This window comes from Somniosus microcephalus, chromosome 3 (genome assembly GCF_052327205.1).
Source record: "Somniosus microcephalus isolate GS21.2 chromosome 3, FLI_Smic_1.0, whole genome shotgun sequence".
Taxonomy (NCBI): Eukaryota; Metazoa; Chordata; class Chondrichthyes; order Squaliformes; family Somniosidae; genus Somniosus; species Somniosus microcephalus.
This window is the reverse complement of record NC_140989.1, coordinates 49,105,105-49,177,193: the sequence shown is the minus strand read 5'-3', so window position 1 is coordinate 49,177,193 and position 72,089 is coordinate 49,105,105. Positions and strand designations below refer to the sequence as shown.

Genomic DNA, 72,089 nt, shown 5'->3' with positions numbered 1-72,089 from the left:
CACAGGTAGTTGTCACGACTAATGAGAGACACAAGAAACGAATGGTGATAGACTATTCCCAAACTATTAATAGGTATACTCAATTAGACGCGTACCCTTTGCCTAAGATTGATGAGCTTATCAATAAAGTATCTCAGTATAAAGTTTTTAGCACTATTGATTTAAAGAGTGCTTATCATCAGATTCCTATTGTTAAGAAGGATCAACCATATACGGCCTTTGAGGCTGGTGGAAAGCTGTATCAGTTTTGCCGAATACCATTTGGTGTTACTAATGGTGTTGCTTGTTTTCAACGGGCAATGGATGCTTTTATAAGTGATAACTCCCTTTCTGACACCTTTTCATACTTAGATGACATCACAGTGTGTGGCAAATCAAGGGTGGAGCATGATTCTAATTTAAAAAGATTCCTTCAAGCTGCGGAAAAAGTTGGTTTAACTTTTAACAAAGAGAAATGTATCTTTTCGACTACTGAGGTAAATCTATTGGGGTATATTATTTCGGGAAATAAGATTAAACCAGATCCAGAACGTCTGCGACCATTGATCGATTTACCTTGTCCTACTAATTCTAAGGCTTTGCAACGAGTTGTTGGACTGTTTTCTTATTATTCTAATTGGATTGCAAATTTTTCACGGAAGATTCGGCCTCTTATTCAGGTTACGACATATCCTCTATCATGGGAGGCCAGGACATGTTTTGAGAATTTTAAAAAGGATATTTTAGGAGCAGTTGTGCATTCCATTGATGAGCAGGTTCCCTTTGTGATTGAGACGGATGCTTCGGATTTTGCAATTGGGGCTACTTTGAACCAAAATGGAAGACCTGTGGCCTTTTTCTCACGTACTTTGAATAATAGTGAAAAAAGACATTCCTCAATAGAAAAAGAGGCATACGCAATAGTAGAAGCATTGCGTAAATGGAGACATTATTTATCGGGGCGACATTTCACGTTGGTAACTGATCAAAAATCTGTGTCCTTTATGTTTGATGTTAAACATTTTGGAAAGATTAAAAATGATAAAATAATGAGATGGAGGATTGAGTTGGCATGTTACCATTTTGACATAGTTTATCGTCCGGGGAAGGATAATGTTGCTGCTGATGCACTGTCAAGGGCTTATTGTTCTGTGATTCACGGAGATACGCTTATTAATCTTCACAATGCCTTATGTCATCCTGGGGTTACGAGGATGATAACACTTTGTACGCAGTAAGAACTTGCCTTTTTCAGTTGAAGACGTCAAGCGGATGACTTCATCATGTTCTATCTGTGCTCGGTGTAAACCGAATTTCTTTAAGCCTCAACGAGCTCATCTTATAAAGGCTACTTCTCCTTTTGAACGTTTGAGTGTCGATTTTAAGGGACCTCTTCCTTCAACTAATCAAAACCGATATATATTTACTGTTGTGGACGAGTTTTCAAGGTTCCCTTTTGCTTTTCCTTGTGCAGATGTATCAGCTGCTACAGTTATTAAATGTTTGACTCAACCTTTTGTCATCTTTGGGATGCCTGCGTATATCCATTCGGATCAGGGAAGTTCTTTTATGTCTTCCCAGTTGAAGGAATACCTTCAGAGTCGGGGAATTTCTATTAGTAGAACTACCCCGTATAATCCCCAGGGTAATGGACAGTGTGAACGATACAATGGGGTGATCTGGAAGGCAATTATGTTGGCGTTGACATCCCGGAACCTTAAGAATACACAGTGGGAAATGGTGCTGCCTGATGCCCTGCATTCCATTAGATCATTGCTTTCAATGGCTACTAATGTGACCCCCCCTGAAAGGCTCTTTAACTATCCGCGGAGATCTACTATGGGATATTCGGTACCTTCATGGCTTGCTATGCAGGGACCTGTGTTGCTTCGACGCCATGTTAGATTGTCAAAATATGAGCCCTTGGTGGAGGAGGTGGAGCTGTTGGAGGCAAATTCCCAATATGCTCATATTCGATTCCAAGATGGGAAAGAAAGTACTGTTTCAATTAAAGACTTGGCTCCTTGTGGGGGCCAGCCCTCTTCTGAGGATATTAATAATGGTCATGATTCAGATAATGTGGATGCTGTTACAGATACTACGAATATTTCCAATCCGATTGCAGATAATCATACTTCTATTAGTCAGCCTTTGATAGATGTTTATGACCGTCCCAGTTCATCTTCTGATGGGATTTCTAATCCGGAAACCGTTGAGAATCGGGATATGGATAGCCTTCCTGTTGAAGATACTTCTGTGCCTTCTGGCGTGGGAGGGCAAGGAATTTCACCAAGGTTAAGAAGGTCAACACGAACAAGATATCCGGTCGACCGATTGAAAATGGACTTTTAAATTGATAGTAATGTTTTAAAAATTGTTGAAATATTATAGTATATTGTTTTAGTTGAGAGATACTTAATACTTATGCGTAATGTTATTATTTGTTGTTGTTCATTTAGTATTGTGTTATGTAAATAGTTTTATTCTCGTGCATAGTTTAGTTGTAAATAATTAATTGTAAATTGTAAAAGTTATTAGGTTGGAGTATATTTTAAAAGGAGGGGTGAATGTGGTGATTATTCCTTGATTAGTAAAAGTATTGTGATTCGTTGTTTGTTAACTGCCTTGGGATATGTGTTGTAATCTCATTGGTAGTTGATGATCACATGATGTGTTGTGGCTACCTTAAATTCAGTCCTTTTCTAGCTTTAGTTGGGACTGGATGCGGAAAGATATGCTGCTGATTTTAAAGTTAATAAAGTCTAGCTTTGGAAGGCCAATCTATTCTTTATTTCAATTCGCTCCACACTCGCAGTGACCCTGGAGACAAAACCTGCCAGAGACTCCTGCACCTGTTCCTGGAGTTCCAGCACTGCTCTCCTTCTGGATGGACCCGGAGGCACAGGGTCAACATGCAGCTGAGCCGAGCTGGCAGAGTCCTGCGCCCTCCAACGAGGACTCTCCACTGCTGTCCCTGTCTCCACCATCTGCTGATGCTCACTTGTGAGCCGTGATACACCAGGTGCTAACACTACTCTATCTCACAAAGGTCCCACCGAGGTGTGAGTGTCTGCGCTGGTGCTGGGTGCGCTGAATTCTGCTGACGCTGCGCCCTCAGAGGCTTAGGCTGTTCCTCCTGGACAGTGGGGATGGGTGCTGTCGATGGTCCTGTGGGGGAGTAAAGGAAAGAGTTAGAGATGTGAGGTAAAGGTTGCATGCACATTGAATTGTGCAGATGATCATAAGTCAATCTGTTAGAGCATCAGAATCATTATCAGTCACTCATGCAATGTCAATGAGAGGGATGCCAAACTATTCTGTCACCAGCTTGCTGTGATGCGCCCATCTGTCCGTCCCCCACTTGGGAATCTTCCTCGACACCGGTGATTTCCAGGGCCGCCTCCTCCGAGGTGGTGAGCTGGGCTACTGAGGGTGGCCCTCCTCCTGTCCACACTCTTTCCCTCTTATTGTGGGCTCTCTTTTCCTGCAATGAGGGACACAAGTGGAGTTTGAGTGAGAATGAAGGAGTGAGTGTAGAGAATCCATAGCATAGATGCTTAGAAAGAGATAAAGGGCCCTCCCTGTGTGTTGTAAGTTGCTGTCATTGCATCACAGTGATAGGGAGTGTGAGGGCTGCATGGTCGAATAGTTAAGTGAATGTGACCATAGAGAGAAGGAATGGGTAAGGGTGCAGGGATGTAAGTGTCAAGTGGGATGTGGAGGAAGAGGTTGGCAAAACATAGTGCTGGTGAGGGGAGGCGATGGGGATCAGATTGAGGGAGATAGGAAAGTCATATTCACTTTTCCTGTGCGGAGAAGGTCATGAAACCTCTTCCTGCATTGCAGCCATGTTCTGCGGCACATAGAGATTGAGTTGACCTCCTGGGCCACTTGCAGCCACACAGCTTTCGTCTGCTGGGGAGGCTTTATTCTCCCTGAGGAAGGGAAGAGCACCTCCTTATTTGATCTTTCTCCCTCCGCCAGAGCTTGGATGGAGGCCTCATCAAACCTTGGAGCACACTTTGGCCTACTGCTGGACATAGTTGCTGAATGAAGCGATCACAACAATGGGCATAAAGTTTAAAGTCTCCAGAAGAAGCAAGGCTGCTTGCTGGCCTTAAATCCAGCAGCATTGATGATGTCATCGGAGGCGACTTTCTGTCTGAAAAGACTCATTGGGCCAGGGCTTTCCACATGCTGGAAATCAATGGCCCAATTAGGGCAAAATCGCACTTTTTCCCCACTTCACTTCGGAGTCGGGGTCCTGACACGAATGCCACCTTACACGCCCCAGCCCGCCCACACTGGCAAAATCGAACCCTGTGTGTCTGTCTTCACGGAAGAAGACGCAAAAAACTTTCCAGAAATAGTAAAGAACCAAGGGTCGAGCGAGAATGAGGAACTGAAAGAAATTAGTATTAGTAAAAAAATTGTACTGGAGAAATTAATGGAACTGAAAGCTGATAAATCCCCTGGGCCTTATGGCCTACATCTTATGGGTTTTAAAAGAGGTGGCTATAGAGATAGTGGATGCTTAGGTTGTCATTTTCCAAAATTCCATAGATTCTAGAACGGTTCCCACAGATTGGAAGGTAGCAAATGTAACCACACTACTTAAGAAAGGAGGGAAGAGAGAAAACGGGGAACTACAGACCAGTTAGCCTGACATCAGAAGTAGGGAAAATGCTAGAATCTATTATTAAGGACATGGTAACAGGGCACTTAGAAAATAATAATAGGATTGGGCAGAGTCAACATGGATTTATGAAAGGGAAATTGTGTTTGACAAATCTGTTGGAATTTTTTGAGGTTGTAACTAGCAGAATAGATAAGGGGGAACCAGTGGATGTGGTGTATTTGGATTTTCAGAAGGCATTCGATAAGGTGCCACACAAGAGGTTATTAAACAAAATTAGGGCTCATGGGATTGGGGGGTAATATACTAGTATTGATTGAGGATTGATTAACAGACAGAAAACAGAGAGTAGGAATAAACGGGTAATTTTCGGGTTAGCAGGCTGTAATTAGTGGGGTACCGCAAGGATCAGTGCTTGGGCCTCAGCTATTCACAATCTACATCAATGATTTGGACAAGGGGACCAAATGTAATATATCCAAGTTTGCTAATGATACAAAGCTGGGTGGGAATGCAAGTTGTGAGGAGGATGCAAGGAGGCTTCATGGGGATATAGACATGGCAAATGAAATAATACAGTAAACTCTTTTGTATCCAGGACCAGGATGGTGCCGGTTGATGAAAAATTCTGGATAACAGAGAGGTAGGCAATTTTTAACACAAAAAAAATAAAAACCACTGACTAACTCGGACACCGCGGGAAACTTGGACTCGGAAAAACGAGTGCTGGATGGATTCGGCAAGATTACCGGCTATCTATTTTGCCGGTTATTAAAGAATTCCGGATGATTAAGTGCCGTTTAAACAAGAGTTTACTGTAATGTGGAGAAATATGAAGTTATCCACTTTGCGGTAGGAAAAATAGAAAAGCTGAGTATTTTTTAAATGGTGAGAGATTGGGAAATGTTGGTGTTCAGAGGGACCTGGGTGTCCTTGTACACGAATCACTGAAAGTTAACATGCAGGTACAGCAAGCAATTAGGAAAGCAAATGGTATGTTAGCCTTTATTACAAGAGGATTTGAGTATAAGAGTAAAGACGTCTTACTGCAATTATATAGGGCCCTGGTGAGACCACACCTGGAGTATTGTGTACAGTTTTGGTCTCCTTACCAAAGGAAGGATATACTTGCCATAGAGGGAGTGCAACGAAAGTTCACCAGACTGGTTCCTGGGATGGGGGGGAATTGTCCTATGAGGACAGATTGAGTAGACTAGGCCTATATTCTCTAGAGTTTAGAAGAATGAGAGATGATCTCATTGAAACATACAAAATTCTTACAGGGTTTGACAGGGTAGTTGCAGGGAGGATGTTTCCCCTGGCTGGGGAGTCTAGAACCAGGGGTCACAGTCTCAGAATAACAGGTTGGCCATTTAGGACTGAGATGAGGACAAATTTCTTCACTCAGAGGGTGGTGAATGTTTGGAATTCTCTACCCCAGAGGGCTGTGGAGGCTCAGTTGTTGAGTATACATAAGACAGAGATCAATAGATTTTTGAATATTAAGGGAATCAAGGGATATGGAGATAGTGCAGGAAAGTGGAGATGAGGTAGAAGATCAGCCATGATCTTATTGAATGGTGGAGCAGGCTCGAAGGGACAAATGGCCTACTCCTCCTAGTTCTCATGTTCTTAAGTCACCCGGATACTTCACTGTCTTTAATGAATACAGCTGGGAGACTGGATTTCCTTATGACAAAAGCACTGTAAAAACTCCTTGCAAATTTAGCATTGACATGCAGGACTTGTAGCTGATCAAGAAAAAGAAATTCAAGGCTGTGGTGACCTTGACTGGTACAGTCAATGCATTCATCCCAGAGGGATTCCCACTGGGACATCCATGTCCCTAGTGCAAAGCAGTACTTTGAACAGAGCTGACTAAAACTAGCAGCAAAAGTCCTGAGTGAACCTCCAAAGCATAAAGAGATTGATATTTGAGCATCAACCTTCAGTAGCAGCACACCCTTTACTGTGGACAGTGTTGAGATATCAAAATATAGTTAAATTATTAAATTAACTCAGTGCTTCTAAAAATACAGTAACAGCACACAAAATGGCCACCTCAATGTGGTATCTGCCTCAGGGATAGATTCCTGCAGCTCCTACTGTCACTTATTTAGTGCTGGTAGCTATTTGGAGTGAAGTTGGGGGAAATGGGTAGTAGGTGTTAGCTATTTCCTCTTGACCCCATTTAAATGCGATAGATCAGGCCTTAAAGAGACTGCTCATCCTTTGGGAGGATAATTCTGGTGCAGTTTTGTAGCAGCAGATTAAAGGAGGTTTTAAACCCCAAATCTGCCCCAAAATGGGTGGTAATTCAGAGGAAAATCCACCCATATATTTTTATAAAACAGGTTCCACTGACAGAATCTCCTGTTTTCTATAACAAGTTCTCAGATAAAATATTATTGATAACTTTATGCTCCAAATTTCTTGTCTGATTACATTTTAAATTAAATAAAAACAATGTACAGCACAGAAGGAGGCCATTTGGCCCATCAAGTCTGCGCCAGCTCTTTCCCCAGATCCCTGCTATTTTTTCTCCTTCAAGTATTTAATTATTAACATGCTTTTTTAAATAACAAGCGGAATTTGGTAAATTGTTCAAGCTAAAAGTCGGGTAACAGATGACTAAGTTCAAGAATAGCTAAAATTAGATGGAAAATAATTTCAATATCTGTTCATTTGGCCGGAGTAGTGACTCATAATAAAGGAGCTGACGGTTAACATTCAAACCTCTTACACTTTAACCGTTGCAGTTGGTTCAGCTGCCACTGGATGGCGCCAACATAAAGCAATAAATCTAAAATCCAGCTGAAAACGTATCCAGCTGAAAACGTATCAGTCCAAAAAGAATCAGATTGCTAGATACTGGTCATCTATCACCTTTGTTCTGATTTGTAACACTCAGTAATTAACTACTTTCCACATCTCTGAAGAAGATTGCAATCTTCTTTCTTTTGTCCTTCCAAATGGTTCCCCTCTTCTGAAGGTGCTAGTCAGGATGCTCCAGTCATCATGAGTGTGGTGCAGGCTTGATGGACCAGCTGGTCTTTTCCTGTCGTATGTTCGTAAAGGGACAATGTAACACCACATCTCGTTATCATGGGATGCATGCTCTCATGTGAGGTCGTTTTTTTAATTTGTTCCTGGGATGTGGACTTTGCTGGCAAGGCCAGCATTTATTGCCAATCCCTAATTGCCCTTGAGAAGGTGGTGGTGAGCCGCCTTCTTGAACCGCTGCAGTCCGTGTGGTGAAGGTACTCCCACGGTGCTGTTAGGGAGGGAGTTCCAGGATTTTGACCCAGCGACGATGATGAATCGGCGATATATTTCCAAGTCAGGATGGTGTGTGACTTGGAGGGGAACTTGGAGGTGGTGGTGTTCCCATGCGCCTGCTGCCCTTGTCCTTCCAGGTGGAAGAGGTTGCGGGTTTGGGAGGTGCTGCTGAAGAAGCCTTGGCGAGTTACTGCAGTGGATCTTGTAGATGGTACACACTGCAGCCACGGTACGCCGGTGGTGGAGGGAGTGAATGTTTAAGGTGGTGGATGGGGTGCCAATCAAGTGGGCCGCTTTGTCCTGGATGGTGTCGAGCTTCTTGAGTGTTGTTGGAGCTGCACTCATCCAGGCAAGTGGAGAGTATTCCATCACACTTCTGACTTGTGCCTTGTAGATGGTGGAAAGGCTTTGGGGAGTCAGGAGGTGAGACAATCGCCACAGAATACCTAGCCTCTGACCTGCTTTTGAGGCCACAGTATTGATGTGGCTGGTCTAGTTAAGTTTCTGCTCAATGGTGGCCCCCAGGATGTTGATGGTGAATGGTGATGCTAATGGCGTTGAATGTCAAGGAGTGGTGATTCGACTCTTGCTTGTTGGAGATAGTCATTGCCTGGCACTTGTGTGGCACGAATGTTACTTGCCACTTATCAGCCCAAGCCTGAATGTCGTCCAGGTCTTGCTGCATGAGGACATGGACTGCTTCATTATCTGAGGAGTTGCGAATGGAATTGAACACTGCAATCATCAGCGAACATCCCGTCCCCACTTCTGACCTTATGATGGAGCGAAGGTCATTGATGAAGCAGCTGAAGGTGGTTGGGCCGAGGATACTGCCCTGAGGAACTCCTGCAGTGATGTCCTGGGGCTGAGATGATTGATCTCCAACAACTACAACCATCTTCCTTTGTGCTAGGTATGTCTCCAGCCAGTGGAGCGTTTTCCCCCTGATTCCCATTGATTTCAGTTTTACTAGGACTCCTTGATGCCACACTCGGTCAACTGCAGCCTTGATGTCAAGGGCAGTCACTCTCACCTCACCTCTGGAATTCAGCTCTTTTGTCCATGTTTGGACCAAGGCTGTAATGAGGTCTGGAGCAGAGTGGTCCTGGCAGAACCCAAACTGAGAATCGGTGAGTAGGTTATTGGTGAGTAAGTGCCGCTTGATACACCTTCCATCACTCATTCCATGATTGAGATGGGGTGGTAATTAGACGGATTGGATTGGTCCTGGTTTTTGTGGACAGGACATACCTGGGCAGTTTTCCACATTGCCGGGTAGATGTCAGTGTTGTAGCTGTACTGGAACAGCTTGGCTAGAGGTGCGGCTAGTTCTGGAGCACAAGTCTTCAGCACGACAGCTGGGATGTTGTCGGGGCCCATAGCCTTTGCTGTATCCAGTGCGCTCAGCCGTTTCTTGATATCACGTGGAGTGAATCAAATTGGCTGAAGACTGGCTTCTGTGATGGTGGGGACTTCAGGAGGAGGCTGATTTGGATCATTCACTCGGCACTTCTGGCTGTGGACGGTTGCAAACGCTTCAGCCTTGTCTTTTGCACTCGCGTGCTGGGCTCCACCACCATTGAGGATGGGGATATTCATGGAGCCTCCTCCTCCCGTTAGATGTTTAATTGTCCACCACCATTCATGACTGGATGTGGCAGGACTGCAGAGCTTTGATCTGATCCGTTGATTGTGGGATCACTTAGCCCTGTCTATAGCATGCTGCTTCCACTGTTTAGCATGCATGTAGTCCTGTGTTGGAGCTTCCCCAGGTTGGCACCTCATTTTTAGGTATGCCTGGTGCTGCTCCTGGCATGCTCTTCTACACTCCTCATTGAACCAGGGTTGGTCCCCTGGCTTGATGGTAACGTAGAGTGAGGGATATGCCGGGTCATGAGGTTACAGATTGTGGTGCAATACAATTCTGCTGCTGCTGATGGACTCCCAGAGCCACTCCCTCCCGACTGTATACCACTGTGCTGCCACCTCTGTCCTGACAGTAGGACAGGACATACCCAAGGATAATGATGCAGGAATCTGGGACATTGGCTGTGAGTATGACTATGTCAGGCTGTTGCTTGACTAGTCTGTGGGGCAGCTCTCCCAATTTTAGCACAAGTCCCCAGATGTTGGTGAGGAGGACTTTGCAGGGTCGATCGGGTTGGGTGTGCCTTTGTCGTGTCCGAAGCCGGTGCCGAGTGGTCCGTCCGGTTTTATTTTTATTATTGTTTTTCGTTGCAGTTTGTTACAACGGAGTGACTTGCTAGGCCATTTCAGAGGGCAGTTAAGAGTCAACCACATTGCTGTGGGTCCAGAGTCACATATAGGCCAGACCAGGTAAGAACGGCAGATTTCCTTCCCTAAAGGACATTAGTGAACCAGATGGATTTTTACAATAATCCGGCAGTTTCATGGTCACCTTTACTGATACTAGCTTTTTATTCCAGATTGATTTAATTAACTGAATTTAAATTCCCCAGCTGCCGTGGTGTGATTTGAACTCACGTCTCTGGATCATTATTCCAGGCCTCCGGATTACTGGTCCAGTGACATAACCACTATGCTACCGTTCCCGTCTATGCCACTCACATGCACTTAACATTGGCCTGAAATTTACGGTCAGCGACGAAGCAGAGGCGCTCACTGCTGGCCCCGAAGAACGCTGCTCACAGAGATCTCGCGATTTCTGTGGCGAGAAATTTGCCTTTTTTGACGCATAAGTGATTTCAGTGCAATATAACAGGGAATCCCTAACGCAATCTGCTGTGACGCAACAAGCTGTCTAAGCAGCCAATCACATTGCAGAATTCTTAGACAGGGAAGCAGGAAATGAGAACCTGCTTTTATCCTGATGTTTTAAAAATGTTGAGAGAGCAAAACAAAAACTGAAATAAATATGAGCAAACTTTTTTAAAAGTTTTTTTTAAGTTCCTTGAAAATTGTAATCTTTATCATAATTTCTTTTCTTTATAATGCAGAAATTTAACACTCCACAAAATTTAAATGAGTTTTTCAGGTCCATAATGTTTGTTTAGCAGTCAATACGCTGTTAAAACCCCAGTTACATCTAATCCAACAAGGCCTAACATTTAATGGGGTATTTAACAGTGATATTACTGCAGAAAAGCCCCAAGTTTTTGTCAGTTTCCCCGATTTCACTGCTTACACTGATTGCCGGCTATGAGGTGGGTTCCCCAGCGTAGCCTGTGTCGGAGCAGTGAATGACTGACCACAACTTCAGGATTTCTGCATTTATATGCACATGCGCTACATCCTGAAGTTGCGGTCAGTTTCAAACGGGTAATAAAATCGCCATTATTACCCACTGCAGATTCCGGCTCTTTGTCTTCTCTCCCACCAAAGGAAAAGATCGCCCACAATCAACACCGCAAAAATACAATCGGGAAGCAGCAGCTGCACTGAAACCTCTGAGCATGCATTAGGAGGCGCTGCAAGTTGTGGACAGGCAAACAGGAGAGGGTGAGGTTGGAGGCAAGGTGGCAACAGAAGGTTGATAAAAGCTGGGAAATGCTCATCATAGGTGGTGTCAGCTTTATGCGCTTTCTCAAAGTAGTGCAACACCCTTACACTGATTCACTATTTCTTTAAAGGGGAATGTCACTGTGTACACAGCTAAACTAGCTCTTCTGTGTCATAAAACACAGGGGGCGAAATTCGGCTGTTTTGCAACTGCTGTTAGCACCTCTGGGGGGTGCTAATGGGGCGCAAAGGGCTTATCGCCTGAGGGGGGGGGGCGAAAAAAGCGTCTCCCGAGAAATTCGGCGGGGCATTGCTGAGATGCTACACGATAGCGCCGCGCCCCTGCCGGTAGCACTCCAGGCCGCTGTGCCGCCGGCAATGACGTCATTGGCGTGTGCCACAACTGCTTAGCACCCCGCGGCATCCCCTTACCATCCCGTGGCAGAAATTCGGCTGCGCCCCGCGAGGCTGCCATGGGCGATGTCAGTGCCAGCCTTGCGGGTTGCGAACTGGGCCGACCTCCGCTCGCGGGACGGTATTTAAAGGGGAGGTGCGACCATGACCCCCGCCGCCATTGTCTTGTTTTGGCCAACCCCCAGGTCGGTCCTCTGAGGTGGGCCATGGCATGGTCCTGGCCACCATCACGCAGCCCGGCACCGCGTCTCGGTGGCAGGCTGCGACCGCGACACCACGCCGCCCTGGTGGCCTAGTGTGCGCAATGGCCCTCCCCTATAACTAAAGGGGAGTTGAAAAGCGGCAGCGCTCCGCAGAGCCTCCACCAAGCGCTGCCAATCGTGCCTCGACATCGCCTCGGTTACTGCCCCACCAGGAAGATAGCGCTCCACTTCCTGTGCGGGGCGGTAAGCCTAATTTAGCGGCCGGGGCGCTACTTCCGCGCCAGGCGCTAAATGTCCGGCCTTAACTCGGTTACCATCCCCGAATGGGGCATAACCGAATTTTTGCGCGCAGTAACTCTTCTGTGTTTTACATCTTGCAGGAAGAGACCAGTCATGGCAAATGGGGAATCTGCTGCCTGTGCACTCTCCTTAGACTGTAGGGAATGAGATCCTTCTACCCTCCTTCATCATCACATTCTGCTTCCGCAAGCAGCAGCTCTTTCTTCATTATGCTGTTATGCAGTTTAAAGTTGTGAAGCTTGCTGAATGTTCGCTGAAGGAAATGAAGAGCTACAGGTAATATACAGACCTGATCAAATAAGCCACCAGCCTCGCCTTCCCCAATATTCATGGCTTTGTTTAGGTCTCTAATCTTCAGGGCTTTGTGAGGACTATGATGTCAGGTACTCCTCTTCCCCGTCTTGCTCCTCTCCCTGGCATTATGTGCTGTTTTGTCCTGCAGAAAGAGAGGGTGAGAGTTAGTGAGTGGCTGTTAAAAAGGTAAGTGGGAATGTGTAGAACTTGTGCACATAGTGTAACTGCTGTGAGCAAGAGAAGATATAGATGGAATGAGGATGGGTAGGTGAAGAATGTAAAGCCAAGTGTGTGGAATGTGAAGTGAGAAATCACAGAATGGTTACAGCACAGAAGGAGGCCATTCGGCCCTTCAAGCCTGTGCCGGCTCTCTGCAAGAGTGCTTCAGCTAGTCCCACTCTCTGCCCTTTCCCCATAGCCCTGCAAATTTTTTTCCTTCAGGTACTTATCTAACTCCCTTTTGAAAGCCGTGATTGAGTCTGCCTCCACCACCCTTTCAAGCAGTGCATTCCAGATCATAACCACTCACTGCATAAAAATGTTTTTCCTCATGTCGCCTTTGGTTCTTTTGCCAATCACCTGTGTCCTCTGGTTCTCGACCCTTCCGCCAATGGGAACAGTTTTTCTCTATCTACTCTGTCTGGACCCCTCATGATTTTGAATACCTCTGTCAAATCTTTTCTCAACCTTCTCTGCTCGAAGGAGAACCCCAGCTTCTCCAATCTATCCACGTAACTGAAGTCCCTCATCCCTGGAATCATTCTCGTAAATCTTTTCTGCACCCTCTCTAAGGCCTTCACATCCTTCCTAAAGTGTGGTGCCCAGAATTGGACACAATACTCCAGTTGAGGCCGAACCAGTGTTTTATACAAGTTCATCATAACTTCCTTGCTTTTGTACTCTATGCCTGTTTATGAAGCCCAGTATCCCGCATGCTTTTTTAACTGCTTTCTCAACCTGCCTTGCCACCTTCAATGATTTGTGCACATATACCCCTAGGTCTCTCTGTTCATGCACCCCCTTTAGGATTGCACCCTTTAGTTTATATTGCCTCTCCTCATTCTTCCTACCAAAATGTATCACTTCGTACTTTTCTGCATTCAATTTCATCTGCCACGTGTCCGTCCATTTCACCAGCCTGTCTATGTCTTCTTGAAGTCTATCACTATCCTCCTCACTGTTCACTATACTTCCAAGTTTTGTGTCATCTGCAAATTTTGAAATTGTACCCGCCGCCGCTCTTTAATCTTCTATATATATAAATCGGTCCTTCTGTCTGTCCTTCTGTCTGTCTGTCCTTCTGTCTGTCTGCACGTGTGCGTCTGGGCGGCTATGCGCTCAAAAGTTACAGGGCGTACCTACGCGTGCATTACGTCGAAAGAAAGCTTACCTTTCCAAAACGGTTTTAAGCGTATTTACGTTTCGGCCGGGCTAAAATCGCGCCCGCGGTATCCGAAAAACCTTAACATTCCGCTCATTAGCATCTCATTATCTGCTCATTAGCGACAGAGTGACCTCGAGCTCGACCAATCGTACGCCGGGTTGCTGGCGTGTGCCGCCGGGCCAATCGGTGCGTGTGTGGGCGGGCCTTATCGTTCTGAACCGAGGTGAGTCGCCGCCATCTTGATTCCAAACTTTTCCTTTCTTTTTCCCGCTTTCTGCGTCTTTAAAAAAAACGTTGCTTTTAAAACACATATTGTTTTTTAAAAAAATGATTTAGAAAGTCATTAACTTATATCTAATCTCATTAATTTTCCTACCTTTCCCCGTTTTTCCAGGTAGGCCTCGAAGCCTCGGCCTCTCCTCCACACCCACGCCCGAGCTAGGCACCTCCCGGCCCCACTCGAAGGCTGGAGGGGCGGGCCTCAGCCCAGCGCCGCTACCTTACTAAAGGGTGCGCGCGCGCGCAGCAGGAGCAGCTGAGACGCGGCGTCTCTCTCTCTGGCTCGGGCGGGGCTTGGTGAGCGTCAAGGGTTACCCTGGCAACCGGGCCCGCCGGCCGTCTCGCACAGCCGCAATCTTGAAGCCAGCTCGGGAGGCCGGTGCTCGGAAGATCGCGCCTCCGGAGTTCGGTGCTTGGTTGGTGGGGGGGGCGAGCCTCGGGGGGGCCAACCAGGGGGCTCGGGAGTTTGGGGGGACGGGGATCAGGGGGCTCGGGGACTCTCCCCCTTCCCCTCCCCAGCCTCCTCCCTCCTCTCTCCCCCTTCCCCTCCCCAGCATCCTCCCTCCTCTCTCCCCCCTCCTCTCTCCTCCTCCCCCCTCCTCCCGCCCCCCCTGCTCTCTCCTCCTCCCTCCTCCCCTCCCCCCTCCCCTCCCTCCCTTCCACCCCCCCACCCTCCCTTCCCCCCCCGCCCTCCCTTCCACCCCCCCGCCCTCCCTTCCCCCCCGCCCTCTCTTCACCCCCCCGCCCTCTCTTCACCCCCCCGCCCTCTCTTCACCCCCCCGCCCTCTCTTCACCCCCCCGCCCTCTCTTCACCCCCACGCCCTCTCTTCCCCCCACGCCCTCTTCCCCCCACGCCCTCTCTTCCCCCCAGTCTCTCTCTCTCTTCCCCCCAGTCTCTCTCTCTCTTCCCCCCAGTCGCTCTCTCTCTACCCCCCAGTTGCTCTCTCTCTTCCCTCCCAGTCACGCTCTCTCTCTCCCCCCCCCCCCACAGTCGCTCTCTCTCTCTCTCTTCCAACAACAACATGCCCTCGAAAAAGCCTCGGCACCGCCGGGCACTTCAGCTAGTCTATATATATATAAATCGGTCGATCTGTCTGTCTGTCCTTCTGTCTGTCTGCACGTGTGCGTCTGGGCGGCTATGCGCTCGAAAGTTACAGAGCGTACCTACGCGTGCGTTACCTCGAAAGAAAGCTTACCTTTCCCAAACGGTCATAAGCGTATTTACGTTTCGGCCGGACAAAAATTGCACCCGCGGTATCCGAAAAACCTTCAACATTCCGCTCAGTAGGAAACTACGATGGTCTGAGGCGCGAGTTGGGTAGGATTGATTGGGGAATGTCACTCAAAGGGTTGACGGTGGATAGGCAATGGCAAATATTCAAAGACCGCATGGATGAACTACAGAATTTGTTCATCCCAGTTTGACATAAAAATAAAACAAAAAAGGTGACTCAACCGTGGCTAACAAGGGAAATTAGGGATAGCATAAGATCCACAGAGAGGACATATAAATTGGCCAGAAAAAGCAGTAAACCTGAGGATTGGGAGCAGTTTAGGATTCAACAAAGGAGGGCAAAGGGATTAATTAAGAAGGGGAAAATAGAATATGAGAGTAAGCTTGCAGGGAACATAAAAATTGACTGTAAAAGCTTTTATAGATATGTGAAGAGAAAAAGATTGGTGAAGTCAAGCGTAGGTCCCTTGCAGTCAGAATCAGGGGAATTTATAATGGGGAACAAAGAAATGGCTGACCAATTAAATACATATTTTGGTTCTGTCTTCACAAAGGAGGACACAAATAACCTCCCAGAGATGTCGGGGAACATAGGGTCTGATGAAAGGGAGGAATTGAAAGAAATCAGTATTTGTAGGGAAATGGTGTTAGGGAAATTGATGGGATTGAAGGCCGATAAATCCCATGGGCCTGATAATCTACATCCTAGGGTACTTAAGGAAGTGGCCCTAGAAATAGTAGATGCATTGCTGATCATCTTCCAACATTCGATGGAATCTGGAACAGTACCCATGGATTGGAGGGTAGCTAATGTTACCCCACTATTCAAAAAAGGTGGTAGAGAGAAAACGGGGAATTACAGACCGGTAAGCCTGACATCGGTAGTGGGGAAAACGCTAGAGTCCATTATAAAAGATGTAATAGCAGGGCACTTGGAAAACAGTGACAGGATCAGACAAAGTCAACATGGATTTACAAAAGGTAAATCGTGCTTGACTAATCTACTGGAATTTTTTGAGGATGTAACTGGTGAAATAGATAAGGGAGAACCAGTGGATGTGGTGTGTTTGGACTTTCAGAAGGCTTTTGATAAGGTCCCGCATAAGAGATTAGCGTGTAAAGTTAAGGCACATGGGATTGGGGGCAAGGTATTGACTTGGATGGAGAACTGGTTGGCAGGCAGAAAGCAAAGAGTTGGAATAAACGGGTCTTTTTCCGAGTGGCAGGCAGTGACTAGTGGGGTACCGCAGGGATCGGTCCTTGGACCCCAGCTATTCACAATATATATTAATGATCTAGACAAGGGAACTAGATGTAATATCTCCAAATTTGCAGACGACACAAAGCTGGGTGGGCGTGTGTGCTGTGAGGAGGATGCTGAGAAACTCCAGGATGATTTGGACAGGTTGGGTGACTGGGCAGAAGCATGGCAGATGCAATATAACGTGGATAAATGTGAGGTTATCCACTTTGGTGGCAAAAACAGGAAGGCAGATTATTATCTGAATGACAATAGATTGGGAGAAGAGGAAGTGCTTGTGCACCAGTCGCTGAAGGTAAGAATGCAGGTGCAACAGGCGGTTAAGAAGGCAAATGGTATGTTGGCCTTCGTAGCGAGAGGGTTTGAGTACAGGAACAAGGATGTCTTGCTGCAGTTGTACAGGGCCTTGGTGAGACCACATCTTGAGTATTGTGTGCAGTTTTGGTCGCCTTATCTGAGGAAGGATGTTCTTGCCATGGAAGGAGTTCAGCGAAGATTCACCTGGCTGATACCTGGGATGGCAGGAATGACGTATGAGGAGAGAGTGGGTCGATTGGGCTTGTACTCGCTGGAGTTTAGAAGAATGAGAGGGGATCTCATTGAAACTTATAAAATTCTGACAGGACTGGACAGACTAGATGCAGGAAGGATGTGCCCAATGGTCGGGGAGTCCAGAACCAGGGGTCACAGTCTAAGGATAAGGGGTAGGCCATTTAGGACAGAAATGAGGAGGAATTTCTTCACCCAGAGAGTGGTGAACCTGTGGAATTCTCTACCACAGAAGGCAGTAGAGGCCAATTCATTAAATATATTCAAGAAGGAGTTGGATATATTTCTTAAGGCTAAAGGGATCAAGGGGTATGGGGAGAAAGCAGGGACCGGGTACTGAATTTGGATGATCAGCCATGATCGCATTGAATGGCACGGCAAGCTCGAGGGGCCGAATGGCCTACTCCTGCTCCTATCTTCTATGTTTCTATGTACACCCAAGTCCAAGTCATTAATATATATCAAGAAAAGCAGTGGTCCTAGTACCGACCCCTGGGGAACACCACTGTATACCTTCCTCCAGTCTGAAAAACAACCTTTCACCACTACTCTCTGTTTCTTGTCACTTAGCCAATTTCGTATCCATGCTGCCACTGTCCCTTTTATTCCATGGGCTTCAACTTTGCTGGCAAGCCTATTATGTGGCACTTTATTAAACGCCTTTTGGAAATCCATATACACCACGTCAACCACATTGCCCTCATCAACCCTCTCCGTTACCTCATCAAAAAACTCAATCAAGTTAGTTAAACATCAATTTGCCTTTAACAAGTCCATGCTGGCTTTCATTAATTAATCCACACTTGTCCAAGTGACTGTTAACTTTGTCCCTGATTATCATTTCTAAAAGCTTCCCCACTACCAAGGTTAAACTGACTGGTCTGTAGTTGCTGGGTTTATCCTTTCACCCTTTTTTGAACAAGGGTGTAGCATTTGCAATTCTCCAGTCCTCTGGCACCATCCCCGTATCTAAGGAGGATTGGAAGATTATGGCCAGTACCTCCACGATTTCCTCCTTAACCTCCCTCCTAGGATGCATCCCATCCGGTCCTGGTGACTTATCAACTTTAAGTGCAGACAGCCTTTCTAGTACCTCATCATCATTTTTTATCTCATCCAGTATCTCCACTACCTCCTCTTTCACTATGACTTTGGCAGCATCTTCTTCCTTGGTGAAGACAGATGCAAAGTACTCATTTAGTACCTCAGCTATACCCTCTGCCTCCATGCATAGGTCTCTTTTTTGGTCCCTAATCGGCCCCACCACCCCTCCTCTTACTACCCGTTTATTATTTTATGCCTATAGAAGACTTTTGAATTCACTTTTATGTTAGCTGCCAATCTATTCTCATACTCTCTTCCCCCCCGCCCCGTCCTTATTTTCTTTTTCACTTCCCCTCTGAACTTGCTATATTCAGCCTGATTTTCACTTGTATTCTCAACCTGACATCTGTCATGCGCGCTCCTTTTCTGCTTCATTTTATTCTCTATCTCTTTCGTAATCCAGGGAGCTCTGGCTTTAGGAAGGGGTGCTGGGAGGAGTTAGTGATTGTGCAAGTGTGAGGATTTGAGAAGAGAATGGTGTTAGTGTCATAGAGTCATAGAGTTTTACAGCACAGAAAGAGGCCCTTCGGCCCATCGTGTCTGCGCCGCCCATCCATCCCTGTCCAGTCTAATCCCATTTTCCAGCATTTGGTCCATAGCCTTGTATGCAATGGCATTTCAAGTGCTCATCCAAATGCTTCTTGAATGTTGTGAGGGTTCCTGCCTCCACCACCCTTTCAGGCATTGAGTTCCACATTCCAACCACCCTCTGGGTGAAAAAGTTCCTCCTCAAATCCCCTCTAAATCTCCTGCCCCTTACCCTGAATCTATGCCCCCTTGTTATTGACCCCCCCACTAAGGGGAAAAGTTCCTCTTTATCTACCCTATCTATGCCCCTCATTATTTTGTACACCTCAATCAGGTCCCCCCTCAGCCTTCTCTGCTCCAAGGAAAACAACTCCAGCCTGTCCAGCCTCTCTTCATAGCTGAGGCGCTCCATCCCAGGTAACATCCTGGTGAATCTTCTCTGCACCCTCTCCAAAGCAATCACATCCTTCCTATAGTGAGGCGACCAGAACTGCACACAGTACTCCAGCTGTGGCCTCACCAGCGTTTTGTACAGCTCCATCATAACCTCCCTGCTCTTATATTCTATGCCTCGGCTAATGAAGGCAAGTATCCCATATGCCTTTTTAACCACCTTATCTACCTGCTCCGCTGCCTTCAGGGATCTATGTACATGTACACCAAGGTCCCCCTGACCCTCTGTACTTCCTAGGGTCCTACCACTCATTGTGTATTCCCTTGCCTTATTTGTCCGTCCAAAATGCATCACCTCGCACTTTTCAGGGTTAAATTCCATTTGCCACTTTTCCGCCCATCTGACCAACCCGTTTATATCGTCCTGTAGCCGGAGGCTTTCCTCCTCGCAATTTACCACCCCACCAATTTTCGTGTCATCTGCGAACTTACTGATCATACCTTTTACATTCTCATCCAAATCATTTATGTAGATCACAAACAATAAGGGACCCAGCACCGATCCCTGAGGTACCCCACTGGACACAGGCTTCCAGTCACAAAAGCAACCTTCGACCATCACCCTCTGCCTCCTGCCACTCAGCCAGTTTAGGATCCAACGCGCCAAGGCACCCTGGATCCCATGGGCTCTTACCTTCTTGACCAGTCTCCTATGCGGGACTTTGTCAAACGCTTTACTGAAGTCCATGTAAACCACATCCACAGCATTTCCCTCATCCACCCCACTAGTCACCCCCTCGAAAAATTCGATCAGATTTGTTAGACATGATTTAGAGTCATAGAGTCATAGAGTTTTACAGCACAGAAAGAGGCCCTTCGGCCCATCGTGTCTGCGCCGCCCATCCATCCCTGTCCAGTCTAATCCCATTTTCCAGCATTTGGTCCATAGCCTTGTATGCAATGGCATTTCAAGTGCTCATCCAAATGCTTCTTGAATGTTGTGAGGGTTCCTGCCTCCACCACCCTTTCAGGCATTGAGTTCCACATTCCAACCACCCTCTGGGTGAAAAAGTTCCTCCTCAAATCCCCTCTAAATCTCCTGCCCCTTACCCTGAATCTATGCCCCCTTGTTATTGACCCCCCCACTAAGGGGAAAAGTTCCTCTTTATCTACCCTATCTATGCCCCTCATTATTTTGTACACCTCAATCAGGTCCCCCCTCAGCCTTCTCTGCTCCAAGGAAAACAACTCCAGCCTGTCCAGCCTCTCTTCATAGCTGAGGCGCTCCATCCCAGGTAACATCCTGGTGAATCTTCTCTGCACCCTCTCCAAAGCAATCACATCCTTCCTATAGTGAGGCGACCAGAACTGCACACAGTACTCCAGCTGTGGCCTCACCAGCATTTTGTACAGCTCCATCATAACCTCCCTGCTCTTATATTCTATGCCTCGGCTAATGAAGGCAAGTATCCCATATGCCTTTTTAACCACCTTATCTACCTGCTCCGCTGCCTTCAGGGATCTATGTACATGTACACCAAGGTCCCCCTGACCCTCTGTACTTCCTAGGGTCCTACCACTCATTGTGTATTCCCTTGCCTTATTTGTCCGTCCAAAATGCATCACCTCGCACTTTTCAGGGTTAAATTCCATTTGCCACTTTTCCGCCCATCTGACCAACCCGTTTATATCGTCCTGTAGCCGGAGGCTTTCCTCCTCGCAATTTACCACCCCACCAATTTTCGTGTCATCTGCGAACTTACTGATCATACCTTTTACATTCTCATCCAAATCATTTATGTAGATCACAAACAATAAGGGACCCAGCACCGATCCCTGAGGTACCCCACTGGACACAGGCTTCCAGTCACAAAAGCAACCTTCGACCATCACCCTCTGCCTCCTGCCACTCAGCCAGTTTAGGATCCAACGCGCCAAGGCACCCTGGATCCCATGGGCTCTTACCTTCTTGACCAGTCTCCTATGCGGGACTTTGTCAAACGCTTTACTGAAGTCCATGTAAACCACATCCACAGCATTTCCCTCATCCACCCCACTAGTCACCCCCTCGAAAAATTCGATCAGATTTGTTAGACATGATTTAGAGTCATAGAGTCATAGAGTTTTACAGCACAGAAAGAGGCCCTTCGGCCCATCGTGTCTGCGCCGCCCATCCATCCCTGTCCAGTCTAATCCCATTTTCCAGCATTTGGTCCATAGCCTTGTATGCAATGGCATTTCAAGTGCTCATCCAAATGCTTCTTGAATGTTGTGAGGGTTCCTGCCTCCACCACCCTTTCAGGCATTGAGTTCCACATTCCAACCACCCTCTGGGTGAAAAAGTTCCTCCTCAAATCCCCTCTAAATCTCCTGCCCCTTACCCTGAATCTATGCCCCCTTGTTATTGACCCCCCCACTAAGGGGAAAAGTTCCTCTTTATCTACCCTATCTATGCCCCTCATTATTTTGTACACCTCAATCAGGTCCCCCCTCAGCCTTCTCTGCTCCAAGGAAAACAACTCCAGCCTGTCCAGCCTCTCTTCATAGCTGAGGCGCTCCATCCCAGGTAACATCCTGGTGAATCTTCTCTGCACCCTCTCCAAAGCAATCACATCCTTCCTATAGTGAGGCGACCAGAACTGCACACAGTACTCCAGCTGTGGCCTCACCAGCGTTTTGTACAGCTCCATCATAACCTCCCTGCTCTTATATTCTATGCCTCGGCTAATGAAGGCAAGTATCCCATATGCCTTTTTAACCACCTTATCTACCTGCTCCGCTGCCTTCAGGGATCTATGTACATGTACACCAAGGTCCCTCTGACCCTCTGTACTTCCTAGGGTCCTACCACTCATTGTGTATTCCCTTGCCTTATTTGTCCGTCCAAAATGCATCACCTCGCACTTTTCAGGGTTAAATTCCATTTGCCACTTTTCCGCCCATCTGACCAACCCGTTTATATCGTCCTGTAGCCGGAGGCTTTCCTCCTCGCAATTTACCACCCCACCAATTTTCGTGTCATCTGCGAACTTACTGATCATACCTTTTACATTTTCATCCAAATCATTTATGTAGATCACAAACAATAAGGGACCCAGCACCGATCCCTGAGGTACCCCACTGGACACAGGCTTCCAGTCACAAAAGCAACCTTCGACCATCACCCTCTGCCTCCTGCCACTCAGCCAGTTTAGGATCCTACGCGCCAAGGCACCCTGGATCCCATGGGCTCTTACCTTCTTGACCAGTCTCCTATGCGGGACTTTGTCAAAAGCTTTACTGAAGTCCATGTACACCACATCCACAGCATTTCCCTCATCCACCCCACTAGTCACCCCCTCGAAAAATTCGATCAGATTTGTTAGACATGATTTACTCTTGACAAAGCCATGCTGACTATCCCCGATTAATCCTTGCCTCTCCAAATGGAGATTAATTTTGTCCCTCAGAATTTTTTCCAATAATTTCCCCACCACAGATGTTAGACTCACTGGCCTGTAATTCCCTGGTTTATCCCTGCTACCTTTCTTGAATAATGGTACTACGTTAGCTGTTCTCCAGTCCTCTGGTACATCCCCTGTGGCCAGAGAGGTTCTGAAAATTAGTGTCAGAGCCCCTGCAATCTCCTCCCTTGCCTCCCACAGCAGCCTGGGATACATCTCGTCCGGGCCTGGGGATTTATCCACTTTTTGGCCCGCTAAAACCGCTAGCACCTCCTCCCTCTCGATGCTAATATGTTCAAGTATGTCACAGTCCCCTTGCCCGATTTCTATGTCTGCATCGTCTTTCTCCATAGTGAACACAGATGCAAAAAATTCATTTAAAACCCCGCCTACATCCTCTGGCTCTACACACAGATTGCCACTTTGGTCCCTAATGGGCCCTACCCTTTCCCTGGTTATCCTCTTGCCCTTAATATACTTATAAAACATCTTAGGATTTTCCTTTATTTTGCTCGCCAGTGTTATTTCATGGCCCCTCCTCGCCCTCCTAATTTCTTTTTTAAGTATGCCCCTGCACTTTTTATACTCCTCTAGGGCTTCTTCTGTCTTTAGTCTTTTGTAACTGCCAAAAGCCCCCCTTTTATTTCTAATGCATTTTTGTGGTGTGAAGAGAGCAAAAGAAGAGGTGAGTGTGTTTGGAATTAGAAAAAGAGGTGTTGCTGTGTGCTCTTATGATTATATGTTGAAGGAAGTGATGGGGGGGGGAGGGAATTGTTGAGAGTGGTGGGAACGGGGTGAAAGGAGTGGTGGCAGATGTTCTTGACAGAGAGGTAAAGAGCTGTACTCATCCTTGCTGCTCTTGTGAGGTGTTTGAACCTCTTCCTACACTGAAGCCAGACTGGAGTGCATCATCACCCCGGCCAACAAAATTTTTATTTAATTTGTTAAGTTTTACTTAAAGTTATTTCAGTTACAGTCTATTTGTTTATGTACCCATCAGAAGAGTACACTGAAGCCAGGTCCTGCGAGTGATGCTGCTGACACTGACTCACCTCTGTCCAGGCCTGCTGGAAAGTGGCCTCTGGGTGCTCTGCGGGTGCTGAGGAACAATACCTCCCTCTTTGCCCTGACCTCATCCAGGGAGGCAGCAGAAAACCTCAGGGCAGCCCTACGATTCATTCTCCTAATGGTCCTTCTTCCAGCAGTATAACAGCTAAATCTGGCATTGGGGAATACAACCTCTCATTCCTATTTTAAATGTGCCTCAGGAGGCCCCCCAGAAATTGTGCAGAGAAAATGGGCGGGCTGCCCGTTTTCCAACGTGATCGGGTGGCCAGCTGTCAATCATGTTAAAATGAGGCACGGGAATTAAAATCGGCCGGGTCTCACATTGAGGATATCATGGGAGCTTTTGATTCAGGTAAGTGAAGGTCAGGAGGGGGGGGGGAGAAACGGAATCCGGTAGGGGTGGGAAATGGAAGTTGGGAATGGGAAAGCAGAGGCTGGGGTGGGAGATCAGGCGGGGTGTATAACATGCGGCTGATCCGCTCCTGTTTGCATTAAGCTCCCGCTGAGGTTGAATTTCACCTCACCATTTTTATATTAGAGACTGATAATAAATTTCTAATTAACAAAGTTACGAAATAATTAGCTGTAAAAAGTTAAGAAAATGAAAGGAATAGTTATTTACCTATTGGCCACAAAGGAGAAAAATCAGCCAGGATTCACTATCCAATGACCTGTGCATATTATGAGAGGACAGGAACAGGCTCGCTGCAATGCTCCTTATGGTCAGGTAGACTCATTACCTGGGCTACTGCATGAAAATTAGCCACCTGGGTAAGGTACAGGAAGGCAGCCAGCACACATGGGACCAGCAAGGAGTCAGACGAGGAAGGCAGAAAAGGGGAGAGGCCTAAAAGTGTTTTGATAAATTTGCAGTGCACTCTGAGGATAACAAGAAAATAAAAAATATATAAAAGTGTGTGGAAAAAAACTTCAGTGAAAAAATATTGTTTTGCTCACTGTTGCTATAGCTACGTCCCACATAATAACCCCAGGAACATTAAGCTTATTCCTGTCTGTTCTCACCTTTCTGTTTATAAATTGTCACAGCTAAAAAGCCCCATGACAGCTACCATATGGCAACTGTGAGCTGAACGACATTTGTTTTGACAGAACTAATGAGCACCTAATTCCTAATAAACTTACCTCCGCGATTAGCCACCATATAAAATGTTATTGGTTCATGTGTTAATTTTGAACAATTGGCCCTAATAACAATGTGTAGGTAAGAAGTTGCTATTAAATATATATAATTGTATATGTGTAAAATTTCCCTGTAATCCATTGCAGACTTTGTCACTGTAAACCTTCATTGATGTTACAGAGGAGCATCCCAGCAAAAATTGACAACACAATATATGATGTTCCCCTGATGGTTTCATCGGTAAATGCACTGTTTGGGGTAGTATTAAGTCATATAGACCAGAAGTTCCCAGATTGAATCCCAAACGTGTGTTCCAGGATTCCTGCTCCTATCCAGTAATTCCTCCTGGAAAATGCACATGCGTGGAATAGTTTTTGCTGTGATGCATTCTCTCTCTCTTAGGCAGTCCCTCGGAACCGAGGATGACTTGCTTCCACATTAAAAATGAGTTCGCAGGTGACTGATTAGTCCAATGACCTACAGTCTCTGTCACAGGTGGGGCAGACGGTGGTTGAAGGGGCGGGCGGGCGGGTGGGTGGGGTGCTTGGGATGACGTGCGCTCCTTGCGCTGCCTGCGCTTGGCTTCCGCTTGCTCCCGACGAAGAGACTCAAGGTGTTCGGTGCCTTCCCGGATGCTCCTCCTCCACTTTGTGTAGTCTTGGGCCAGGGATTCCCAGGTGTCGGTGGGGACGTTACACTTTTTCAAGGAGGTTTTGAGGGTGTCCTTGAAGCGTTTCCTCTGCCCACCTGGGGCTCTCCTGCTGTGCCGGAGCTCCGAGTAGAGCGCTTGTTTTGGGAGTCTCGTATCGGGCATGCGGACAATGTGACCCATCCATCGGAGCTGATTGAGCATGGTCAAAGCTTCGATGCTGGGGATGTTGGCCTGAGCAAGAACACTGACATTGGTGCACCTATCCTGCCAATGGATTTGCAGGATCTTGCGGAGGAAACGTTGGTGGTACCACTCCAGTGCTTTGAGGTGCCTGCTGTACATGGTCCATGTCTCTGAGGCATACAGCAGGGCGGGTATCACTGCTGCCCTGTAGACCATAAGCTTAGTGCCGGGTTTGAGGTCCTGGTCTTCAAACACTCTCTTCCTCAGGCGACCGAAGGCTGCACTGGCACACTGAAGGTGGTGTTGGACTTCGTCGTCGACGTTTGCCCTTGTTGACAGTAGGCTCCCGAGGTATGGAAAGTGGTTCACGTTGTCCAAGGCCTTGTCGTGGATTTTGATAATCGGGGGGGCAGCACTGTGTGGCGGGGGCAGGTTGGTAGAGGACCTTTGTCTTACGGATGTTTAGTGTAAGGCCTATGCTCTCGTACGCTTCGGTGAAGGTGTTGACGATGGTTTGGAGTTCGACCTCCAAGTGAGCGCAGACGCAGGCATCGTCTGCATACTGTAATTCGACAACAGGGGCTGGGACGACCTTGGATCTGGACTGGAGGCGACGGAGGTTGAACAGTTTTCCGTTTGGTCTGTAAATTAGCTCCACTCCAGTGGGGAGCTTACTGAGGATGAGATGGAGCATTGCAGCAAGGAAGATCGAGAAGAGCGTTGGTGCGATGACAACCTTGCTTGTCCCCGGTTCGTACGTGAATTGGGTCTGTGGTGGAACTGTTGGTCAGGATCACGGCTTGCATGTCGTCGTGAAGCAGGCGGAGGATAATAACAAACTTTTGAGGGCAGCCGAATTTGAGGAGGACACTCCATAATCCCTCACGGTTGACAGTGTCGAAGGCCTTTGTGAGATCAAAGAAGGCCATGTACAGTGGTTGGTGCTGTTCCCTGCATTTCTCTTGTAATTGACGTGCGGTGAAGATCATGTCCATTGTGCCCCTTAGTGGGCGGAATCCGCATTGCGACTCTGGGAGGAGCTCTTCGGCCACTGGGAGAAGGCGATTGAGGAGGATTCTTGCGATGACTTTCCCTGTGGCAGATAGCAGGGAAACTCCTCTGTAATTACCGCAATTGGACTTGTCACCTTTCTTGAAGATGGTCACAATTGCGGCGTCTCTGAGATCCCCTGGCATGCGCTCCTCCTTCCAGATAAGAGAAATGAGTTCTATGGTTGAATAGTCTGCCTAAACTCATGGTCTAGGCTCATCCATGAAAAATGATTAATTGGGCAAGGAATTAGAGGGCTGCCACCACCTGTGGAGCCATAGCCCAATAAGAGTCGGCGTCTTCAGGAAAGGAGGTGACAGGGTGAGCAAAAAAGATTCGTTTAACAGTACAACCTATTCCATTCATGTGCCAGTATTATTTTCAGCATCATAAACAGCCTTGTACAACTATAAGTAAATAAAACATGCATTTTTCTAAATAAATTAATTGCATTGAATTGAAGCATGCTTTGCATTCCACTTAAACTATACCATAGATACAAAATTAAACACTTGTCATGTGATTCAGAAAGTACTGTGTTAAATTTATGACAACCTCAAGTCTCATGGGTAATCTGTTAATAGTGGTTCAGTGGAAACGTTTAGGGACTAGAGCGTGTGGCAACTTTTCTTGGAATCTGTTTTTTTTAAACTATATATAGATGCATGTTTAGATTCTGATCAGTGACAGATAAGCCGAAAGGAGGGTTCTTATTGGCAAAGAACTGTCACAAAACCCAAAATCCTGACACATCGCTTGACCTCAGAGCTACTTGTCTGTCTCAGAGATGCTGCTGTGAAGTCAGGAAAATCATAGGCATCAACCAAATATATCAATTTAAAATTGTACTAAATAAAGAGAAAACTGTGCCACTGTGTGATCTCTGAGCAATCATGAATTCAGATACGGATGTTTATTAGGTTTATCTAAGCAGGGTCCCTTCTCATACTCAGCTTCACCTCATAGTAAGGCAGTTCCTGGTGAGCCACAGTAAATGCAGATCCGCTCACTCATTTTGCCAAATTTTAAAATAACTGACTGCTTCAAAGGGCTATTGTTGTACGGTACTGGAGTGTGACAATTTTGGGCTTTTATGAAATCATTTTCTCTCAAAGGTCAAACAGTAGTTCCCATAATATGTTTGAACTAAAGATAAAAAGCATGACAATACATCGCAGGCCAGGTTAACTCAGGATCAATTACTGTAAGAATCTGGAAGAGTCATGGCTTCAGAGAGCAGCAAATTACAGCAGGAATATCACCCTGTCTTAATATGGATGGACACGATGGGCACATATGCGTGTTGAGATTAGATTTTCTGACAAGCTGCATGGATTCAGGCAAGCAGCAACCAGGGAATGGTGTGAATTTTAATTTTGCTGGCTCTCTGCTGGATTCACTTAGCGTGCTATTTTCCAGCTGGTCTTTTAGGCCTGTGTAGAATGTCTGTAACTAATTTCATGATAATGAACTGTGATTCTGTTTCCCAGGTTTTATGTACTGACACTTAGCCCATCCATATGAAATGGGGTTAAAGACCAGTAACATTCTGGGCTTTCAGGAAGTAGATTCATGAATTCCCTGCCTACATTGAAACATGGCAGTCCTATCACCGTAAGGACTGCAGCAGTTCAAGAAGAAGCCCACCAGCACCATCTCAGTCAACTAGGGATGGACAATAAATGTGGCCTTACCAGCGCCGCTCAAATTCTGAGAACATCGTTTTTTTAAATGCTGAACTACTGGAATTTTGATTGCTGCCACCAAAATTGTGTAAAATGTGTATAGTATTCAGTGATCCTCTGCCCCCGAGGTTTATGGAGGCTGAAGAAGATAAACAAAAAGATGCCAAGGAGGTTCGCCTGCACCAGAGATGGTCTGTTCATGTCCACGCTTAGCCACTGAACCTTATTACAAACCCAAGTGCAGCTACCTAGGACAGTCAGGTAAAGGTTCACCACAAAGGCAGTGATGGATCTGCTACAAGCTGACCTGGTGATAATCTTCATCACAGGGATAGCACTACCAGCGGCAGTCAGGTCTCAAAGGCCCTCAACATGTCAAGGCCTCTGGTTCTTCTAGGCTAGCACAGTGAATATTTGTAGCATCAATCTGTAGTGCACAAACAGTGATGGTTTGTTCCCCACCTTTATCACTTTTCTTATGGAAAAACAATAGCAAAATTGCAGGGCACTTCAATTCTTCCAACTTGCCAGATTGCCCAAAGTCCATTGCGTTACTGGTTGAACCCATACAGCCATCTGAACCCCTAGGCACAATGGTATGCCATTTATGAACTGTAATGGTTTCCACTCCATCAATGTCCAGGTGATCAGTGACCAGCAACACAGAATCATACAGGTCAATGACCACTTCCCAGACTGCAGCCACAGTTCTTTCATATTAAGACAATCCTCTGTGCCTGGTTGATTTGAAAGAGAAGGCAGACTTGGAAGCTGGTCTTTAGGAGACCAAGCCTACTGTTTGCAGCCATGACCAATGGCACCCTTTTCCATCCCATGGTCACAAAGTTAACACAGATACAAAGAGGCCCAAGCATCCACTGTGACAAAAATATACATTTGTCTGTTGATTTTTTAACCTGCATGTTATGTTCATTAATAAATAGACATTCTTATTATGAACACAGCTAGCTTTTGCTAGCTACTTTTATTGAGCACATGTGGACTTGTACAGCATCTTGTAGAGGCTTCCATCTTGACTGTTGCCTTGTGGGTAGCCTAGCCTCATGGGTAATGTAGTCTTAATATATACACAGCTGGGTAGTGTAGTCTTAATACATACAGCTATATACAGCTCTACGGCTCCACCTAGTGTCCACTATAGAATGACATGTTTTTGATCATTACACTGCATAGTCATATTACTGGAAACAGAACACAAGGTTAACTGGTTTTTGTATGCCAGGCTATGCATTGCACAGAAAATACACATTACGCTATGGCAGGTGAAGGTCAACTATTATGTGAAATAAAGGTGGTTTCATATATTAATGCAGACTGAATGCAGAAGCATTCAATTTCAGTTGTCACAGATAGATCAAATGGGTGGAAAAACAGCCCTGACATTGTCAAAGATTGGCAATCTATTTAACATTGAAACGGGACATTAACAAGGGAATTGCTGTCTTGTTTCAGTATAATTTAAAGGTACTCCTCACATCAAAGAATTGGACCTTAGCCTGAGATTGTGAGTTTGCTTGACAGCTATGTCTGAGACCTTTGGGAAAGGGGGTAAAGTCATTGATTGGCATTAATTGGTGAATGATTAGTCCTCTTGGACGAAAAGCCAGAAGTCTCCTATTACAGAATTATATTGGACATCATGGGCTGGATTCTGTCAATGGGGAGCTTTTGAAGGCGGGACTCCCACTTGTCGGGTTTTAGTCCCGCCTCCATCGACTTGTGGCCAACCCACGCTATTTTCCCTTGATCAGTGACCAGCAACACAGAATCATACAGGTCAATGACCACTTCCCAGACTGCAGCCACAGTTCTTTCATATTAAGACAATCCTCTGTGCCTGGTTGATTTGAAAGAGAAGGCAGACTTGGAAGCTGGTCTTTAGGAGACCAAGCCTACTGTTTGCAGCCATGACCAATGGCACCCTTTTCCATCCCACGGTCACGAAGTTAACACAGCGCAGCGGGCTTAGCAGGCCAATTAAGGGAAAGCCAGTTACAGGTGACGTCAGCGAGTGCCGTTTCATCTGTCAAGAGCTTTTGACAGATGAAATGTCATCGTTTGACAGCTCTGTGAAGCTATCAAACACTGACAATCTGTCTTCTAAGTTGTGTTTTTACTCAAGACTCAATTAGAAAGCCTTCCTGACCAGAAAGCAGAAGGCTGCAGCTTTTGACAGTTGAGCGGCCATTCTGCTTTCTGTGCCGGTGAGCTGAGGGACTCCCGAGACCTGAAGGGAGGAAGCCTGCAGGAAGTTAAGGTAAGTAAAACTTATTAAAACACTTTACACACACCTTACACACTTACCTCTGCTCACATGCACCCATTACTCACCTGCACACCAGACATCTCTGGCCCCTCCGACCCCCGCAGACCGAAGGCCCACCTCACTGACCCTGGCGAGGTTCGGAGCCGTGGGGAAGCCCACACTTCAGGGCTCAAAATAGGGATTAGCCAAAAAACTGCCTGTTAACTACCTGTTAACAGGCAGTTAATTGGCATTAATCCCCTTCCCGCCTCGAGGAGGCGGGACCCGGCACGGGTCAGCTACATGCCTCCTGGCAAGATGGCATGGAGGTGGGTTGGGGGCGGGTTGGGCACCCGCCCCCAAATTCTGCCATTTTCCTGGCAGTCCCGCCTCCAAACCCGCCTCCCCAGGGCTGGCAAAATCCAGCCCCATGTGTCAGTCTACAGTGATTGTTTGAGTCTTGTAGCAACAGTTGAGGTGTGTGTTTTTTAATTTCAGGCCACCTTAGCAAGGAAGTAAGACCAAATTGAAGCTTCTGCAAGCAAACTTCTGTTTAAACTCTATGGCCCTGAAACTCCTGAGGGGTTCCACCAGTCTCCCACTGAAACTCCAGTGGGAAACTCGTGGAACCCGCAGAAAAACAGGGATGCCGCTTTGCACTAAATCTCCACGGTTTCCTTACTGCCTTGCAAAGGGCAGAGCCTCTGTCCGCTCCTTACAAGACAAAAGACAGCAGGGTGAAGTCAGCATCAGGGATCCCCGAATTCTGGAGTTCCCACTCCTTTGGGACCCAGCGATGTAGTGGCAGCTAGAACATCAAGTGCGTGGAGGTGTATCAACCTACAGAAGGGTGTACATGGGTCACACTGATGGGGTTCAGTCCAGGTAATCAGCCTGGACACCTGAGGAAGCAGAATTTAATTATTTGTTTTTAGCCAGATCAGTGCCCTTGCTCAGAGGTGTGACAGGAACATTGACGAGTTTTGGAAGGGAGGGGCCAAAGTAATTTCCCCACGGGGGTGGGCTTGTGCCACAGTTCCCTGTAATCATGGGCAGATGGGTGCCAGCGATGCGCATGAAGTGGCTCTTTCACCTGCATAGCCTATGCAAATGATAGGTCAACGTTGGAGGGCACCATTGGGTGCAATCCTGGCATAACCATCAAAATCACAACCCAAGGAATTTTGGGGCCTACATTTAGAGAGAAAGCGAGGAGTGTCTTTATTATTTTATGTATCAAGGAACGTAGAGAAATATAGAGGGAATTTTAACTCTTCCCCAATCGTATGTTCATTCATCTGTCTCATGTAAATAAAACCACTTGCTAATTCGAGCCTGAGTTTTGGTCTAGTAACAGTTATTGTTATTGCATTCCCTTTTTCAAAGTGAGAAGAATCATCTGGCAACAGTTAATACATTCTGGTTGGTGATGTAAAGTGTAAGGAATCTCTAATGATCTATGGGTCTCGCTACTGTTTACCTAGATACTGGGGAGACAAAAGTACATTCCAGATCAGAGGATGTAAGGTTTACTTACGGGAGTGGTCAGTGACACTAAACCCGTGGAAATCACTAGTGTAAAAGCTCGACAAATGTGACAGCGATCACAAAACAGACTATTGGCATCTTGAAGCTGCAAAGGTAGTGTCGCCCTGAGAGACAGCAGCCTCATCCATATACAGGAAACTCTCTTTTAACCGGCACCTAAATAACCGGAAATCTCTGTTAACCAGCAAAATTCAGGAGTAGGTTCAGGTAAGTTTTACTTCATATTAGTGGCAGTTTTGGATCTGTGGCTGTGTAACTGGGGTTCGTGCACTTGTTGCTAAGCAACAAGGACGCTTGGTCTGCGGCCGGAGTTCCTGCACATGTGGGAAGCCTGGATTTGTTGCTGTGTACGGAGCTCTCGTACCTTTTAACTATACCTCTCTGTAATCCAGACTTTTTGATAAACCGGCACCACGCCGGTCCCGTTGGTGCCGGATAATAGAGTTTCCTGCAGTTGGGTACTCCCTCACCATGCCCAGTACTCCCCCTCAAACTGACTAACACCCCAGGGTGGACATACTTATATTCAGGCTTGCAAAAGGAGGACTAAGAATGCAGGGTATTGGCATCTTCAGCATCATTAGGAGCTGCAGCTGAGTCTTGGAGGATGCCTATAGTAACAGAAGAGGAACAGACGTTAGAATGCTGGCTGTATGGCACACCTTCAAATATTACTTACATGGTAATGTACTGTGGAGCATGGTGTTGTACTTGAGTGTGTGCCTGATGAGTGAATGAATAAAGAAGAAAGAACTTGAGAAAAGAGTCATACTAGCCCCAAGCCCAGAGGAGGTCTCCAGCTTCACTTTGCACAGAACTCTCTATGCTCTCAATATGAAGGGTTTTCAAAGTGGCCTGTTCAAAGGCGATCAAGAGCTTATAGTTACTATGGCAGGGACACTTGTCTGGTTGGTATTTTCAACCTTCTGTTCAGTGCCATTTTGTTCTACAAGCAGCTGAAGCAGTGTTGAAATGTTGGAAGTGTCAGGAGCGCATAATGTGACATGTGCCCATCCTGCAGCCCACTGTGTGTGTGGGCACGTGCAGTTAGGTTTAGTCAGAACGATTTCTCTGAGGCCCCTTTAAGATGCAGTGTTCCAAGAGCTTCAGTGATAAGTTGCAGCTGGAAATTTGTGTCCTGTAGGATTGGTATGCATGGCAAGCATTCAGAGAACTGTAAAGCAGTTTGTGTGCTTTGCATGCAGCAACAGTCAATGTGTATCATGGTGCAACAAAACACTTTTTAATGTGATATTCATACTCAAATATTTGGTAGAACGTACTTGCCTTACCTTGGCTAATTTCTTTAAATCTAAACACTTCCTAATTTGGCACCAACACCTCTGGGTGCAGAAGACCACATTTGTACACTCTGGAGCACTTTGCAGTCTGGAGGGTGCCCTGCAATGCCAAATGGTGCAACCCTCTACCCCACTTCTTACATCAACACCATGGCCTCTAAATTTAGCTGCGCAGTACCTGTTTTCAGGCGCTAACTGGCCTACTAAACCCCTGATATGGTAGGCAGGAAGCATGCGAACATTTCCGGCTGGAAGTTCACTGCCCACCATATTGGGAATGGTCTCAGAAGAGACTTAATGGGGTGAATTTTAACCCCCAAAAACGGGTGTGTTGGGGTCGGGCGAGATGTTAAAATTTGAAAAATCTCAAACCCGTCCCCAACCCGTCTACTTCCGGGTTTAACGGAGGTGGGACAGGGGGCGGGTTGGCAATTTAAATATTTTAATAAGGCTGGCAGCTTCAGATTTAACCTGGTTTAACCCTGGCTGCTCAGGTTTCCCTGGCCTTGGGGAAACCCAGCAGCTGAAGGGAGGCGAGGACAGCTTTGGGGAGATGGCAAGTGTCTTTACTACATTGCCTGTGGGCCAGAAAGAGCAGGTGTACTACCCCCCCGGCCCCCCAAGTTTCCTTCTTGCCTTGGCTCAGACCCTGACGCCCCCCCTGCCCTGCCCCAAATCAGTCTCTTCCCATGCAAAGAACCCCCGGGGTCAGGGATTAGACCACCTGTTGGGGGAATCGAACACCCCCAGGACGGGGATTGGACCTCCCCTCCATGCTCCCACTAGCAGCTGCAGGATCCCTTCCTGCAGCTGTGGCTTGCTCCCCGCACAACTGGAAGCCAAACCTATCAATCAGGCTGACTTCCGGGCGGGGATCCTGGCAAAGAAAAAATTCACCGCTTTGGAGTTAAAACTCCACAGCATCCAAGGAAACCCGGACTTTCGGGTTTCCCTTCTGAAACTTCACCCCCTCCCCACCCCAAACCACCCCTGTCAATATCGGGGCCAACGTCTCTGACCTCTCCTTGCAGCCTACTGTTACTACTGGTCAGTGTCAGTAAAGACCAAATAGTCCCAACCAGGTCTTGGAAGTTCTGTTCATGGAAGTCATGTTCAGGCTGACGCTCAAAACATTGGCCCAGAAATTCAGGTCTCCGCGGGTGAGTACGCATGGGGTACTCACCCGTAAACCCAGTGGATGTGCCGGTTTCGTGTATGCGCGGGAAACTGGCACTTCCGTTCCCCTGAAAGAAGGGGTTTCGAGTTCGGACGCGTGCGCAGCAGAGGCTGCGCATACGCATCAAACTTACTTTTTTTTGCAGGTTTTCCCGGGAGGGTAAATCTGCAGCAGTTACACTTTAAAAAAGCAGGTGTAAGGCCTGCTTTTTACAAGGTAAGTGGTGAATTAATTAAAATTAAAACATTTTTTTCCACAGGTTTATTATTTTTAAATACTTTAAATAAAGGTAAGTTTATTTTTAGCCCCGTTAGAAAATGTAATTTTTTTCAAAAATGTAAATTATTGTTTAAAATAGTTATTTCATGTAATTTATAGTTTATTTTTAAAATGTGATTTAAAAAAAAAATTTATTTGAAGATTTAGTGATGTTTTGGGGCTTATAGTATTTATAGGTTTGACAGGTCTTCCTGTCAAACTTATGAATGAAGCATTCCCTGCTACCATTGGCTCTCCATGGCCCACGTGATGCCAGAGGACGCATCGAACTAACTGCACCCCTGGGATACGCAAGCACTGCGGGCCGGCAGTTGGAGGAGGCCCAGGATCGGAATCCCATGCGGGCCCACAGCACAACAGCCGGCGCGCTAGGTAAGTGCAGGTCGGGGGCTTGCACCCGCGGGAAGCCCCCGACCCGAATTTCTGGGCCATTTATTGCAGCAGTGTTAGCTGCCACTCCGGAAGCCAACAATGCTCACAGTAGCTCCTCCTGGTACCAAGCTGCAGCAGAAATCTCCAGGACTATCACTTTATCCAGAGTGTTCAGCAGGTCCTCAGAAACCTCCTGCAATATGTTGTAAATGCGGATATTAGACTCATCCAATTGCAACAGGTGAGAGGAAACCACATGAAATTATTGCTCCCTAGTCATTATTCTTTTGAAGATTGGCCTCTTGAGATCTGGGTCCCTAGGCTCTTCAGCTGAGGGCAGTTGTTTCTCTACCCTCAGAGATGGAATGGTACTCTCCCTCTCTTCCACTCCCAGGTCTTTATTCTCACTTGTGCTCAGTGCTTCCCCCTGTGAAAGCCTACTGACCCACTAACTGCTTCCTCCTGAATGGGTGTCACTCTGGGCTGTTGATGGAGTAAGTGAGGTGCCATGACAGAGTTAGTGAGGATATGGCTAGAGTTGTGGATCTGGAATTGCCCGGGTTGTCATCGGAGTGGCCAGCCTCTTCCTCCAAGGCACTGTTTATGGTGTGAAACACTGAAGAGTTTGTTTAGCTGTTCACACAGTGGGGGTAATTTTAACTTTTGCCGATAGCGTAAACAGGACGGTATAGGATCAGCTGCCCATAATACACCTCTCCCGATTTTGTTTCCATTGACTTCAATTGCACCGTTTCCACTATCAGCAAAAATTAAAATGACCCCAGTGAGGTTTCCCTATGAAGAAATAGCTGCTGAGAGTAAAGGCATTGCAATATTTGGAGAAAACATATGAAGCTGATACTACGTATAATGAGCCTTGCCCAGCCTTTACCAGACTTCTCTTCCCACCTCCCCTCCAACCTCACCATCTCTACAGCCTCACCTGTCTTTCTACCTATTATCTGCAGAGGTTCCTCTTTGTGCAGATTCAGGATTTTCAGTAGCGGCGTTCTTCCCCAGTTGCAATTCACTGGAGCTTTTCCGTTGCTGGAAGAGAGCCGTGTTGCTGGAATGCCAGGGGCACGAGCACTAGCTTTCCTCCATATGAGCACATTCATCCTGTAATGATGAGAGGTGCAGGTGCATTGTTCCTTTAAATGAACTGTACCTCGAGGCTGGTAGCTAAGGGGAGTTCACAGAGTGGTTTTGAAGTAAGATAGTGCGTCAGAGGTTGCCTTTGCATAAATCAGTTTCTCTGACACTCAAGTGATAACACAAGAAGAGTATGAGAAATTAGGAGGTGAGTGAAGGCTGCATCAATGGTAGAGGATATGGACTGGCAAGGGTGGCTTGACTTATCGTGGCTACCCTTGAGGTCATTGAACATTTTCTTGCAATGTGTGGCAGTTCTTGTGGTGGTGGAGGTTGCACTGACTGCCTCAGAAACATCCCTCCAAATAGCCTGAACCACCCTCCTATGGGGCTTCCTGCCCTCAGTCCCAATTGTAGATCTGACTTCAGATGTATCTGCTGCTATTGACCATCCTCTCACCAATCCCCCGCCCCCCACCCACCCCCACTTCAGACATTCCTCCACTTGTGGCTCCTGCTCTCTAAAAAGTCATGTCCTCCTTTAATTAGCTGCAGCGTCCTAAATGTTGGAACACTACTCTATTTCCACCCACCCCCTCCACCCCCAACCCAAGCGGCAGTAACCCAATAAGGAGAAGGTATTACTGCTCAGTCAGCTCTGAATATCTAATTAGGGACCTTGAAGGAAAAATCAACAAGTTTGTGTGGAGTCACACTGGCAGATGGAAGTTCCACTCTTAACCCTCCAAAAAGAGAATTCAATCCTATGTGTTTTTTAAACTAGCCCTGGTATCAGAATTTAACTGTATGCACCAGAGAAAGAATTTACTGTGGAAAATTTAATTTAACTGGATGTGTAATGGTTTTCTTTATAGTTTTGCTGTTTTCAAAGGATTCTGATTTATTTGTGCAGCAGTAATGCTAAATCAGCCTCACAAAACACAATGAGAATTTTAATTTTGTGGACTTTCTTTCAACTGCGAGATCAAATAAGCTAAAATTCCCCTGAAAATACCAAATTTGCATTTCTCTAGGCAACAATCCATTAGTGCAGAGCCCGAGCACTACTGTAATTAAGTGACAGATATATACACACAAATCTTCCATGCAGCAGTGCTTTCATATCTGCAGGAATTCCTGTGTTTTGTTTTTAGGAAAAATGTTCTTTGCACAGATACAGGTTAGGAAAATAAGGAAGGCTAGAAATCTACAGAGAAATAAGAGGAATATGCTTCTCCAGAGGCTCAATGGGTAAAAGCCATAGCCAGGAATGTGCCAGGTTCCATGCCTGCTCTGTGCTGAGCTAGCTGATCTTAGCCAGGACAGTAGTTAGGGGTACAATCATCAGTCTCAGCCTCCCTGAGCGAGGAAGGGGAAAAATAAGGCAGGGTTCTCATTTATGATCTCTATCCAGTGACTGGAGGTTCGGTGACGACAGGTCTGTCGCTGCTATGAGTCTCCCATTGTCAAATAGCCAGTCTGCACCCATTGTCTGGGCTCACACATTAAAAATGGCCACGAGGGTGTGATACAGGGAGGCAGTCGAACCATATCTCATAGTCATAGAGTTATACATCACAGAAAGAGACCCTTCGGCCCATCGTGTCCGCGCCGACCATCAAGCCCTGCCTATTCCAATCCCATTTTCCAGCACTTGGTCCGTAGCCTTGTACGCTATGGCGTTTCAAGTGCTCATCTAAATGCTTCTTGAATGTTGTGAGGGTTCCTGCCTCTACCACCCTTTCAGGCAGTAAGTTCCAGATTCCAACCACCCTCTGGGTGAAAAAGTTTTTCCTCAAATTCCCTCTAAACCTCCTGCCCCTTACCTTGAAACTATGCCCCCTGGTTATTGACCCCTCTACTAAGGGGAAAAGTTCCTTTCTATCTACCCTATCTATGCCCCTCATAATTTTGTACACCTCAATCAGGTCCCCCCTCAGCCTTCTCTACTCTAAGGAAAACAACCCCAGCCTGTCCAGTCTCTCTTCATAGCTGAAGCGCTCCAGCCCAGGTAACATCCTGGTGAATCTCCTCTGCACCCTCTCCAATGCAATCACATCCCTCCTATAGTGTGGTGACCAGAACTGCACACAGTATTCCAGCTGTGGCCTAACTAACGTTTTGTACAGCTCCATCATAACCTCCCTGCTCTTATATTCTATGCCTCGGCTAATGTAGGCAAGTATCCCATATGCCTTTTTAAACACCTTATCTACCTGTCCTGCTGCTTTCAGGGATCTATGTACATGCACACCAAGGTCCCTCTGATCCTCTGTCCTTCCTAGGATCCTACAATTCATTGTGTATTCCCTTGCCTTGTTAATCCTCCCAAAATGCATCACCTCACACTTTTCAGGGTTAAATTCCATTTGCCACTGTTCTGCCCATCAAACCATCCCATCTGTATCATCCTGTAGCCTGAGGCTTCCCTCCTCACTATTTATCACTCCACCAATTTTCGTGTCATCTGCGAACTTACTGATCATACCTCCTACATTCATATCTAAATCATCAATGTACACTACAAACAGCAAAGGACCCAGCACCAATCCCTGCGGTACACCACTGGACACAGGCTTCCAGTCACAAAAACAACCTTCGACCATCACCCTCTGCCTCCTGCCACTAAGGCAACTTTGGATCCAATGTGCCAAATTGCCCTGGATCCCATGGGCTCTTACCTTCTTGACCAGTCGCCCATGTGGGACTTTGTCATAAGCCTTACTGAAATCCATGTAGACTACATCAACTGCACTACCCTCATCCACACACCTAGTCACCCCCTCGAAAAATTCAATCAAATTCGTCAGACATGATCTCCCCCTGACAAAGCCATGCTGACTATCTCTGATTAATCTCTGCCTCTCCAAGTGGAGACTAATTCTATCCCTCAGAATTTTTTCCAATAATTTCCCTACCACTGATGTTAGGCTCACTGGCCTGTAACTCCCTGGTATATCCCTACTATTCTTCTTGAACAATGGTACAATGTTAGCTGTTCTCTAGTCCTCTGGCACCTCCCCTGTGGCCAGAGAGGTTCTGAAAATTTGTGTCAGAGCCCCTGCAATCTCCTCCCTTGCCTCACACAGCAGTCTGGGATACATCCCGTCAGGGCCTGGGGATTTATCCACTTTTAAGCCCGCTAAAACCGCTACTACCTCCTCCCTCTCAATACTAATTTGTTCAAGTATATCACAATCCCCCTGCCTGATATCTATGCCTACATCACCCTTCTCCATGGTGAACACAGATGCAAAATATTCATTTAAAACCTCACCTACATCTTCCGGCTCTACACACAGTTTGCTACTTTGGTCCCTAATGGGCCCTACACTTTCCCTGGTTATCCTCTTGCCCTTAATATACTTATAAAACACCTTCGGATTTTCCTTTATTTTGCCTGCCAGTGTTTTTTCATGCCCCCTCTTCGCTCTCCTAATTTCTTATTTAAGTACCCCCCTGCACTTTCTATACTCCTCTAGGGCTTCCATTGTTTTTAGTCCTTTGTACCTGCCAAAAGCCTCCCTTTTTTTCCTAATCCATTCTTCTATATCCCTTGACATCCAGGGTTCCCTGGGTTTGTTGGTCCCACCCTTGACCTTTACGGGAACATGTTGGCGTTGTACTCTCTCTATTTCCTTTCTGAAAGACTCCCATTGCTCTGATGAGGATTTTCCTACAAGTAGCTGATCCCAGTCCATTTTGGCCAGATCCTGCCTTATCATATTAAAATCGGCCTTCCCCCAATTTAGAACCTTTATTTCCGGTCCATCTTTGTCCTTTTCCATGACTACCTTAAATCTCACCGAATTATGGTCACTGTCACCAAAATGCTCTCCTACTGACACTTCTTCTTCTTCTTCTTAGGCAGTCCCTCGGAACCGAGGATGACTTGCTTCCACATTAAAAATGACTTCACAGGTGACTGATGAGTCCAATGCAGGACCTACAGTCTCTGTCACAGGTGGGGCAGATGGTGGTTGAAGGGGCGGGTGGCTGGGGTGCTTGGGTTGATGTGCGCTCCTTGCGCTGCCTGCGCTTGGCTTCCGCTTGTTCCCGACGAAGAGACTCGAGGTGTTCAGCACCTTCCCGGATGCTTCTCCTCCACTTTGTGCGGTCTTGGGCCAGGGATTCCCAGGTGTCGGTGTGGATGTTACACTTTTTCAAGGAGGCGTTGAGGGTGTCCTTGAAGCATTTCCTCTGCCCACCGGAGGCTCTCTTGCCGTGTCGGACTTCCGAGTAGAGCGCTTGTTTTGGGAATCTCGTATCGGGCATGCGGACAATGTGACCCGTCCATCGGAGCTGATTGAGCATGGTCAAAGCTTCGATGCTGGGGATGTTGGCCTGAGCAAGAACACTGACGTTGGTGTGCCTATCTTGCCAATGGATTTGCAGGATCTTGCGGAGGCAGTGTTGGTGGTACCTCTCCAGTGCTTTGAGGAGCCTGCTGTACATGGTCCATGTCTCTGAGGCATACAGCAGGGCGGGTATCACTGCTGCTCAGTACACCATGAGCTTAGTGCCGGGTTTGAGGTCCTGGTCTTCAAACATTCGCTTCCTCAGGCGACCGAAGGCTGCACTGGCACACTGAAGGCGGTGTTGGACTTCGTCGTCGGCGTCTGCCCTTGTTGACAGTAGGCTCCCGAGGTATGAAAAGTGGTTCACGTTATCCAAGGCCTTGTCGTGGATTTTGATAATCGGGGGGCAGTACTGTGTGGCGGGGGCAGGTTGGTAGAGGACCTTTGTCTTATGGATGTTTAGTGTAAGGGCCATGCTCTCATACGCTTTGGTGAAGGTGTTGACGATGGTTTGGAGTTCGACCTCCGAGTGAGCACAGACACAAGCGTCGTCTGCATACTGCAATTCGACGACAGAAGATGGGACGACCTTGGATCTAGACTGGAGGCAACGGACGTTGAACAGTTTCCCGTTTGTTCTGTAAATTAGCTCCACTCCAGTGGGGAGCTTACTGAGGGTGAGATGGAGCATTGCAGCAAGGAAGATCGTGAAGAGCGTTGGTGCGATGACACAGTCTTGCTTGACCCCGGTTCATACGTGAATTGGGGCTGTGGTGGAACCGTTGGTCAGGATCATGGCTTGCATGTCGTTGTGAAGCAGGCGGAGGATGGTGACAAACTTTTGAGGGCAGCCGAATTTGAGGAGGACACTCCATAATCCCTCACGGTTGACAGTGTCGAAGGCCTTTGTGAGATCAAAGAAGGCCATGTACAGCGGTTGGTGCTGTTCCCTGCATTTCTCTTGTAATTGACGTGCGGTGAAGACCATGTCCATTGTGCCCCTTAGTGGGCGGAATCCGCATTGCGACTCTGGGAGGAGCTCTTCGGCCACTGGGAGAAGGCGATTGAGGAGGATTCTTGCGGTGACTTTCCTCTGTAATTACCACAATTGGACTTGTCACCTTTCTTGAAGATGGTCACAATTACGGCGTCTCTGAGATCCCCTGGCTTGCTCTCCTCCTTCCAGATAAATGAGTTCATGAATTCGCGCCAGTAGTGGTTCTCTGCCATGCTTTAGTGCCTCGGCAGGGATTCCATCTGCTCCTGAGGCCTTGTTGTTCTTCAGTTGTCGGATGGCCTTGTCAAATTCATGCCGGGCTGGGGTTGTGCTGAGATGGTGGCGGGTAGCATGCTGTGGGATGGAGTTGAAGTTCATGTCGAAGACAGAGTCGTGGTTAAGGAGTCTTCGAAGTGCTCCTTCCAGCGGGCACTGACTGCCTCTCTGTCCTTGATGAGTACCTCTCCGTTCTTGGCCCGCAATGGGGTAGGGCCTTGGGTGCTTGGGCCGTAGGCGGTCTTGACAGCGCTAAAGAATCCACGCACGTCGTGGTTGTCGGCTAGCTGCCGGATCTCCTGCACTTTCTCCACCCACCACCTGTTCTTTAGGTCACGAGTTTTTTGTTGGACCTCGGCCTTCAGGCGTCTGTAGAGCTGCTTTCTTGCTCTCGAGTTCTGTTGCCGTTTCCAGATCAGGAATGCCTTGTGCTTGCGGCTTATTAGCTCCTGGATCTCCTGGTCATTCTCGTCGAACCAGTCTTGGTGTTTCCTGGTCGAGTGACCGAGTGTCTCTCCACAGGTGCTGATTATGGAGGCCTTGAGTGCAGACCAGGTGTGGTGGACACTCTGTGTCTCTGCATCACTGGGAGTCGTCGGGTTATTTGTGAGGCGCAGGCTGAATAGGGCTTTCTTAGCGGGGTCTTTGAGTGCTCCAGCGTTAATTTCCCTGTGGCATTGTTTCTGTTGCCGCCGCTGTTTTGGGGCTACGTTGATGGAGATGACCGAGCGGATTAGGTGGTGGTTTGTCCAGTAGTCATCAGCTCCTGTCATGGCGTGGGTGATGCGGATGTTCTTGCGGTCCCTCACTCTGATGATGACGTAGTCCAACAGATGCCAGTGCTTGGAGCGAGGGTGCTGCCATGAAGCCTTGTACTTGTCTCTCTGATGGAACAAGGTGTTGGTTATGACAAGGCCATGTTCTAAGCATTTCGACTTGCCCGGCTACATTCTCTAGAATTAGGTCCAGTACCGCCCCCTCTCTTTTAGGATTTTCTACATGCTGGCTCAAAAAGCTCTCCTGGATGCACTTTAAGAATTCCACACCCTCCTCTTTTACACCCCCCTCTGTCTCGCCTGAAGATTCTATGCCCCGGAATATTGAGCTGCCAGTCCTGCCCCTCCCTCAACCATGTCTCTGTGATAGCAACAATATCATACTCCCATGTGTTCATCAACACCTTCAATTCATCTGCCTTACTCACAAGTCTCCTTGCAATATCTCTGCATGAGTCAGTGCCTTCAGGAAAGGTAAGGAGAATAAAAAATACAGGGAGGCTCACATCACCTGAATCTCCTACAGTACAGCCCTAGACCAACTTCCAGATCAAGCAGCGGGTTCTTTTAGCTGTATTGGTCATACCATTTAACCTGACCTTAAGAGAGAAAATATATTCCAACCCTACATTACAACAGTTACTACACTTCAAAAAGTATTTCATTGGCTGTGAAGCGAGTTGGGACATCCCGTGGTCATGAAACGTGCTATATAAAGGCAAGTTCATTCTTTTCTTTTAAATGCTGATTTGGAGCTGCGGAGCCAACAGGGCCTGAGCAACACAACTGAGATGACAAATTAGAACTACAGGCTTTATATACAGGAAACTCTTTGGTATCCGGCACCGATGGGACCGGGATGGTGCCGGTTGATTAAAAATTCCGGATGACGGAGAGGGTTATCTACCGAGGCTATTTTTAACAAACAGAAATGTTAAAAATCAAGAAATGTGCAGTATACAGTAATTGGGTACTCACCTACAGAATGTTGTGTTAAATGGATGGTGGAAGATGCTTGATTAAGTACAGTACTGCCAGTTGAGGGTAATCCATAACTCTTTAATTACTTAACAGTAAAACAAAACTTATACAGTAACTAACTGTATACAGGACTGTAGTTGACTGTACACTTATTCCAAGAGACTACCGGCAGCGTGGGAGACACACAGAAAAATGGCGGATTGGAAGAGACTACCGGCAGTGCGGGAGAGTCAGGCTCCTGTTATTGAGGTGTTCGGACTTCCAACAGCGCCAAGAAGCTGAGTAGTGGCAGTTTGGAGAACTACCCCCACTGACTAACTCAGCCACCGCGGGAGACTCGGACTCGGCAACATTTCCGGTTATTGAGGTGTTGTTTTCGGAGTGAGAATTTTGCCGGTTATTTAGGTGCCGTTTAAACGAGAGTTTCCTGTAGAGGGCATTCGATGGTGCAGTTTAGCTGTCCCTGCCCACCCCACCCTGAACTCCCAAACAAAAGCATCACCCATCACGAAGCAGACTAATAAAAAGCACCACAATTTGGACTACCTGGATAAGTTTTGAATTAGAGAGCTTTTTGGATGCAGTTGTTACTGAGCTCAAGTTGTCTGGCCACACTTTAGATCCATTGGGGGTTTGAGAAACACATTGCAGACCAGCTGTTAAGTTATATTTTCACAGCTTGAATGAAAGATAAGGCTGCACATGTCAGGCCCATTAAAAGCTGTCCCACTTTGAAATTTCAGGGATTCTCCATGGGAACTGACCGATTACTTCTAGGGGTGCGAGGGAAAGAGTTAATTTACTGCTGCAACACAATGGACATGAAATAAGTGAGATTGTGTTATTCCTTTCTGTAGCTCTCTTCCCTCCCCACCCCCACATAATGAAGGTCAGTGTTCATCTTTATTACACTTTTAACAGCACAGCAATCCTAAATCCAAAGAAATCTGCGCCAAAAATAGATTCTGTGTTTAAAGAGACTACCAGAGTTACCAAATGGTAAAATCTAAATCGTACCCAAGTCATTTTGTTTGCTTGTGGTGCTCAATACATGACACCGATTTATTTTTTCTCTTAAAAGCAGCAAAGCCTCATGCATTCTATTTTTAAATTTTGTTCTAATTTTCTTCCCTTAGCCCTACTGAAGGCGCTGACTTGTGTTCGGTTCCAGAGTTACAGGCAGCCCTTCGGCACCCTGACAAATAGTCATTCTTCATTTGTGAGCCTACTTAACTGTGGAGGCACAACAGCCAAGTCTGAGTTTGTCCTTGTATTCAATCTCACAAATTTTCCAGCTGGGGTCATTGGAGAGTGAGAAGCAGACTAGGAACGCTGACTGATTTTTCCCTGCTCTAGTCCAGGAGCGCTGAGCCTAATTGTAGCACTTTAACTGCTGCAGTTTAGACCAGCTAACTAAGCTCAGACCAGAAATTGAACCCGAGATCTTCTGGTCCGTACAACTTTGTATAATATCATGTGATATACTTCTTCACTAAGTAATTGGAGGAGCATACATTTAAGAGGAACAGCATAGTTATCGAATCCAAATTCTGGTTACGTTGTTGATTTGTTGAGGCCCACGGTACATGACACAGAAATGACTAAACACAGTGGGGAGAATCAGGTCATCACATTCACTCCTCAGAAAAGAGTATAGGCTGAGTGACTCTGTTACGCCTGAATCAACAACAACAACTTGCATTTATATAGCACCTTTAACGTATTAACAATGTCCCAAGGCACTTCACAGGACCTAAATTTGACACCGAGCCACACAGAGATATTAGGACAGGTGACCAAAATCATGGTCAAAGAGGTAGGTTTTAAGGAGTGACAAAGGAGGAGAGGCGGAGAGGTTTAGAGAGGGAATTCTCTCCTGAAGACACGATCGCCAATGGTGGAGCAATGAAAATTGGGCCTGCTCAAGAGGCCAGAATTAGAGAATCAGAAAGCTCTCGGAGGGTTGTAGGGCTGGAGGAGGTTACAGAGATAAGGAGGTGCTTGTCTCCGGCTGCAGCTACTCGAAATCCAGGTTTCGGAGCTGGAGCTGCGGCTGGAGTCACTGTGGAGCATCCGCGAAGCTGAGATCTTCGTAGATAGCACATTTAACGAGGTGGTCACACCGCAGGTAAAAAGTGCACAGGCAGACAGGAAATGGGTGACCACCAGACAGAGTAAAAGAACTAGGAAGGTAGAGCAGGAGTCCCCTGAGTCCATCTCCCTCTCCAGCAGATTTTCCACTTTGGATACTGCTAGGGGAGATGGTTTCTCAGGGGAATGCAGCAAGAGCCAAGTCTGTGGCACTACGAGTGGCTCAGCTGCACAGGAGGGGAGGAAAAAGAGTGGGAGAGCAATAGTGATAGGGGATTCTATCGTAAGGGGAACAGATAGACGTTTCTGTGGCCACAGACGTGAGTCCAGGATGGTATGTTGCCTCCCTGGTGCCAGGGTCAAGGATGTCACTGAACAGCTGCAGGGCATTCTGAAGGGGGAGGGCGAACAGTCAAAGGTTGTGGTTCACATTGGTACCAAGACATGGGTAGAAAGGGGGATGAGGTCCTGCAACAAAAATTTAGGGAGCTAGGTAGCAGATTAAAAAGCAGGACCTCAAAGTTTGTAATCTCTGGATTACTCCCGGTGCCACGTGCTAGTGAGTATAGGAATTGGAGGATAGAGCAGATGAATGCGTGGCTAAAGAGTTGGTGCAGGAGGGAGGGTTTTAGTTTCCTGAATCACTGGGTCTGCTTCTGGAGAAGGTGGGACCTGTACAAGTCGGACGGGTTGCACCTGAACTGGAACGGGACCAACATCCTTGCGGGGAGGTTTGCTAGTACTGTTGGGTTGGGGGGGGGGGTTTAAACTAACTTGGCAGGGGGGTGGGATACGGAGTGCAGCTACAGTAGGGGATGACGCATAGCCAAATATAGAGGAAAAAACAAGTCCGCCTGGAAGGCAGAGCAAATATGTAATGGCACAAGGGAGTATGGCAAGGCTGGATGGCATTTATTTTATTGCAAGGAGTCTTGCGAGTAAGGCAGATGAATTGAAGGTGTTGATGAACACATGGGAGTATGATATTGTTGCTATCACAGAGACATGGTTGAGGGCGGGGCAGGACTGGTAGCTCAATATTCCGGGGTATAGAATCTTCAGGCGAGACAGAGGGGGGTGTAAAAGAGGAGGGGGTGTCGCAATATTAATCAAGCAGTCAATTACTGCTATAAGGAGGGATGATATCTTAGCAGGTTCCTCTAATGAGGCCATATGGGTAGAACTTAAAAACAAAAGGGGGGCAAGCACTTTGTTGGGAGTGTACTATAGGCCAACAAACAGTAAGGGGGAGATAGAGGAACAGATATGTAGGCAAATCCCAGAGAAGTGTAGAAATACTGTAATAGGGTAATAATAGTAGGGGATTTTAACTTCCCCAATATTAACTGGGATAGTCAGAGTGTGAAAGGCTTAGAGGGTGCAGAATTCTTAAAGTGCATCCAGGAGAGCTTTTTGAGCCAGCATGTAGAAAGTCCTACAAGACAGGGGGCGGTACTGGACCTAATACTAGGGAATGTAGCCAGGCAAGTGGTAGATGTGTCAGCAGGAGAGCATTTTGGTGACAGTGACCATAATTCGGTGAGATTTAAGGTAGTCATAGAAACAGAAGATAGAAGCAGGAGTAGACCATTCAGCCCCTCGAGCCTGCTCCGCCATTCAATGCGATCATGGCTGATCATCCAAACTCAGTACCCTGTCCCTGCTTTCTCCCCATATCCCTTGATCCCTTTAGCCTTAAGAAATATATCCAACTCCTTCTTGAATATGTTTAATGAATTGGCCTCTACTGCCTTCTGTGGTAGAGAATTCCACAGGTTCACCACTCTCTGGGTGAAGAAATTCCTCCTCATTTCTGTCCTAAATGGCTTACCCCTTATCCTTAGATTGTGACCCCTGGTTCTGGAAGTCATGGAAAAGGACAAAGATGCACCGGAAATCAAGGTTCTAAATTGGGGGAAGGCCGATTTTAATATGATAAGGCAGGATCTGGCCAAAGTGGACTGGGATCAGCTACTTGAAGGAAAATCCACATCAGAGCAATGGGAGTCTTTCAGAAAGGAAATAGAGAGAGTACAACGCCAACATGTTCCCGTAAAGGTCAAGGGTGGGACCAACAAGCCCAGGGAATCCTGGATGTCAAGGGATATAGAAGAATGGATTAGGAAAAAAAGGGAGGCTTTTGGCAGGTACAAAGGACTAAAAACAATGGAAGCCCTAGAGGAGTATAGAAAGTGCAGGGGGTTACTTAAAAAAGAAATTAGGAGAGCGAAGAGGGGGCATGAAAAAACACTGGCGGGCAAAATAAAGGAAAATCCCAAGGTGTTTTATAAGTATATTAAGGGCAAGAGGATAACCAGGGAAAGTGTAGGGCCCATTAGGGACAAAAGTGGCAAACTGTGTGTAGAGCCGGAAGATGTAGGTGAGGTTTTAAATGAATATTTTGCATCTGTGTTCACTATGGAGAAGGGTGATGTAGGCATAGATATCAGGCAGGGGGATTGTGATATACTTGAACAAATTAATATTGAGAGGGAGGAGATAGTAGCGGTTTTAGCGGGCTTAAAAGTGGATAAATCCCCAGGCCCTGATGGGATGTATCCCAGACTGCTGTGTGAGGCAAGGGAGGAGATTGCAGGGGCTCTGACACAAATTTTCAGAACCTCTCTGGCCACAGGGGAGATGCCAGAGGACTGGAGAACAGCTAACATATTACCATTGTTCAAGAAGGGTAGTAGGGATAAACCAGGGAATTACAGGCCAGTGAGCCTAACATCAGTGGTAGGGAAATTATTGGAAAAAATTCTTAGCGACAGAATTAGTCTCCACTTGGAGAGGCAGGGATTAATCAGGGATAGTCAGCACGGCTTTGTTAAGGGGAGATCATGTCTGACCAGTTTGATTAAATTTTTCGAGGGGGTGACTAGGTGTGCGGATGAGGGTAGTGCAGTTGATGTAGTCTACATGGGCTTCAGTAAGGCTTTTTGACAAAGTCCCACATGGGCGACTGGTCAAGAAGGTAAGAGGCCATGGGATCCAGGGCAATTTGGCACATTGGATCCAAAATTGGCTTAGTGGCAGGAGGCAGAGGGTGATGGTCGAAGGTTGTTTTTTGTGACTGGGGTACCACAGGAATTGGTGCTGGGTCCTTTGCTGTTTGTAGTGTACATTAATGATTTAGATATGAATGTAGGAGGTATGATCAGTACGTTCGCAGATTAGACGAAAATTGGTGGAGTGGTAAATAGCGAAGAGGGAAGCCTCAGGCTACAGGACGATATAGATGGGATGGTTAGATGGGCAGAACAGTGGCAAATGGAATTTAACCCTGAAAAGTGTGAGGTGATGCATTTTGGGAGGACAAACAAGGCAAGGGAATACACAATGAATGGTAGGATCCTAGGAAGGACAGAGGATCAGAGGGACCTTGGTGTGCATGTACATAGATCCCTGAAGGCAGCAGGACAGGTAGATAAGGTGGTTGAAAAGGCATATGGGATACTTGTCTTCATTAGCCGAGGCATAGAATATAAGAGCAGGGAGGTTATGATGGAGCTGTACAAAACGTTAGTTAGGCCACAGCAGAAATACTGTGTGCAGTTCTGGTCGCCACACTATAGGAGGGATGTGATTGCATTGGAGAAGGTGCAGAGGAGATTCACCAGGATGTTACCTGGGCTGGAGCGCTTCAGCTATGAAGAGAGACTTGACAGGCTGGGGTTGTTTTCCTTCGAGCAGAGAAGGCTGAGGGGGGACCTGATTGAGGTGTACAAAATTGAGGGGCATAGATAGGGCAGATAGAAAGGAACTTTTCCCCTTAGTAGAGGGGTTAATAACCAGGGGGCATAGTTTCAAGGTAAGGGGCAGGAGGTTTAGCGGGGATTTGAGGAAAAACTTTTTCACCCAGAGGGTGGTTGGAATCTGGAGCTCACTGCCTGAAAGGGTGGTAGAGGCAGGAACCCTCACAACATTCAAGAAGCATTTAGATGAGCACTTGAAACAGCATAGCATACAAGGCTACGAACCAAATATTGGAAAATGGGATTAGAATAGACAGGGCTTGATGGTCGGCGTGGACACGATGGGCCGAAGGGCCTCTTTCTGTGCTGTATAACTCTATGGCCTAGAAATTCAGTATAGCCACGTTTGGGGCACTACAGCCGGGCGGCCGCTAAAGTTTGCGCCCGGCGCAACTTAGCGCCACCTTCGCCGATATTCAGTTGCATCGCCCCAAAAGGTTGCTGCTGCGCTAAAACAGGCGATGCACGACTATCATTAGGCGCTAAGCCGGCGGTCCGGGGCGATACCCCCGAGGGCGGGCGCAGCGCAGGTGCGGCGAGTTGCTGATTGAAGGCAGACACTCTGGCGCCGGTCAGCTCTTAAAGGGGGAGGGTGGATTTGTTTGGCTGCCACGCCCTGCACACTGCAGCCCTGAAGCAAGGCCTGACCACTGCTGCTTGATCTGTTCAACGCCCAGGACAATGGCGAAGGCCAGGGAGAGAGCGCAGCGCTTCAGCGAGGGTGACCTGAGGGTGCTGGTTGGCGCAGTGGAGCGCAGGCGCCATGTTCTGTTCCCTGAAGGTGGCAGGAGGCCGCTGCCCAGTGCCTATCGGAAAGCCTGGAGGGAGGTGTCAAACAGGGTGACCTCCAACAACGTGGTTGCCAGGACTCCTGTACAATGCCGAAAAAAGTTCAACGACCTCAATCGGGTTGTCAGGGTGAGTACCCTTTCCAGTGTCCTCCTCATCCCTGCATGTGCACCTCAGTTTATGGGCAAAGGGACCTGAAAGCCCTAATGCCCAGCCCTCATCCAGCAGCTATGGGACTGTCATGAAAATCACTTGCACATTCAGGACTTTACACACTGTCAGGGCTATTCCACCATGGGAGGCAGTGCAGACAAGATCAGGGCTTCACACTGTCAGGGCTAGTCCACCATGGGAGGCAGTGCAGACAAGATCAGGGCTTCACACTGTCAGGGCTAGTCCACCATGGGAAGCAGTGCAGACAAGATCAGGGCTTCACACTGTACTTAGAGGCCGTCCTTTCTCTTGCAGGGCAAGCTGGCGCACAACCGAAGGCAGCAGCGTCAGACCGGGGGAGGCCATCCTGACCTCAAACAGCTCTGCGACCTGGAGCAGCGTGTGGAGCGCATTATGTCAGGCCGGCTGATTGGCCCCGTCGCCAGTGGAGATGCCGACCCTGTTGTGGGCCCCAATGGTAAGGGCATCACCTTTTTGACCTCTCTCTTTCCACTTGCGCCTCAGAACAGCATCCTTTGCCACTGTCGGACCAATGCAGTGCATAGCAGCACTCATGCCTCCCTCGCTGCCGCCCTGTCCTCACTCTAAAGCAACTCTTGTGCCTCCCTGCTTTCAGATGGTGACTCGCCAGTTGAGGAGGCGGCCCCTCAAGCTGGCACTGTGTCCGAGTCAGACATAGAGGAAGAGGAAGCCAGACCATCAGGGACACCCTCAGCCGAGGCAGCCCATGGCCATGATGGTGACACGTCTTCCCTGGAGGGGAGCAGGGGGGACGGTTCAGAGGATAGTGAAGCTCCGGGGACCAGCGGGCTGCAGCAACGCGGGAGGGGTGGGGAAGCTCGACGGCCTTCTCCCTGGAGGGTGAGTGCGGCCTCCAGTCCTGCTACGGTGAGCGCAGAGGAGGTGCGGATCCTAGTGGAAATGGGCGCCCAGGCTGAGCGCAGGCACACTGAGCTCATGGCTGCAGTGGCAAGGATGCCTGACTCCACAGAGTCACTGTCAAGGAGTGTGCAGGAATTCGGGGCAGCACAGGCCAGGAGTCTGCAACAATTCAGTGCAGCACAGGCCAGGAGTCTGCAGGACTTCGCGGCAGCACAGGCGGCTTCTAGCCAAGTGCTCAGTCGTGCCGTGCATTCACTGGCTGGTGTCATGCAGACACAGACCAGGGCCACACGGGCACTAACTGCTGCCACCCTCGCTGGATCGGCCAGGCATCGCCAGGGCACTCGCCGCGCCGCAGCAGCCCAGCAGTCTGTGCTTCAGAGATTGCTGCGCATGCTGCAGTGCTGGCCCGTGCGAGTGCCAATGTATCAGCCGACCAGGGAGTACCTGTGATCTGTCAGGTTGGCAGCATTCCTGCAGCCAAAACTGTCACTCCTCCATTGTAGCTGCCACCAGCCGCTGGACAGACTGCTGCCGCCCAAGCAGAGTTGGAGCAGTCAGCAGCCGGCCCCTCCAGGCCCAGAGCTGGTCCAGGCCGACCCCCAAGGGCATCTGCCGTCTCACCATCTGACCCTCAGCAGCCTTCCCCCAGCCTTGCTGCAGCCACTGGGGTCCCATTGAGGAGGAGCTGCAGGGCGGGTAGGGGCCAGTCACGGATGCGAAACGCATCACCCTCGCAGGGGAAAAAGTAGAAGGTGTGGCCAAATGTTTTGTTTTACTTGTAAAGGCCGATACTGGTGTATTTGTTTTACTTGTAAAGGCCGAGACTGGTCTATTTGTGTTACTTGTAAAGGCCGAGACTGGTCTATTTGTTTTACTTGCAAAGGCCGAGACTGGTCTATTTGTGTTTTTGGAAAGGCCAAGACTGGTCTATTTGTGTTTTTGGAAAGGCCGAGACTGGTCTATTTGTTTTACTTGTAAAGGCCGAGACTGGTCTATTTGTGTTTTTGGAAAGGCCGAGACTGGTCTATTTGTGTTTTTGGAAAGGCCGAGACTGGTCTATTTGTTTTACTTGTAAAGGCCGAGACTGGTCTATTTGTGTTTTTGGGGGGGGGGGTTTCTCTCCATTAGTTTGTTATGTGGGAAGGGCACGGAGGTATCATAGTAATAAATTTTCTTAAATCGCACTGTCCATGCTTTCTTTTGGAAGTCCTGGTTGCCCTGCTCGGCTGAGGGCTTGTGGAGCGGCTACATTCATCTTCTGCCATTGGCACAAGCCATTCCCTGAGAGGGGGCCTAGAACTGACGTGCAATAAGCCGCCGACGGGCGGCCCTTGCACTTTCTGCCTCCCTCCTGTGCTGGTCCTCCTCCTCCTCCTCCTCCTCCTCCTCCTCCTCTGGTGGTCCTCCAATGTCTGGTGGCAGTGGCTGAGTCCTGCGGATAGCCAGGTTGTGCAGCATGCAGCACACGACAACGAAATGGGAGACTCGCTCAGGCGAGTACTGTAGGGCTCCTCCGGAACGATCCAGACAGCGGAACCGTTGCTTCAGGACGCCGATTGTTTGCTCAATGATGTTCCTGGTTGCTTGATGGCTGTCACTGTATCCCTCTTCAGCAGGGGTGCTGGGCGCACAGAGCGGGGTCATCAGCCAGGAGCACAAAGGATAGCCTTTGTCCCCGAGAAGCCATCCTCGTGGGTGAGGCTGGGCCTCGAACATGTCTGCCACAGAAGTCTGGCGCAGGATGAAGGCATCGTGGCTGCTGCCTGGAAAGCGGGCATTGACCGCTAGGATGAGCTGCCTGTGGTCACACACCAACTGCACATTGAATGAATGGTAGCCCTTCCGGTTGCGGTAATCCTCAGCATTCTCTAGAGGTGCCCGCAAGGCCACATGCGTGCAGTCAATGGCGCCTTGCACCATGGGGAAGCCCGCTAATGCTGCAAAGCCCATTGCACGCTGTTACTGCTTGTCAACGATCATGGAGAAGGAGATGAACTGACGTCTCCTTCTGAAAAGGGCGTTGGTCACCTGGCGGATGCAGCAATGTACCGCAAACTGGGAGATGTTGGAAATGTCCCCAGTAGCAGATTGGAAGGAGCCGGTGGCATAGAAGTTGAGAGACACCGTCACCTTCACTGCCACCGACAGAGACGTCCTGCTCCTCAGCTGTGGCTGCAGATCTCCGCAAAGCAGGTGGCAGATCTCAGTGACCACCGCCCTTCTGAATCGCAGCCTCCGAACACACTGCTCCTCAGACATGTTCAGATATGAGAACTGCTGGCGGTATACCCTGGGTGGGTAAGGCCTCCTTTGCCGACGCCTGTTGCCCCTTCTCCGTCTGGCCATGACTGGCACTCTCTCACGGCGTCTCTGAGCCCTTTGAATGCAATGGAGAAGCCCAACGTTTCCACCCATTGCAGCCCCCATTATATGTTTCCAATCAATGCTATGGCTCTGAAGTTAAAGACAAGTGCAAAGCTGTGGCCTGAAGCCACAAGTACCTGTGCGAGTGTTGAGCCAAACCAGAAACCTCTCTACCTTTGTCTCTCTCCAAAGATCTGTCTCTCACAGAGAAGGAGTGGTGCAAAATGGCTGCCATTTATACTGCAGGGGGAGTGCCCTTTAATTAGCGCCCGCCGCGCCCCGCAGCGACTGGGAACCGTTCCCCTCTACCAGTCGCTAGGGGCGCCAGGCGCACAATAGGCCAGCGCCACTGAATTTCCGGTTTGGGGCGCACAAAGGGCGTTGCACCATGAAATGACGTCAGGATATGCGCGCGCAGCTGAGCGCGCGCAAAGGCTTTGCGCCGCCGCTAAATCTTAACTGAAGTTCGCGAGAGGCGCAGATCGCGCTGCGCCCGGGCGCTAGCCGCTTAGCACCCCACATCTCCTCCTAAGGCGCTAGCGGCTGGCGCAAACCACTGAATTTCTAGGCCTATGACTCTATGAGGGAGGGAGAGGCAAGGCCATGGAGCAATTTGAAAACAAGGATGAGAATTTTAAATTCGAGGTGTTGTCAGACCAGGAGCCAATGTAGGTCAGCAAGCACAGGGGTGATGGGTAAATGGGACTTGGTACGAGTTAGGAGAAGGGCAGCAGAGTTTTGGATGAGCTTAAGTTTACGGGAATGCAAGGTGGGAGGCCAGCCAGGAGAGATTTGGAATAGTCGAGTCTGGAGGTAACAAAGGCATGGCTGATGGTTTCAGAGCAGATGAGCTGAGGCGGGGCAGCAACAGGCAATATTACGGAGGTGGAAGTAGGTGGTCTTGGTGATGGCGAGGATACGAGGTCAGAAGCTTAGCTCAGCTCCTTTATAAACCTGCAGAATATCCACTTGGATGAGGTATGAGAGGATTGCTGCTACCGTGGAATCTTAGTCCAGCAAGACTTAGTCCATCCAGAAGAGGAAGGGAGGAGGAGGAAGGTAAAGAAAAACTTGGAGAAAAAAAATACACAGCATAAGATTGGACAAACGGGGCCAAGGGTGAGCTGTTGGTTTTTAAAGCTAGAATCTTGCCCTTTGGACATAATTTAAATCTCACGAGTTTCCAGTTTCCCCTCATTAACTTACATCAGTAAAGCAATTTTAAACTAACGTCATCTTGCAATTCTCTAGTTGCCAGAGTGAAACATGTATAGCAAATGAACTTTAAATGAGTACATGCAGCAATTCTCAGGATGGGACCTGTGACCTCATTTATTATGCAAATCTAACTTTTTTATATATTTCAAATAAGTCCAATTGGCCCAAAATTCCTATTTTTTGATGCAAAAGTGGTGTAGAGAGACTGGAATTTGCGGTGTGAGTCAGATACACCAGAGATACATCTAAAATATGCACTGAATCTCGGTAGAATTGGTTGTGAGCAGAAGATGCGCTTGCCTCTCAAAGTGGTGCATGCAAGCAAATGACAGGATAATAAGGGAAGAACCTGCTGTCCCAGAAATTCCACCAGTTACACCAGAATTCCACCTCACTTAAGTTAAACCTGTCGGAAAGAGGTTGTCAAACTAGGAAGTGGTTGAATTGCCAGGCCTTGAATGTCCACAAATGTTATCTGAAAGATCAGCTTTAACTGAATCAATTTTTTTTTTAAATCACAACTGTGTTATTAAGAAATTATTATTAAGTTGCCTTTCAGCATTTTCAGGAAGGCAAATCTTTTGCTTCGCTTTCTTCTGTCATGGAGCCCTTACCAAGGGGCTCCCTACAAGCATTCCCATATATGTCCTCATAATAATGGAGACAGAACAGGAACTAGAGGAAGAAGAAATGAGAGGACACAGGATAAGGCTACACCAAAGGAAAAGACCAACTAGGTACCCTTCCAAGAGCATACACACCACACTGCTCACTCCATGGTATCTCAGGACAGGTCTGCTTAAGGAGGCAACCAAGTCTACATGCAGCCTAACAGGTCATTTAAGGGATTTAAGTAACAAGGTAAGATTTTAAAATATACTTTCCTATTTTCGCACTCCAGAGACTTGAGCACATAATCTAGGCTGCCACTTCAGTGAATTACTGAGAGGGTGCTGCACTGTCGGAGGCGCCATCCTGCGGATTAGACGTTAAACCCCACTGGGCCTCGAGGGTCCTAAATGGCCTACCCCTTATCCTTAGACTGTGACCCCTGGTTCTGGACTCCCCGACCATCGGGGCCATCCTTCCTGCATCTAGTCTGTCCAGTCCTGTCAGAATTTTATAAGTTTCAATGAGATCCCCTCTCATTCTTCTAAACTCCAGCGAGTATAAGCCCAGTCGACCCAATCTCTCCTCATATGTCATTCCCTCCATCCCAGGTATCAGTCTGGTGAATCTTCGCTGAACTCCTTCCATGGCAAGAACACCCTTCCTCAGATAAGGCGACCAAAACTGCACACAATACTCAAGATGTGGTCTCACCAAGGCCCTGTACAACTGCAGCAAGACATCCTTGTTCCTGTACTTGAACCCTCTCGCTACGAAGGCCAACATACTATTTGCCTTCTTAACCGCCTGCTGCACCTGCATGCTTACCTTCAGCGACTGGTGCACAAGGACACCCAGGTCTCGTTGCACTTCCCCTTCTCCCAATCTATTGCCATTCAGATAATAATCTGCCTTCCTGTTTTTGCCACCAAAGTGGATAACCTCACATTTATCCACGTTATATTGCATCTGCCATGCTTCTGCCCAATCACCCAACCTGTCCAAATCATCCTGGAGTTTCTCGGCATCCTCCTCACAGCACACACGCCCACCCAGCTTTGTGTCGTCTGCAAACTTGGAGATATTACATCTAGTTCCCTTGTCTAGATCATTAATATATATTGTGAATAGCTGGGGTCCAAGGACCGATCCCTGCGGTACCCAACTAGTCACTGCCTGCCACTCGGAAAAAGACCTGTTTATTCCAACTCTTTGCTTTCTGTCTGCCAACCAGTTCTCTATCCAAGTCAATACCTTGCCCACAATCCCATGTGCCTTAACTTTACATGCTAATCTCTTATGCGGGACCTTATCAAAAGCCTTCTGAAAGTCCAAATACACCACATCCACTGGTTCTCCCTTATCTATTTTACCAGTTACATCCTCAAAAAATTCCAGTAGATTAGTCAAGCACGATTTACCTTTTGTAAATCCATGTTGACTTTGTCCGATCCTGTCACTGTTTTCCAAGTACTCTGCTATTACATCTTTTATAATGGACTCTAGCATTTTCCCCACTACCGATGTCAGGCTTACTGGTCTGTAATTCCCCATTTTCTCTCTACCACCTTTTTTGAATAGTGGGGTAACATTAGCTACCCTCCAATCCATGGGTACTGTTCCAGATTCCATCGAATGTTGGAAGATGATCAGCAATGCATCTACTATTTCTAGGGCCACTTCCTTAAGTACCCTAGGATGTAGATTACCAGGCCCTGGGGATTTATCGGCCTTCAATCCCATCAATTTCCCTAACACCATTTCCCTACAAATACTGATTTCTTTCAGTTCCTCCCTTTCATCAGACCCTATGTTCCCTGACATCTCTGGGAGGTTATTTGTGTCCTCCTTTGTGAAGACAGAACCAAAATATGTATTTAATTGGTCTGCCATTTCTTTGTTCCCCATTATAAATTCCCCTGATTCTGACTGCAAGGGATCTACACTTGACTTCACCAATCTTTTTCTCTTCACATATCTATAAAAGCTTTTACAGTCAGTTTTTATGTTCCCTGCAAGCTCACTCTCATATTCTATTTTCCCCTTCTTAATTAATCCCTTTGTCCTCCTTTGTTGAATCCTAAACTGCTCCCAATAAAAGATCCTATTCAAAGAAGAACAGGGGCGTTTTCCCGGTGTCCTGGCCAATGTTTATCCTTCAACAAGCACTAAAAACAGTTAATGTAGTCATTGCACTAATTTTCTCATTTTTTTCCTTCACGCTGCTTAAAGCAAGCAGTGGAGTCATTCAATAATAATGGCCCAGAAATTCGGGTCTCCACGGGTGAGTACGCATGGGGTACTCACCCGTAAGCCCAATGGAAGTGCCGGTTTCCTGCATGCACTGCGCATGCGCGGGAAACCGGCACTTCTGTTCCCCTGAAAGAAGGGGGTAAGAGGTGGAACGCGTGCGCAGGAGAGGCAGCGCATGCGCATCGAACGTACGCTTTTTTTGCAGGTTTTCCCGGGATGGTAAGTCTCCAGGAGTTACACTTTTAAAAAGCAGGTGCAAGGCCTGCTTTTTAGAAGGTAAGTGGTGAATTAATTAAAATTAAAACATTTTTTCCACAGGTTTATTATTTTAAAATACTTTAAAGAAAGGTAAGTTTACTTTTAGCCCCGTTAGAAAATGTAATTAATTTTTTCAAAAATTTAAATTATTGTTTAAAATAGTTATTTCATGTAATTTATAGTTTATTTTAAAAATGTGATTTAAAAAAAATTTATTTGAAGATTTAGTGATGTTTTGGGGCTTATATAGTATTTATAGGTTTGACAGGCCTGTCAAACTTATGAATGAAGCATTCCCTGCTACCATTGGCTCTCCATGGCCCACGTGATCCCAGGGGACGCATCGAACTAACTGCGCCCCTGGGATACGCAAGCACTGCGCGCCGGCAGTTGGAGGAGGCCCAGGATCAGAATCCCACGCGGGCCCACAGCTCAACGGCCGGCGCGGTAGGTAAGTGCAGGTCGGGGGCTTGCACCCGTGGGAAGCCCCCGACCCGAATTTCTGGGCCATTGTGTTTAAAATCCAGAAGGTAGATTATTAAAGCCTTGAGGGGATGTGAATAAAGCTCAGAGAGGAGTTTAAAGGTCTGATCGAAGTTTACTAAACCCAGAGCCGATGTAATTAAAGGTCTATTGGGGAAGTGTTGATAGCACAGTAAGAAGGTACCCAGTGAGGAGTTGTTGATAGGTCCTGAGGTGACATGGTTAAAACCCAGCCAGGAGGGGAGGCGTTGCTAGCCAACTGGAGGAGTTATTTAAAGCAAAGCAACAGAAGTTATAAAAATACATAAGCCTAGAAATTTGTCTCGGGCGGTGGCGCAAAATGGGCGGTATCAGATCGGCCGCCCGTTATAAGCAACGCCTGATACTCAGTTCCATTGCAGTCACTGCAGTGTACACACTGTACAGCATAGAAACAGACCAGTCGGCCCAACAGGTCCAAGCTCCACAAGAGCCTCCTCCCACCCTACTTCATCTAACCCCAACAACATATCCTTCCAGTCCTTTCTCCCTCATGTGTTTATCTAGCTTCCCCTTAAATGCATCTAAGCTAGTCATCTCAACTACTTCTTGTGGTAGCGAGTTCTACATTCTAACCACTCTCTGAGTAAAGAAGTTTCTCCTGGATTCCCTACTGGATTTATTAGTGACTATGTTATATTTATGACCTCTAGTTCTGGTCTCCCTTGAAAGTGGAAACATCCTCTCTGCGTCTACCCTATCAAACCCTTTCAAAATCTTAAAGACCTCTATCAGGTCACCCCTTAGTCTTCTCGTTCCTAGAGAAACTCGATGTGGAAATCAGGGTTGCGGGGACAAAAGCGAGTGACAATCTGTCGGGCCCCCGGACATGAACCCTGGGAGATTTTAACTCACGGGCCTCATTTGAATTTCCTGACACTGACACCCGCTGGAAGCCGGTGGGGATGAACTGGAGGCTAGTGGGCGGTAGTGGGGAAATTGCACGGCTGACTAAAGGAAACAGTCCCTAGGAAGGTAAATGAGCTGGGGTTGGGGGGTGGGGGAATCCTGGCTGATCACGGCCACAGGAGGGGGTAACCTGGGACAGAGGAGACCCAAAATGTCTTTGTTGCAACAGGTGGACCACTCCTGCTCTTCCTAGGCCACAAGGACCCTCTCAGAAATTGAAAAATATAACACTTACCTGGCAGTACAAAAGACTCCAAGAGACCAGGTAGGCCTCAGAGTGTCAGCGGACGAAATCTCGGCGGGAATCTCGGAGCGGCGGCAGTACAAAAGGCTCCAAGGGACCAGGTAGGTTTACCAATCTCCAATCTTAGAGGGAAAGAAGTAAAAAGTAATCGAAGTGTGACGTCACAAGAAAGCAGGTAAGTGATTGGTTGGTGAGTATTTCTTTATAAACTTTAATTCTGTGGTTTATAGTTTCTAAAGTCTCTGTGGTGTAGCGGGGACTGTTTATAAACCAGGGCCCTTAAATATACTATTTAACGGTGGTGTAATTGGTGGGATTGATTTGATTTAATTTAATTGCAATTAATTAAAGGGTAAGTCATGGCAGGAGAGCCCGGCCCCGTTATATGCTCCTCCTGCGCTATGTGGGAACTCAGGGACACTTCCTGTGTCCCTGACAACTATGTGTGCAGGAAGTGTGTCCAGCTGCAGCTACTGGCAGAACGCATTGCGGCGCTGGAGCTGCGATTGGATTCATACTGGACCATTCGCGAGGCTGAGGAGGTTGTGAATAGCACGTTTGATCAGTTGGTCACACCGCAGGCAAAGGTTGGACAGGCAGAAAGGGAATGGGTGACCAACAGACAGAGTACCAGGCACAGGCAGGTAGTACAGGGGTCCCCTGTGGACATCCCCCTCTCAAACAGATACACCACTTTGAGTACTGTTGGGGGGGATGGCTTACCAGAGGAAGGCAGCAGCAGCCAACTTCCTGGCATCAGGGGTAGCTCTGCTGCACAGGATGGGAGGAAAAAGAGGGGGAGAGCTATAGTAATAGGGGATTCTATTGTAAGGGGAATAGATAGGCATTTCTGTGGCCGCAAACGAGACTCCAGGATGGTGTGTTGCCTCCCTGGTGCAAGGGTCAAGGATGTCTCAGAGCGGCTGCAGAACATCTTGGAAGGGGAGGGTGAACAGCCAGTTGTCGTGGTACATATAGGTACCAACAATATAAGTAAAAAGCGGGATGAGGTCCTAAAAGTGGAATATAGGGAGTTAGGAGGTAAATTAAAAAATAGGACCTCAAAGGTAGTAATCTCAGGATTGCTACCAGTGCCACGTGCTAGTCAGAGTAGAAATAGAGGGATATTTCAGATGACTACGTGGCTAGAGGAATGGTGCAAGGGGGAGGGATTCAAATTCCTGGGACATTGGAACCAGTTCTGGGGGAGTTGGGACCAGTTCAAACCAGACGGTTTGCACCTGGGCAGGGCCGGGACCGATGTCCTAGGGAGAGTGTTTGCTAGTGCTCTGGGGGAGGGTTTAAACTAAAATGGCAGGGGATTGGGAACCTGAGCAAGGGGACAGAGGAAAGGGAAACAAGGATAAAAGCAAAAGATAGGAAGGAGAAAAACAAAAGTGGCAGTCAGAGAAATCAACAGTTTAAATCAAACATGGCCACAGTAAATAATAATTCTAATAGGTGTAAGAGTATTAAAAAAACAAGCCTGAAGGCTTTGTGTCTTAATGCGAGGAGCATTCGTAATAAGGTGGATGAATTAGCTGCGCAAATAGAGGTAAACGAATATGATTTGATTGGGATTACGGGAACATGGCTCCAGGGTGGCCAAGGCTGGGAACTTAACATCCAGGGGTATTCAATATTCAGGAAAGACAGGCAAAAAGGAAAGGGAGGTGGGGTAGCATTGCTGGTTAAAGAAGGGATTAACACAATTGTAAGGAAGGATATTAGCTCTGATGATGTGGAATCTGTATGGGTAGAACTGAGAAATACCAAGGGGCAGAAAACGTTAGTGGGAATGGTATATAGACCTCCAAACAGTAATGCGGAGGTTGGGGACGGCATTAAAAGGGAAATTAGAGACGCGTGCAATAAGGGCACAGCAGTCATCATGGGTGACTTTAATCTACATATAGATTGGGCTAACCAAATTAGTAACAATACTGTGGAGGAGGAATTCCTGGAGTGTTTAAGGGATGGTTTCCTGGACCAACCAACCAGAGATCAGGCCATCTTAGACTGGGTATTATGTAACGAGAAAGGATTAATTAGCAATCTTGTTGTACGAGGCCCCTTGGGTCAGAGCGATCATAATATGATCGAATTCTTCATTAAGATGGAGAATGAAGTAGTCGAATCAGAGACTAGGGTCCTAAATTTAAATAAAGGAAACTACGATGGTCTGAGGCGCGAGTTGGGTAGGATTGATTGGGGAATGTCACTCAAAGGGATGACGGTGGATAGGCAATGGCAAACATTCAAAGACCGCATGGATGAACTACAGAATTTGTTCATCCCAGTTTGGCATAAAAATAAAACAAAAAAGGTGACTCAACCATGGTTAACAAGGGAAATTAGGGATAGCATAAGATCCAAGGAGAGGACATATAAATTGGCCAGAAAAAGCAGTAAACCTGAGGATTGGGAGCAGTTTAGGATTCAACAAAGGAGGACAAAGGGATTAATTAAGAAAGGGAAATTAGAATATGAGAGTAAGCTTGCAGGGAACATAAAAACTGACTAAAAGCTTTTATAGATATGTGAAGAGAAAAAGATTGGTGAAGTCAAGCGTAGGTCCCTTGCAGTCAGAATCAGGGGAATTTATAATGGGGAACAAAGAAATGGCTGACCAATTAAATACATATTTTGGTTCTGTCTTCACAAAGGAGGACACAAATAACCTCCCAGAGATGTCAGGGAACATAGGGTCTGATGAAAGGGAGGAACTGAAAGAAATCAGTATTTGTAGGGAAATGGTGTTAGGGAAATTGATGGGATTGAAGGCCGATAAATCCCCAGGGCCTGATAATCTACATCCTAGGGTACTTAAGGAAGTGGCCCTAGAAATAGTTGATGCTTTGCTGATCATCTTCCAGCATTCGATGGAATCTGGAACAGTACCCATGGATTGGAGGGTAGCTAATGTTACCCCACTATTCAAAAAAGGTGGTAGAGAGAAAACGGGGAATTACAGACCGGTAAGCCTGACATCGGTAGTGGGGAAAATGCTAGAGTCCATTATAAAAGATGTAATAGCAGAGCACTTTGAAAACAGTGACAGGATCAGACAAAGTCAACATAGATTTACAAAAGGTAAATCATGCTTGACTAATCTACTGGAATTTTTTGAGGATGTAACTGGTAAAATAGATAAGGGAGAACCAGTGGATGTGGTGTATTTGGACTTTCAGAAGGCTTTTGATAAGGTCCCACATAAGAGATTAGCGTGTAAAGTTAAGGCACATGGGATTGGGGGCAAGGTATTGACTTGGATGGAGAACTGGTTGGCAGACAGAAAGCAAAGAGTTGGAATAAACGGGTCTTTTTCCGAGTGGCAAGCAGTGACTAGTGGGGTACCGCAGGGATCGGTCCTTGGGCCCCAGCTATTCACAATATATATTAATGATCTAGACAAGGGAACTAGATGTAATATCTCCAAATTTGCAGACAACACAAAGCTGGGTGGGCGTGTGTGCTGTGAGGAGGATGCCGAGAAACTCCAGGATGATTTGGACAAGTTGGGTGATTTGGCAAAAGCATGGCAGATGCAATATAACGTGGATAAATGCGAGGTTATCCACTTTGGTGGCAAAAACAGGAAGGCAGATTATTATCTGAATGGCAATAGATTGGGAGAAGGGGAAGTGCAACGAGACCTGGGTGTCCTTGTGCACCAGTCGCTGAAGGTTAGCATGCAGGTGCAGCAGGCGGTTAAGAAGGCAAATGGCATGTTGGCCTTCGTAGCGAGAGGGTTTGAGTACAGGAACAAGGATGTCTTGCTGCAGTTGTACAGGGCCTTGGTGAGACCACATCTTGAGTATTGTGTACAGTTTTGGTCACCTTATCCGAGGAAGGATGTTCTTGCCATGGAAGGAGTTCAGTGAAGATTCACTAGGCTGATACCTGGGTTGGCAGGAATGACATATGAGGAGAGATTGGGTCGATTGGGCTTGTACTCGCTGGAGTTTAGAAGAATGAGAGGGGATCTCATTGAAACTTATAAAATTCTGACAGGACTGGACAGACTAGATGCAGGAAGGATGTTCCCGATGGTCGGGGAGTCCAGAACCAGGGGTCACAGTCTAAGGATAAGGGGTAAGCCATTTAGGACAGAAATGAGGAGGAATTTCTTCACCCAGAGAGTGGTGAACCTGTGGAATTCTCTACCACAGAAGGCAGTCGAGGCCAATACATTAAATATATTCAAGAAGGAGTTGGATATATTTCTTAAGGCTAAAGGGATCAAGGGGTATGAGGAGAAAGCAGGGACCGGGTACTGAATTTGGATGATCAGCCATGATCGCATTGAATGGCGGAGCAGGCTCGAGGGGCCGAATGGCCTACTCCTGCTCCTATCTTCTATGTTTCCATGTTTCTATGTGTCTTCTGGCCCGATGCTGCTTGCTACCAGCTGTTGCTGGAGGCTTGGAGAATGTGCACGATTCGCACATCCCTGAGTTAAATTGGTGTCGGGGTTGGACACTGGCCCAGGCGGACTCCATGCTCCAGCAAACCCAGGAGTTAAAATAGCGGAGGGCAAAAACGCTGCAGAAATGCAGCAGCTTCCACCCGACCTCCATTTTAACCCCCCAGCCACCCACGCCCGCATCATTCCCGCCAGATAAGCAGGATTAAAGTCTTGAATTGTAAAGTATCGTTGCTTCCAAACCATTAGTGTTACAGGTAGCTGGAGATTTTCAATACACCTGACCAGTCATCTGAGCACATCTCTGAAGATTGTTGAATGGAGAAATTCTGGATCTTAATCTATGAAAGTGAATGGCAGTAAACAGAAAACAAATGCTTTGTTTAGTTTACTAGAGCTAGGTCCAGTGCTAGTGACAGGATATGCATTGCCAAAGGAACACATGCCTGCTCTTTTTGTCTCTGGGCCTCGCTGATGACCTTCCACCTGCCAACAGTGTTTCATCATTTGAACCATGACCCATTTCTGTTCCAATGGGCATCTGCAGTCAGAGATGTCAGTTCAGATCAACTTCCACAAACAGAACAAAAATTGTGTTGCTGGGTACGGCCATGGATGAGTTACCATTTTATCACTGTTGACCTTTTGACCTTTGACAGAGCAACAGTGGACTTCAGCAAGTAGCCTGAGTTACCAGTTCTCCGTTTCAGGGACAACATGTTTTTTTTGGCTCAGAATAGTAACACTCTGTGCTCTGCAATCTCCTGTGCTGACTGTATTGATCTGTCATATCTACAGGTCACCTTCAAACACCAGGATGATTCCCTTCAGTTTCCAATTACTGTGCGTTGTGTGTACGTCTGCATTTACATTACTGGAAAAGAGGCTGAGTTAGCAAATAGATTGAATTCTGATCCATGCTCCACACATTTTCCCAAGTTATTTTCTCAATGACATAGAGACAAAAGATAATTGTCAACCTGAAAAACGTTATGAAATTCCCACAGCTGGTGATGCCAAAAAAATTATATTTGTGCATTATTTCAAAAGAAAATTTTGAAACAGAAATATCAATGTGACAGATCGAGTATGTAATTAAATGTTTTGTATTTAAATTTAGCTTACTGTATCCATTGGTTGTCATAGAAACTAACTGAATAACATCACCCTATACAGATTACCACAAAAAGACATTAGTTAACTATTTGGCCTTGTGCATTTCTTTGTGACTTTTTTGTAAACATCAAGGTGAAGGTTGCCAGTGGTGGCAAAATAGAACACTTTCTATTTTGGCCCACCTTATGTCAACATCAAGCACTCCCAGGTCAGGTTTAGCATGGGTTACAGATGGAAAGAATAAAGCTCCCCCTTCACTTCGCTTCAACAATGTACCTCGTCCCAGTCTCAACAAGAACCCCCTTTCTGGATAAGTGACAATTTTCCATTTCTTATATCAACCATTCTGTGGTCTCTGCTGCCCGTGTCCTAACTCACACCAAGTCCTGTTCACCCATTACCCCTGTGTTTGCTGACCTAAATTGGCTCCTGTTAAGCAACACCTTGATTTTAAAATTCTCATCCTTGTTTTCAAATCCCTCCCTTACAACCCTTCAGGATATCTGTGCTCCTCCAATTCTGGCTTCTTGAGCATCCCAGATTTTAAACGCTCCACCATTGGTAGCTGTGCCTTCAGCTGCCAAGGCCCTAAGCTCTGGAATTCCCTCCTAACCCTCTCCGCCTCTCTACCTCTCTTTCCTCCTTTAAAATGCTCCTTAAAACCTACCTCCATCTACCCTAATATCTCCTTACATGGCTCAGTGTCAAATTTTGTTTGATAACGCTCCTGCGAAGTGCCTTGGGACGTTTTACTACATTGTTGTTATTGTTGTTGTCTCCCTCAGCGAGATTGTCAATTTTTGTGCCAATTAATGCTATATTAGCAAAGCTTTGTGCTGTGGGGCCTTGCCCACTAAAAATTGTATTCAGGCTACCCAAACTAATTTCACAGCCAGTAGAGAAAGGAGACTTCCATCCCACCAACCCCAAGTCCCAGGGATGAAGGTCTTGATTCCAAAGCCCCCTCCCGCCCCCCCACCCTGGAATAAGTTAGGCAAGCGGTTGACTTGGCCTCAGGTGAACCTGGCTGTGTTTCTGGGTTGAGCTCATATAAATGCGCCGGGTGGGTCTATTGTCTGGGAATCAGCACTTACTGTACATCAAATTGGGGGATGGAAATTGTGTGCTGGCAAAGGCCCTAAAGGCACTAATTCCCGGTGGTATTTGGGCCTGCTGGTTGCTGTCAGAAATGACAGCTTGATGGCCTCCAGACCCACAGTGGCTAGAAAGACAGTGAATTAAATGTTCCAGGCAGGAACATCCTGCCTACGCTGAGCAATCCCAAGGAAATTCACATTATGCACAAGAGTGGCAGAGAGCTGGCATTACATATTTCTGCCACTTTCTCCTCTACCTAATGCTCTGAAAACTGGGGCATGCTGAGCAATAAGTAATGGAAAATCAGCCCTGAAATGTCAGTGTTTGATCCAAGGCATCAGCCACTCAACTGACCCGCAAGGCTTTTTTGATGAAAGTGGTTTCCTGTGAGAAAGTCTCTATAGGATCTAAGTTCCAAGTCCCAACCCACTATATACTACCCTGTAATCCATGTATACCCTTAAAAACCAAGGGGGGAGAAATTGGGTGAGTAGCGCCACCTGTTAGCGCCTAAAGAGGCAGGCAGTGGCTGTAGCGCCACTGGCTGCGCCTCCCGCGATATTCAGGAGGGGCGCTAATGGTGGCGTTAGCCTGTTGCGCTGCGCCACCACCGATGACCTCATCGGTGTGCGCAGCGCCCCATTCGTGCCCTGTTCGCGATATTTGGTAGCGAACGCGGCAGTTGCGCCGTTGGCTACCCGCGCCCGGTTCACGGGGCCTTACTGTGCCGGCAGCGGCGCAAGTTAAGGTGGAGGTGCGGGGCGGCCGCTTTTTCGGCGGCCGCCTGCCAGCACCTCCGTCCCCGGCCTCCTAACCACCTGCCCCCCCCCCCGCGGCATTGCCGGCTGTTTCCCGAGAGCCCGGCACTTCTCCTTGGTGCCGGGCTCATTTGCCGGCACTTGCGAGCGGGAATCGCACTGTTGCAGGCACCTCCCCCTTAACAGTGGGAGGAAGGCCTGCAGTACCGCAGCGTGCCGTGCCGCAGCGTGTGGCGCTGCGGCACGTTGCGCTGCGATAATCAGTTTCAGCGCCCTAAGAGGGACGCGGAGCGCCTCGAGCCTCGCCCCGTGTCCCTCGGGCACTGAAACTGAATTTCTGCCGATCGGTATTACTCCGATCGCTGCGCTAAATCCTGCGCTCAGGCGACTTTTGCGCCACTTTGGCGCCACAACCCAATTTCTAGGCCCTTGTCCCTATTGTGCACTCATCACACTTTAAAGTATTGCATATACTATATGTATGTTATACTTGCTTGATATAATGGGGTTGAAAATCCACAACCATTCCTGCGTACTCCATCCTTAACTTCACCAGTAGTCTGCCAGATGGGCTGGAAACTGGGCTGGAAACTAGGCTGGGACCCAGATGTAATTGGCCTTCAGTGGGACCTGGTATGCCTCATTGACAATCGGTGGTTGTGAGCCCCACCTGGGGGCCAGGCAAGGATCAAGCCTTGGATGCCTGAAGAGGAGTAAAAACATTTTTTTAAGCTTTTCAATCTGGCATGGGGTAGGTGCTTCTTCTACCCAACTCACTTACGTTCCAGCAACAGTTTGAAGAAAGATGGGTGGACCCCAGGCCTGCAGACCACCCCACCAGTCATGTACACCAGTCTATACTTCCTCCACCCCCAGTGGCTCTGGTGCAACCATCTTCCCATGTAAAATGTCTACTTTGACTGTACTATTTGTGGCAACGAACAGCGAGTTATCACTCGATAATTGTGCTGTGGTTATCTCACAATCAGTAATCCTTCATTGAGGTAGTCATCACACATTAACTGCATGAAGCATCTTAGACATAAGTGTTCATCTGTATTTATAAAAAGTACAGTCCAAAAATGTAGACTCCTACTGTGTTCCTCTATAGACCCAGTAGGTAAATATGCTGCAAGGTCCTGCACAGAAATGCCCCAACCATCGTGAAATAGCCTAGAATAGTTACTGAACAAGGGATTCAGAGATCTCGTAATAGTGCAACAGCCTCTGCTCTAGAGATCAGTGGCTACTGTCAAGACTTTCCTGTGCCAGGTAATGACTATCTTAAACAATAGTCAATAGCCATCCCCCCTTGAACTTCAATGATACCAGCATTGTCGAGTCCACCACCATCAACATCCTGGGTGTCATCATTGACCAGATGCTGAACTAGACCAACCATATCAACACTATCAAGCGCAGCAGAGACTGGATACTCTGCAATGAGTGGCTCCACCTCCTGACCCCTCAAAGCCTATTCACCATCTACAAGGCTCAAGTCAGGAGTGTGATGGAATACTCACAACAACATTCAAGAAGCTCAACACAATCCAGGACAGAGCAGTTTGGTTGAATAGTGCCCCAGCTGGGAGAAAGGATTCCCCATCAGACAACAAGCCTTTTCTTGTATCAGGCTTTGGTGTGCAAGAGAGGTGTTAAAGGAACCAGATACGATTGGCAACATTCTGGTGCAGTACAGGCAATGACTGCTAGAGTCTCAGCACGTCACATCTATAAGAGAGATGCAACAACTGGGTTGCATGATATTGCAAATTATTTACAATGTGCTTATTCCTTCTCTGCACTTTGTTCAAGCCATGTTGCATGGTATTTTTAACTTTTGAAATGAGATTAATATCCTCTTTTTGTGTGGTCTGGAACTATGGTGGAGACAAAATGGCAGCTCACTGCTATTTCAATCCAAGGGCAAAGACGTGAAGGGAGCTTGATTCTTCATCTGACTCTGTCTGGCCATATGATGTATGCCTTGGGATTGCTTGTTGCTATCAGTGGACGATAAAAGTAGAAAGAGTTCCAGTAATCAACACTAACATTCCTCACCTTCGCAAGCAAAAGATTCACCAAAAATCATTAACTTTTTTTTTAAATATAAGGCACAAGGGTCTTCACTCTATTGCCACAAATGTAGACTTATGAAGGCCATTTAACGAAAAACCATTTCTTAAATAGTCAGACCACTTTCTGTGGCATTTTCATGTTACCAGTGGCTACAGTAGACACCAGAAACTGCAGCAAATTAAAGGACTTGATTTGATCACTCACCACTTGAACATTATTTACCATCATTGGAAACCAATAAAAAGCCCCTTATTTACATCATCACCTCCAAGTTCCCCACCATCCTGACTTTGACATATATTGCCATCCCTTCATCATCATTGGGCCAATATCCTGCAATTCTCTACCAACACCACTGAGGAACAATCATGAACACAAGGATTATAGTGATTCAAGGGGAAGACCAATTGCTACTTTCTGATGGCAACTAGGAACAGTCAGTAAATGCTGCCTTCCCAGTGTATCCCACATCCTGAGAACAACTATTCTTTAAAAGTTTAAGCACCCTAGAAGAAACCAGAATGCAAAAATGGAAGACAGGGAAAAAAATAACAGAAAATGCCTATATCCCTCCTCTTGGCTCATTTGTTAAATGCTCATAGAATAGCACTTTATGGACCAGGAAGACTCCAGGTTCAATTGCTGCTCTATTCGGAGTTAGGGAACCTCAGTCTGGGTACAAGCACTACATTTGGCTTCATTAACCAGAGATCCCTTCTTGAAACACATGTGTGTGAATGTTGCGTGAGTCAATTAGCATTCTGACACCCACTATCAAGGCTCACATATGATGAATGGCTATTTAGGTGAGCTACCAGTGGGGATTCACCTGTATATTTTGGCAGAGGAGCCCCTCTTACCTCTGATGGCCTTATTGATGCCTATGAAACCAACAAATCACTGCAATTGTGGGATATGTAGAAAACTGGAGGGTACAATTGAACGAAGAAAAAAAGTGATCTAAAAAAGTGCAATAATCAATCAGCTACTAATTACCCAATATCTTGTTTGTGATCATTCAGATCTGTGCCCCAGCAGCTTTGTCATAAGTGTGATATTACAGGTTTACACAGCCATATTCTCAGAGGACTCCACTTTTGGGTTCAAACTACAGCTGAACTAACATTCAGCTGTGAAGTATTTGTCACTGGCTCCCATTACATTTGAGGTGAAATGTGTACAGAATTAAAACATTACACAAATGTAGTAAAGTTACAGCTCATGTTTACAGTTTTTCTTTGTGCCATCTGTCTGTAGAGACAGTTGAATTCAGCTTTCTTTGTTGCAATCTCCCACTATGGGTGAACTGAATTAGTTTATGTTGAAAGACTAATGTTCCTCTCAGATGGCAGCAATACATGCTTGGTTACAGCTGTACTTTGCTTGGTTACATTTCGATCTTCACACAGTAGACTTTATGTGGTCCATGGTAATTAACCATCTGCCATTGACTTGTCTTGCAGAGTCAAGCCAAACTGACTGGCCAAAATCAGAAAACAAATGCTTGATAGTTAAGAGTGATTTTTTTTGTTCCTTTTTGGCACTGTAATTTGCATCTTGTACTAAACTTTTTCATCTCTAATTTTCTCCTGGAGGCAGTGGGTGAGGTACGGTGCCATGATACTTGGCACACCTCATTACTACACCCGAGTGATCTCTTTCTTGTGTGAGTCTAGAGCAGTTAGCGCCATCTGGCTATCCAATTCCTGAAGAACAGCATCATGCCCGAAATTGCCCTTACTGTATGTGTGCAGTCACTTTTCAGCAGAAGTCATAGATTAGTGTTGTCCAATAGAAATTGTTGACAGCCACAGGTGTGGCTATAGCAACACTATATTAAATGCAATTCCAGTGAGGAACTGAGCCATTCAGGCCAGGAAAGTTTCAGCTTCAATTGCTAGTCGGTGCTGAAATATCTGATTTTAGACAAACCAGGAGTATTCGTGTCGGCCCAATTAAAAGAAAGAACTTGCATTTATATAGCGCCTTTCATGACTTCAGAATGTCCCAAAGCGCTTTCCAGCCAATGAGGTACCTGCATAGCTCAGTGGGGGGTACTGGGATATGGAGGCAAAAATCAGTCAGTGTAATCACTCTTAATCACTATCCAGTGAAACCAGCTGGAAAGTATGTATGTGTGGACAGATACATTGGTTTGGTTGTGATACCCTCCACAGTTGAAAACCCTGCTGTCAGACATGATGAATGGCTGCTTGGGGGAGGTACCAGAAGGCATGAGCAAATACTTTAAGGAGAGCAGGATGGGACAAAAGTGGGAGGGGAAAGAAAAAATGCACTTTCCACCCATTAAACAGAATATTTACCCTTAAATTATTGATAATGAAAGCAATGCTGCATTGTTTATTTCCCCAAGCTCTGGCTGCAGCAGGCAACTCGCAAGTACAGAACATATATTGTATTCCAGCTCTGTGCTGATTACAATATGAGGCAGGAGCCAAACAGCTTCATTGGGTATAACATGTTTATTGTCTTTAAACAAAAGTGCATTGACTACAAAATAGCTGTTGCGTGGAGTGAGAGAAAATGAAAGATAAATGGTACAAAGCACTTCCTGTTTGTACCAGTGCCTCAAATAGAGTTGTATTTATAGCCTCACAACCAAAGGATTTTTGAAC

The 72,089-nt window shown here is 47.0% G+C and overlaps 3 long non-coding RNA genes and 1 pseudogene across 3 annotated transcripts; 1 reads left to right on the top strand and 3 right to left on the bottom strand.

Moving 5' to 3' along the window:
* Nucleotides 1–1,936: 1,936 nt before the first annotated feature.
* LOC147121036 (uncharacterized) lies at nt 1,937–12,993 on the bottom strand. Its single transcript, XR_015075377.1, has 3 exons — nt 12,581–12,993; nt 3,304–3,463; nt 1,937–3,147 (listed from the first exon to the last, which is right to left on the bottom strand). It is a non-coding gene; the product is annotated as an uncharacterized LOC147121036 (long non-coding RNA).
* On the bottom strand, nt 8,942–9,640 carry LOC147121037 (uncharacterized; annotated as a pseudogene).
* An 11,100-nt stretch (nt 12,994–24,093) lies between the features above and the next one.
* On the top strand, nt 24,094–32,144 carry LOC147121035 (uncharacterized). The gene is made up of 2 exons (XR_015076237.1): nt 24,094–24,180; nt 28,345–32,144. It is a non-coding gene; the product is annotated as an uncharacterized LOC147121035 (long non-coding RNA).
* On the bottom strand, nt 29,487–60,779 carry LOC147121034 (uncharacterized). The gene is made up of 2 exons (XR_015076236.1): nt 59,968–60,779; nt 29,487–32,964 (listed from the first exon to the last, which is right to left on the bottom strand). It is a non-coding gene; the product is annotated as an uncharacterized LOC147121034 (long non-coding RNA).
* Nucleotides 60,780–72,089: the final 11,310 nt, after the last annotated feature.